At 48.9% G+C, this 71465-nt stretch overlaps 1 protein-coding gene and 1 long non-coding RNA gene across 5 annotated transcripts; one reads left to right on the top strand and one right to left on the bottom strand.

Annotated features, from left to right (window-relative positions):
* Positions 1 to 19306: 19306 nt before the first annotated feature.
* Positions 19307 to 52860, bottom strand: LOC308525806. Its single transcript, XR_013996482.1, has 5 exons — positions 52561 to 52860; positions 50804 to 50907; positions 50334 to 50437; positions 28824 to 28921; positions 19307 to 19430 (listed from the first exon to the last, which is right to left on the bottom strand). It is a non-coding gene; the product is annotated as an uncharacterized lncRNA (long non-coding RNA).
* An 802-nt stretch (positions 52861 to 53662) lies between these two features.
* On the top strand, positions 53663 to 63957 carry PKDCC (protein kinase domain containing, cytoplasmic; the record flags this gene model as incomplete). 4 transcript variants are annotated; one of them, XM_081101596.1, is made up of 7 exons in its annotated part: positions 53663 to 54310; positions 59080 to 59181; positions 59767 to 60038; positions 60654 to 60733; positions 60990 to 61097; positions 62652 to 62825; positions 63052 to 63957. In XM_081101596.1, the coding sequence occupies 7 exons, from the start codon at positions 53663 to 53665 to the stop codon at positions 63135 to 63137; spliced, it is 1470 nt and encodes a 489-aa protein (XP_080957722.1). In that variant the 3' UTR covers positions 63138 to 63957. The 4 variants fall into 4 exon arrangements, with proteins under 4 accessions (XP_080957722.1, XP_080957723.1, XP_080957721.1 ...); XM_081101597.1 differs by having other exon boundaries at positions 59059 to 59181; positions 59854 to 60038; XM_081101595.1 differs by having other exon boundaries at positions 59059 to 59181.
* Positions 63958 to 71465: the final 7508 nt, after the last annotated feature.

Genomic DNA, 71465 nt, shown 5'->3' with positions numbered 1-71465 from the left:
CTGGGAGAGCGCTCCTGGTCACCTTGGACTGCTTGTCCTTAAGGCCAGGCAGTTCAAAGCCTGTTCCTCAAACATCCCCCTCCATCAGGCTCCACAGAACAAACAGAAGCGCAGGCACCAGGAGAGGGGCTGCTTCATCCCCATGCTGGCTACGTGGTCCTGGATCTCTCTGTGCCTCCATTTTCAACCCTCTCCTCCCCCTCCCATCAGGCCTCACCCACACAAGCCATGCTATCAAGAGGGAGAGACTGGGTCGTGGCCTATGAAGATTTCTATTAAGCCCTTTCTGTGGCTCTGACTTTAGGCCTCCAAGTTCCTCCATGCTAAGCCAGGACTGGGGTTTGGGTAGGAGGAACACAGCCCCTGACTTCCCTAGAGGACTCTGATGCTATTCTCACCCTTGCTTGTCCCTTGTGGGTTTCTGTCCCTCTGTGGTTTTTGGAAGGTCTTAGACCACCTCCCAAAGTTACCGGGTTAAATCTTAGGAATGAGGGTGAAAAATAGCCTCAAACCTTGCCTGTGGCTTTCTTTTGAAACTACTAACAACCTGAAGCAACCCTCCCCCTCCCTCTCTCCTCTCCTGGCAGCTCTCGAATCCTCCAACTCAGTCCTGCCTGAGCTGGATTAGAGAAGGGAGGAGGTTATGGTCCATGGAAGAGTCATACCCTGAATTTTATGGGGTTTGCAACAGCCAGGTGCAGAGCTGGGTCACGCCCTTTCTCCAAAACAGCCAGAGAAATGAAATGCAGGCTCCGTGGTGCAAGTAGAAAGGGAGGGGGATGGGAAGACAAAAGGGAGTTTTTGTAGAGGTGCTGAGGACGGCCTCCAGGTGAGGAGGAATAAGAGGAGGTTATGGGGCGTTGGTTGTGTCATAACCAATAAGTGACGAGCGATAGGAAGTTTCTGTGAGTTACTGGCCATGGAAGTAGGTTTCAGGCAGGTATCGGGAGCTGGCTGGCATTTGAGAAATGCTCATGGCTATCTTCCAAGGGCCACAGCTCACAATCCCCTGAGGACTTGTGGCCATAATCTTCTCTCTGAAACCTGCTCCTGTCTCCCCCAACCTCAGACCTTCTGCTGCAGGGAAGAGCATTGGGGCAGCTGGAGCCCAACATCCCTGAGCTCTTCCAGCCCCAGCATTTATCTTAGGGTTATTTTCACTCCCAAGAACAAAGAAGCTTTTTATTCAGCAAGTGGCGAGAACCCACACCTCTGACAAGCCATAGATCACCCTCGGGGAGGACGGGAGGGGATGGTGGCTAGCACGTGAGGCTTCTCCCTCCCACCCAGAGCCACAGAGGGGGCGCCTGGTTTATGGCTTGTGGTTGGTTCCAGGCAGAAGGCAAGAATTGTGCAGGACAAACTGGTTCTGAGGGTCAGTGGCCAAGCCAGGACAGGAAGATGGAAAAGAGAGGAGATTATTAACTCTCAGGAAGGAGCCCTGAGCAATCCCTGCACCCAAACTCTCTGGGCTCAGTCTCCTCACCTGAGATGTATGATGATCAACCAAATCACCTCAGGTGCTCTTAAAGAAGAAAGGGAACAGATTCCCATGCTATATAATAAGAGGCTAATATGCAAATCGACCGAACGGCTGAACAACCAGTCGCTGTGACACGCACTGACCACCAGGGGGCAGATACTCAATGCAGGAGCTGCCCCCTAGTGGTCAGTGCACTCCCACAGGGGGAGCACCGCTCAGCCAGAAGCCAGGTTCATGGCTGGTGAGTGCAACCGCAGTGGCAGGAGCCTCTCGCGCCTCAGCGGCAGCACTAAGGATATCTGACTGCTGGCTTAGGCCCGCTCCCCATGGACATCAGTCAGACATCCCCTGGAGGCTCCTGGACTGTGAGAGGGCAGAGGCCGGGCAGAGGGAACCCTCCAGTGCACAAATTTTGTGCACTGGGCCTCTAGTGGCATATAAAGGGCAACCATATAGAAAAGGTATAGTGGATTCAACACACCTAGTGGCCATCATTGTAGCTGAATTTACTGTTTCCTTCAATAAGTATATTTAAATACACTAGCATATATTAGGTATAAACATACTGTTATTGATATACATGGATATATACCGGAGGCCCAGTACACAAATTCGTGCATTGGGGGGGTCCACCCACCCCGATCTGGTCTGGGTCAGCCAGGGGGAGGGGATGTGGGAGGTTGTCTGGCTGGCCCCGCCCCCGATCAGGGTGGGAGGAGCAATCGGGGGTGGGGCCAGCCAGGGGGAGGGGCTGTGGGCGGTTGGCCAGCTGGCCCCAGCCCCTGGTCGAACTCCTAGTCGAACTCCTGGTTGAGGGGACAATTTGCATATTAGCCTGTTATTATATAGGGTTCATATACATATAAAATCTGTTTTTATGCATTTGGTAGGAAATTAAATGCATTGTTCTACAATATCTCCTTTACACTTATGTGGCTGTCACTCATATTTGTCCATAGAACTGTCTCCTTTTTACTGACTTAATGTTTCATTGTGTGACTATTGATGAATATTTATGTAATCGACCATATTTTCCTATTACAAATACTGCTTCGGTAAGTATTCATGTAACCAGCTTCCTTGGACATAACTGTGAGTACAAGTAGGGTATGTTCTTAGAACAGCTAGGCTAATGAAAGGGCATGTGCGTGTACTTTTGTTAACGATGGATTTTGCTAAATTGCTCTTTATCCAGGTTTTACTTATTTATACAGACACCGACGATGCAGGAGAGCGCTTCACATCTTAAGCTAACACAGTGTGTTATAAAACATTTTGACCTATATTAATTTTAGATGAGAAAAATAACATTTCACTGTGGTTATATTTTGCATTTTACTCATTATAAATAAGGTTGAGAAACTTTTGATGTGTTTAAAAGCCACCTGCACTTATAGGAGCTTTAAAATGCATCGATTCCTCAGGTCCCACATTTCAAAATCTAGTTCAGTAAACCCGAAGATCAGTATTAAAAAAATACTAAAGTGATTGGGGTAAATAAAAAAAAATTTTAAGAGAACATCATAAGAAAAGCACTATTCATGTAAGAATAGATTGATAAATTGTACTTCAATTAACATTGTAAACATCTGTTTATTAAAAGAGAATGAAAAGTCAATCAGATTGGAGAAGATATTTCCAATTCTACAATGAACTCAGAACCAGAATATATAAATTACTCCTACAAGTCAACAAGAAAATGACAGTGACAAGGCAAAGAAGGGGACACAGTGAGTTGGTATCAACAGACTATTACTAGGACATATGCTCCCGAGGACAGGGACTTTGTCTGTCTTGTTCACCAGTGAATTTCCAGAGCCTATCATGACATCAGGCACATAGCAAATGTACAGTAATGTTTGTTAGATGAACTAAAAGGAGTGATGAACAGAAAAGAGACAAAGATGACACTTCTCCCCCTGGATTAAAATATAAGGAACTAGGAAGATGGGGATTCAAGAGAAGATGGTTTGGAGAGGAGAGAAGATGGCGGGTTACATAGAGACTGAAAGCCTAGCAGGACACCCAGCTGGAGCAACAGAGTAGACAGTTGTGAAGATAAGACTAGGCGTTGGACCAGAAAGCCCAAGTAGCAATTTCCCATGTGCGGGCGTCCTCTGAGAAGTGACTGCGGAAGCTGTATGACCAGGTGACATGGGCAAAAGAGAGAATGCAGAGAAGATGGGTAAGGACCCTGCAAAGGGCTGTTTTAATAGGATAGTTGCAGGGTGGGGTTCAAGAGCAGATGCATCAACTTTCATTCTTCAGCAGCAAGCGGAAAGAGACAGAACTACCACTGAAGGAGCAACTGCAAAGCTTGAAGTGTCCTCGGGTTGGACACAACCCAAACATGTACGAGGGAAGACAGGGAGAAGGCAAAGGATACAAGCAAGAAAAAGTCTGGTGGATGGAGCAAGACACTCCAAGTGAAGGGCTCCAACTCAGGGGTGATCCAGGTTAAATGACACAGGTATAACTTAAGAATGGGGGACTGTAAGAGAAAGAAGGCAAATTTATGAATACAAACTTGGATATGAAAGTGTATGTTTGTTCAGAATGAGAAAATTAGCTACAAGAATATAAAGTGGTATACTGATAAATATCACAACCACAAAACCCAGAAAAATAACATTATTAATTAATTGTCTGACAAACTCCTATAATACTTTTTGGGGGGAAAAAATTTCTTTTGCTTTGTACCTTTATTGATTCTTTTCTATCAAAAGTTTCGTGGTATTTTTTTATAGAGAGGATAGTAAAATAACTCAAGTCTTTCCTCTAGCATGGTTGATCAAAATTCGTTTTTTTATTGTTGATGGTTTAGAACATTTTTTTTTTAGCTTCACAACTCGATATTGGTAAGGTCATATAAATGTTTAGGATTGTTGTCATATTTGGAAAAACCACTATCAAGGTCCTTTCATATATGAGCTATAGTATTTCAGGGTGTGTCAAGTTTTCTTACACAGTGACTCATCTTAAATATCCTTTCAATTGACAATATTCGTTAACCAGTTTGTTGATTTCTCATTTTAGTGGTTTGTCTATAAGTTTTGTATTATCTCACTGATGTCAGAATTTCATGTCAAATGAGCAATAAATTTATATATTTTTATATGATTCAATGATAAGTTCAGAATCACAAACACATGACTTTACAGGCAAACATTCCAGCTATTTGTAGCATTAATGCAAATGTGTGTCCTACAAACATAGGAATTCTGAATAAATTGTAATTTTTTGGTGAAAAAAAAAAAGAAAAATATATGGTGCATTTTCAATTGAGTATATTCCTGGAAGGAAAGAATATCCAACTTGACTTGGTGTTAATGAGAACCAAATCTTGCTTGCAGTTTTACATTTCTGATGAATGAAAAAAATTTTCCTGGACTCGTTTATGGTTCTGTAGCAAGTTGCCTGTTGGCATCTAAATAGACATGCCCATGTCCTAACCTCCTGAAGCTGTGAATTTGACCTTATTTAGAAAAAGGGTCTTTGCAGATGTGATTAAATTAAGGCTCTTGAGACCATCCCAGTTAGCCAGGTGGGCCTTAAATTCAAAGACAAGTGTCCTTATAAGAAGCAGACCAGGAGGAGACCCGGACACAGAGGAGAAGGCCATGTTAATTAAGACAAGAGGCAGAGATTGGAGTGATGCTGCTACAAGCCAAGGACCGCCAGGAGCTGACAAGGGCAAAGAAGGATTGTCCCCTAGATACTTTGGAGGCAGTGCCAAGCAGTGCACACCTTGATTTCAGACTTCTGGCCTCCAGAACAGTGAGAGGATACATTTCTGTTGTTTTAAGCCACCCAGTTTGTGGTGCTTTATTTCAGCAGCCACAGGAAATAAGAGCATCACTGCCCACTAACGTTTCTTGCCTTCCTGCCTCCACAGGAGCCAAGAGAGATACACCCCAACACTGGGTCACACCAGGCTTCCTAGGCCATGGAGTTCAAATGCGGCATTTCACCCCTACACACACCCAGAGAGAAAATAGTATCTTTTCTTTATCTTTTTCAGCCCAAAACTGCACAGCAGGAGCAAGGGTTTGGTCCAAATGAGCATGGAAATTCAGCATGAACCCCAGCCTGGGCCTCATCGAACCCAACACGAGCACTAAATAAAATAATTCAAATAACTCAAACACCAACTTCAACTCCAATCAATCCTATACCACCTCAGCCCTAACTTCAGCTCCAATTCCAACCTCACCCTAGGTCAAAGGAAAGACGGAAAGGAATGATCTCGGGGGAGAGAACCACCTCTGCCCCACCATCTGATAGCCTTGACCGACAGCTGTCTGCAATTTGTAGCTTGAAACCTGCCTTGAACCATTGTCCTTTGGGTTTAAAATCTGATAGGAGGCTATCGCCATTATTAAAGGATTTAATACTCAGAAATCTATTTGGAAAGAACCCGACCTTAGAAGTTCATAGCTGAGAAATAGAGGCATTTTAGTTACTTCCTCTACAAACAGCAGACTGGGATGAAAGTTCTTAAGAAACTCATCTCCCCCCACCCTGGTCTGCCAGCAGTCATCAGGAAATGGGATTATCTTCAATTTATAAATGATGAATAATTGCCAGCTTCTAAGAAGATAGAAGAATCCACAGGGAGAAGCTAGATTTTTAAAGAGACACCAGCATGTTTCATTCTGAGTTCTATCCAGCCTCCTCCTGACCATGGGAAGCTGGTTAGGGGTGCCAGGCCTGGGGCCTACAGGGTACAGGGTTCACTGTGAGACAGGGAAAGTGGGGATTCAGAGCACAAGGCCCGAGGTAAATCCCAGAGCTGTGTTCTGTTGGAGAAGGCAGAGGTCAGTCTGGAAATGTGACTCCAAAATGACCTGTCAATCAAGGGAAAGCAAGACAAATAACCGAGCTGAGACACAAAGCCCCCAGGGCTGGTCGGCAGGAGCAGTGAAGGCCAGAACAAGAAACTGCAGGTTGGGGCACGCAATCGTGTCTGAACTCACCCCAGGGTCCAACAGCCAGCACCCCAAGCAGCTTTTACACCCTTATGTCCCAAGTCTGCATGGAAAAGACAGATTCCTTTTTTAATAACTCTTTTTTTCTGATTCAAAAAAACTGAAGACTACTTAGAAAGTATAAAAAGTTTGTAGAAACAAATTAAAATTACAACCCCTTGACTTGAGTCATGGTCATTTAAAGGGCTAGGACATTTGTAGCACTTAATTGTTTCAGGAATTTAACCTTTGACCCTCTAGGTTCAGTTACTAACATCTAGAAGAAAAACAAAACAAAACTCTCCTGTTCCCTTTCTTTGTCCAAGAGGACAAAACCTGAAAAGAAACCAAGGCCACAGCTAATGCCGACAGACCAGATCCTATTTCCTGCTCTGCTGGGGAGGCAGCTGTCCATTCAGAACATGTGTGCTGACCATTTCCTGTGAGCCTGCACTGTGCTAGGCACTGGGCTACAGCACAGCAGAGACCATCCCTCCTCTGGCCACGTCCACCTTTTGCAAAGGCTATCAGGGGTGCCCCAGGCCAACCCCACAGCGTATCACTGACACACACTCGTGTGCACCCAGCCACATACTCCAACATCACAACATCGTACACCTGCTTTCACACTCACAAATACATTCAGTCACACAACCACTGCACACCCATATGCTCACATCACACCAACATATACTTACACACTCACATTCACATGCACACTCTCACACACATATACTAGGCAGTTACCTGCTCCTTCCTTAATACTCTCCTAAACCCTGGTGGCATTTACCACATATAATGTTGTAAACTCTATAATGTCTCTCCATCTCTGCCTCAGCCTGGAAATTCCCTAAGTTCATTTCTATAAGCCCATCTTTCTTCACAGTACCTGGCACATAGTAGGTATTCAATAATGTTCACTGTATGACTTTGAATGCCATGGTTAAGGACTGTGGCCCAAGGAGCAAGGCAATCTCTCCCCAATCAATCTATCTCTCTATCTGTATCATCTATCTGTCTATATCTATCTCTGGCTGAAGTTGGAATTGGGTAAAAAAAGAAATCTAAGGGAGTGAGACTGGAAAAGCTGGCCCTTGTGCTACCTGTCACTACCAGAACCTTTCATTAGAGACAAGGATTGAGTCTTGCTGGGCAATTTATTCAGATGGCCAGCGATTTGGGAAGACAGCAGGTTATGTACCCTAAAAATTCCAGCCCTGCTATTAATTATGGAACTGAAACTGGGAAAGCCAGCGTTCGTGCTACCTACCTGTCACTCCCAGAACCAGTAAGTAGAGACGAGGATTGAATCTCTATGGGTGCTTTATTCAGATGGCCCGTGATCTGAGAAGACAGTGGATTATGTACCCTAAAAAGACCGTCTTCCATTTCATCTCAAGCCAACGCTGTTTATAAGAAGAAAAAAAGTATAGGTAAGGTGTTTGGAATTCAGGGAAAAAGGGTTAATCAGATAAAAACTGCAGTCCGTGATTTTCTGAGCATCCCTTCATCTGCTGACCCGTGATTCCTTATCTGCATCCTGGGCCCAGGCCTTTCTCTCCCCGGAGCACAGTGTCTCCGATACCATCTTGGGCACTTGCCATCCTCCTAGGGCACAGATCGAATTGCTTGCAGATCTCCTGAAGTCCAGGCAGGTCTAGTCATACATTCTAGTCCCTGAACAATAGCTCTCTACACACATTTATTACCAAGCCCATTAACTATATATCTGAAGCTAAAAAGGTTTTATGTTCTTGAGTTGCCCATCAAAAGCTCCTCAGAAAAATGCCAGATTCTATGACAAGGCTCCCTCCTCTCAGCTCTAGACCTACCCTGGCTCCCACCCTGAGGCAGACACAGACAGACAGCACCCAGAGAGCCTTCCCTGCTGCTCCGTGCGTGTGTGTGGAACCTGTGAACTTGTGAAAAGGGGCAAAAGAGACTGTCAGTTTTGCATCATTGTCTCAAGATTCTCCTTGCCCAATCCTACTGACTCCCCGTTCCTTTCACAATATTACTTCTGAATAAACCTTTTTCAAACTTAATTCCGAAAGGAGGACAGGGGAGAGAGAGGGAGAGGGAGGGGAGGAAGGCGAGGAGAATGGCTGCATCTCCAAAGTGTGAGCCCATTGGTGAGATCACCACAAGCCTAGGTCCCACCCTCAGCTTTGAGGAGCCAGAAATAGGAGTCCTCGGCCCCCCCAAAGGTTGAGCAGGTGCCAGGAGGCTGAGATGTACTCCCTGTTTCATGCAGGATGGCGGACAAACTCGAGTGGTTGATAAGCCTCAGAAGAGAAGAGAGAGACTTCATGAGACTTGACTTGATGAGAATTGATGAGACTTGAGGGGATGGAACTTGACGGGACGGGACTGTATGTGATAGGACTGGACTAGATGAGGCAGCCCAGGATGAATCCGGGAGCACTCACCCCAACATTCGGCAGAGCAGACAACGAAGGAGCCCCAGAGAAGCAGACCAACTTCCCAGGCTGCTAAAGCCCCACACAGTCGCCCTTCTCTTGTAGGTCAGCTCCAAGCCACAACCAGAGATCAAAACAACTGACAAAAGGATAGTCCATCCTACACACACACACACACACACACACACACACACACACACACACACGGCCTGCAGAGCTAAGGCAGCTCCAGGACCCATGGTTCCCTTGACCTGACAATGGGAGATCAGGGCTGGGAGCTGGAAAGAAGGCTGCCATGGGTCAGCTGGGGCTGTGTGACCTCTGTGGTTAGAGCTGAAGCTCTGAGCTCCTCCCCTAACAAGAGCCTCAGATTTGGGAAAGAATGGAGGATTGGGGGTGGTGTGAGGGCATTTTGGGTCAGGTTTGGCCTTCATCATCCCTCCCAAGTGCCCCCACTGCATAGGCACAGCCCTGGAGAGCTGGCCCCACAGTACAATACCTGGGGCTCATGGAAGTGGGAGACCAGGGCCTGCCACCTCCCCACACACCCCCGCAATACACAAACTCCAAGGCTCCTCATCCTTCTGCAAGGCCAGTGAAATCTACTACAACCGTCTACTCTTGGGCTGTTCCCTCACTACCAGCCCGCCTGCAGCCTGCTCTCTACCCAGGGACCCATTCGCATCATTGTTTAGGTTCTTATTCCCTTATACATCCTGCCCTGGGATTGTCCTCTTCCTTGAGGCATTAGCACCTTCCACACGCCTTTTATCACCCCAGCCCCGCCTGCCTGGGGTCAACCTTCAATCCACAAGTGTCTGGGGAAGAGGCCGGAAGCTTGGTCACACTTCCCAGGCGAGTTTCACAGTCCCGTTCCTTGTTCCTTTCCTTCCTTTCTGTCCGTGGCATGTCCTGAAGTCCTACCCCCTCCTACCTTTTCTCCCTCCCCCCACAAGAGGTGTTCCCATAATCAGTAGGCATCAGTCGGCTCTAATCAACCCCCTGTTTTGACTATTTTAGCAGCAATAAAAGGGCCATAAAGAGAAAGTCAGGGGGCCCTCTAGGAGCATGGATCGCCTTCGCTGTGATATAATGAAAAACACCAAGTGCTTCCTCAGAGCCCTAAGTGACAGCCCTGGCAGCGGAGCTATTGGAGGAGGCCTAATTATGCTATAAATTAAAGGGCTTTTTTTTTACCCAACATTATGACCTTTAATAAGATTGTTTTTACAACCAGCTGTCAATAAATCATGCAGGAGCACCAGTGAGAAGCATTCTCCGAGAACTTCTGCGAATTTCATTAGCTGCAGTTTATTTGGTTTTGGCGAGCTATGATGTTTTTTAAATCTCAAATTAAAGGCTCTGAACCATAAAAACTAATTCAGAGAAGTTCCTGTTTCAGCCTCTGAAAACAAGCTTTCCTAATTGCAGAAATTAGCTGAGATGTGGCCAGGCCAGGAGGTCATTAGCTGGAAAGCGGTGACAAGTGGCTAGGACTTCACCAAGCCCCATAGAACCTGAAGGTGACAATTCCAGGCGCCTACAGTGGCCAGCCCTGGGAGGTCCTTGGCCTGAGGGCTGCTGACCTCAAGAGGGGCAGGCCAGCTCAGCAACTGGGACTGCCACAGCAGACAGGGCCCTTGGACCACCAGACTGGGGATCCCACAAAGCTGTTTATCCACTGATGGGAACTTCCCACCCCAACTTTCTCCGAGTTCTTGTCTTTCTTGCACCACCACCACTGACTATATCAGGGTTATAAACTTCCTGAAATACATACAATGAAGTATATGAAAAATAGGATATGAAAGTGACATATTCAGAGGTATCACTATGGCAAAGGAGTGCACAGAGTCAGACGAGACATGGCCAACAGAAGCAGAGATGACACGAGGTCTGTTACCCACTTCTTAAGAGAGCAGGTGGCCTGGGTTTAAATTCCAGCCCTGCTATTAATTATGGAACTGAAACTGGGAAAGCCAGCATTCGTGCTACTACCTGTCACTCCCAGAACCAGTAAGTAGAGACAAGGATTGAATTTCTATGGGTGCTTTATTCAGATGGCCCGTGATCTGAGAAGACAGTGGATTATGTACCCTAAAAAGACCGTCTTCCATCTCATCTCAAGCTGACCCTCTTCATAAGGAGGAGAAAAGTGTAGGCAAAGGGTTTGGAATTCAGAGAAAAGGGTTAATCAAATAAAACCAGCAGTCCGCAATTTTCTGAGCATCCCTTCTTCTGCTGCCCCGTGATTCTTTATCTGTGTCCTGGGCCCAGGCCGTTCTCTCCCCGGAGCACAATGGTTCAGACACCATCTTGGGTGCTTTCAGTCCTCCTAGGTCGAATTGCTTGCGGGTTTCCTGAATCAGGGCAGGTCCGGTCACACATTCTAGCTCCTGAACAATAGCTTTCTACACACTTTAATTACCAAACCTATTAACTATATATCTGAAGCTAGAAATGTTTAAATTCTTGAGTTCCCCATCAGAACCTTGGGAAAGTAGAGTGTACAGTGAAGACTGTGAAGCCAAGCTGACCTTGTTCAAATACTGGCTTTGACAGTTGCTAGCCAAGTGACCTGAGGCAAGGTATTTCATCTTCCTGGGCCTTGATTTCCTCATCTGTAAAACGGGGGTGTTACTAGTACTTCCCCCAGAGGGTTGTAAGGATGAGGGAGCAGAGGCAGATAAATCAGTTAGCACAGTGCTAGTGTCTATAAGCTCTCAATCAATATCAGCTAGTCACAATGGTAGTAAGAGGGGTGCTGGTATTTCCCTCTCTGACTCTCAACTTCATCTTCTAAAAAAAGAGCCAGGGACTAAATGATTTTTAAAGCCACCGTATAGAAGTAATTCAGAGAATTGTAGCTCTCTGCTTAAACCCCTCAAAGGCTTCCCCTTGCCCACAGATTTAAATCTAAGCAACTGGGAAAGAGCCTGCATGGTTGAGTCCCTGAGCGTCCCCTCAGGTTCATCTCCTGCCAGGAGCCATCCCACCATTCAGCAGAACTGACATTCCCAGTAGCCTCTGCCTCTGAGCCCAGGCACGCAGTCTCCCTTCTACCTGGAGTGCCCTCCTGAGCCGCTTTAACTGGTTAAGTCCTACTCTTTGCAGGCACCTAAAGTCACTTTCTCCAGCAAGCTCTCTAGTCCCTCATCCCTACCCCTCCCCTTCTACTGGGGTTTCTGTAATACCTGGTGCTTCCGCTGTCAGAGACCTCATCAGCCTACATTGATGGCTTTGTCCAACACGCTGCCCCCACCAAAGTAGGAAGCAATGACTGTGTCTGTTTTGATTTCCTGAGATCTCCAGAGCCTAAAACCAGCCCGGGTGTATGTGCATCAAATATTTGTCAAAGGGATGTTAAACATAGACAATATACCTAGAATAATTAGATAATTCAGAGGCATAATTACATGAATTACTAGAATAATTACATGCAGAAATAGAATGTTATCTTGCAAATAGATATTTAATTTGTAACTAGAAGTTGGTTTCCTTTATTTGAATGAATCGAGTATATTAGAAGATTGTCAGAAAATAAAACTATTAATACATCTTACCATGGTCTCATCATCAGACCTTCATCTCCTTTTTCTCAGAGAATGAGGAGGGGAGAAGGAAGGAGGAAGGGACTGAATGGGGTGAGGCTGGATAAGAAAAAAGGGCTTTGAAGACCAAGAGAAACGGGGGCTAGGACCCAGGAGGGTCCCAGTCTCCACACCCCCAACTCCTTTCCTCCACACTCCCCCACCTGCCCAGCTTCCACAGCTCTCCTAGGGCAGGAACATCAGTGGTTCTAAAATTTCCGAATGAAAACCATTCGTGAAGTCGTGCGTGGGAAATGAAATGCCAGCACATGGGCGTCAGTGACTGTGAAGAAATCATGGCATCTACACTCACCTGGCCTTCCTTTGGTTTGCCTCATTAATCAGCTCCCCAGGTCATCGGGGTGTCTCGCCTCAGGCTCACAGGTCTGGTTTTTGTATAATACACATTTCCCCTAGTTTTTATTTCATCTGCTTTTTTCAAGCAGCCTTTCCATTATTTCTGAACATTTGAGTTTGAAAAAAAAATGTAAATTACAGACGCCTGTGGATTGACGTAATGTGAAAAGAAGGCAGCTGTTTTCCCTCCCTCCAAACAGGGGACATAGTTTTTAAAACTAATAAACCCCTAAACCTCACGAAGCCTATTTCAACCTTTTTAAATGGCCATTTTCAGAATGGAAAAGGGAAAAGAAAAACGTGTTTGGGGCAATGTCTTGGCAGGAGGGGGAAAGGTCCCAGCCTGTACTGATGGAGTCTGTCTCCTTTCTCAGGCTAAGGTCTCAGACCACGGAGAGCCTGGGAGGGGAAGGTCACAACGTGGGGATGTGTCTCAGAAGACCTGGTAGGGAGGAGAGACTGGACAGACACAGGAGATGGGAATTTCCTGGCATAGGGGGGTCTGGAGAAGGTGGGAGCAAAGGGACCAAGAGGGACATAGGAGGGATCAGTTTTGACAACCAGGCTGGGACAGTGTGTGGGGGGGTGGCACTGGTAGGAGCAGAGGGTCTGGATATTAGCCAAGAAGCATACTGTACACTGTCTGCCTTCTCTAGAAACAGGAATTGAATGTGGGGGACATCGGGGAGTTGGGGATTAGGGGCAGTGGGGAGAGCTGAAATTTCACTGTGAGGAGCTCCCGGGAGATAAGGAAAGCCACATGTAAAGACCGACCTGACCTCTAATGAGTGCAAGACTCTCTCATTTTTGAATACCCACAGAGCAGGATCCCTAGGGTCACTCTTCTCTTCCCAGAGGGCTCTGGCTGACTGTCTACTCAAGCATTGGGTCCTGTTCTGCCTACAGCCCTGAACTAAATGCCCGGCAGAGACTCATAGACGGCACCTGGGAATATTTATGGAATTAATAAATGAACTAATATGTAAATGGATCCATGAATGAATGGAATTAATATCCTCTAAGCGGCTATATTCCTTCTGGGAGGAAGTATGGGTACATCTTCTCCACCAACACCAAAATTACACCCCCCAAAAACAAGGCTGCCATGGACAGTTGCACAAATACAATTTTTTTTCTTCCAAAGTGGCTAGTCATTCAGAGAGCAAAATATTCTAGCCATCGTTGAGAAGTTTCTTTCTTGCTCTATCTCCCTCTTCTGGGTTAAACAGGTTGGGATTTGAAAATCAGAGAAGGCAGAAGGGACAGCAGAGTCGATTTGGAAGTGTTCAGCAAGAGGCTAGTGTGAGACACCCTGTGTTTTCCACGTGGGTTGCTGATTCATGCTGTTTAGAAGCCTCAGAAGGCAGGCAGCCCACCCAGCCACCTGAGGGATGGTGCCAGCTCTCCCAATTTCTGGGGTTGAAACAGGTCTTTGGAGTTTCTCAACTTGCCTCCCAGGGTCAAGAGAGATTCCCAGCAAATCAGCCAGCGCTTTCCCTCTATGAGGTTTGAAATTAATTTCTGGTTTGAAAATAATTTCTCCAGTGCTTCCACCTCCCAATCCATTGAGGAAGCTTTAAAATGTCTCAGATGTAGCCTTTCCCTACCACACCCACATCAAAGGACACTGCTAGGGAACTCCTCCTTCTAGGCAGTTGCTATGGAATAGAAAGGGTGGATGAAGATGGAGATCATGTGAACAGAAAGAGAATCCTCAAGTCCACCAGTGTCCCTTCCTGGGCTGAAGCCAGAGAGATGTGGATGGGTTGCCAGTCAAAAGACAAATGTCAGTGTTCCTTCCCATTTGAACTGGCTTTAAAAAAAAAAAAAAACAGCATGTGTTTCACCGTTGCCATTCTACTCTGGCTTGTAATTTAGGGATCAGAGGATACGGCTTCAGACAGCTAAGAATCTTGAGTTAAAATCTTCAAGCTAAAAGTAAAATCACTTCTAAAAAAATACAACTGCTTATCAACTTTATTCACCTCCTATTTAGAAGTGAAAAATGCTCCAGGGGGAAGTTTCCTGAGCAAAAGCCAGAATTTACTGTGTATTTCTCACAAACAGGGCTCCCTGGTCTGTTCTGCGAGAAATGAAATCCATAAGACCCACCCAGCAAGCCTCTTGGGCAAAAAGGAGTCTAAGCCAGAGTTGAAAATCCACTTCAGGACTTTTTTACTGCTGGGGTGGGTTGGAGAGCTGTCAATGAGCAGGAAAATAGCACATCTGGGATATGGCTCTGTCCCCTTGTTGGCTGGTATAACTCAACATGTACGTTAGATCTTTCTTTTTTTTAATGGCCAAGATTTATCTGGCTTCTATTAATTTTTTTTAAGTCCAGGGTGAATATGATTGTTAAGTTCTATAGGTTTACATTTGTGTAAATTAAAAGCCATATTTCACTACTGGGCAGATCTCCTGCTTGCCTTAAAAATAAAACGTGGGAAGACTAAGCACTGCAATCCAAGACATGGGTTACCCAACTCACCCAGAAGATACTAAAAGACAGGGGTCTTGTGATTTTCTTCACTAAAGCCATATCCCCTTTGTGCCTTTATAAAACCCGGTTCTGGAAAAGTCGGCGCCAAGATGCTCACACTGAAAGTAGACTTTTGGATTAATTTAGTCAGTCATGTTCTGACCGTGGCAACAAGAGGCTATTATAGGCCTTATTTTGCAGCAAGCAAATTGGTTTGTAAAATTGATATAGCCATATTAACTCCTAAAGGGATTTGGGAAGAAAGTGAGTAGACCCTTCTGGAGACAGTGATCTCTTTCTTTTTTCTTTCTTTTCTTTTCTTTTTTTTTTTTTTCAGTCAAAGACTGACATCAGTTTTGACCAGAAGGGAATGTCTTTTTCATGGAAGCCCACACTTGGCATTTGCTCCTAAGTTAAAAGCAAGAGCAATGTAATAAATGTTTGGTAACAACCCCCCACATACTTAGATTTATTGGCTAGTTAAATCTTTAATGGTTAAAGTTAAAAACCTTTTATTTCAATGGCCTGGGGATTTGCACAGCTGGAAGGTTGTATTTTAATATATTCAAATTGGAATGGGAAAACCAAAGTGATCAGGACTTTCTTTCTTGGATACTTCCAAGCTGCTAGGGAGCAGACACAGCCTTGCCCCAGGTCCTCCCTCCTCATGCCAAGCCAAGTTCCAAAGGGAAGAGGAGAAAGGGAGAAGGACGCATGATTCAGGGGGAAATTTGGGTGGTTCCTTTCCTACTTTCACTCACCTGCTCTTATTCTCCACTCAAGTCGTAGAGAAATCAAGGAACATCTATAGTCAGGTTCTGCCACCCAAGTGATGCACCTTGATTGGGTCATGCCTTGCCAGCTCCACACTTCTGGAAACTCCCTAGTTTGGTGGCCTGGATTGGAAAGGTGGTGTCAAACAGTGGTAAAGGGGCTGGGGGTGACTGAGTTGACAGGAGTTGATAATGTGATGAAGGGAGATGGGGGAGAATGAAGGACTATTAAGGCATAACGGAAGTACAGAATTTGAGGTGACAAGGGGTAGTGCTCATGCCATCTAACCAAATGCTTACTCTGTTCCAGGTAATTTCAAATAGCTTTATGTGAATTATTTCATGGATTCTCCAATTTGGTATTTTACTCTCCCTTTAAACCAGCGGTTCTCAACCTGTGGGTCGCGACCCTTTTGGCGGTCGAACGACCCTTTCAAAGGAGTCCCCTAAGACCATCCTGCATATCAGATATTTACATTACAATTATTAACAGTAGCAACCTTACAGTTATGAAGTAGCAACAAAAATAATTTTATGGTTGGGTCACAACATGAGGAACTGTATTTAAAGGGCCAGAAGGTTAAGAACCACTGCAAACTAAGATATATAAAGGTAAGCAACTTGCCCAAGCCCATGAGGTTAAAAAGAGATGAAGCCAAGATTCAAAAACCACGTAATCTGACTCAAGAGCCTACAGTCTTTTTTTTAAAAAAAATACATTTTTACTGGTTTCAGAGAGGAAGGGAGAGTGAGAAAGAGATAGAAATATCAATGATAAAGAGAATCATTGATTGGCTGCCTCCTGCACACCCCACACTGGGGATTGAGCCTGAAACCTGGGCATATGCCCTGACCAAGAATCAAACCATAACCTCCTGGTTCATAGGTCAACGCTCAACCACTGAGCCACACCAGCCAAGCAGAGCCATCAGTCTTAACGGGGCCTTCAAAGAATTGGGAATGGGAGTACTCAATGTCTTGGAAATTAATGGATGAGTGTTACAGTCACTGGTGAAGCAAAACCGCAAGGACATCTGCATCACTCTCAGGAAACGTGAGAATGAGGAAATTCTCCATCTCATGCGCATCCCACAAATGCACATCACCACTTCATCCCAGCAGCTCCTCATGCACCTTAACACAGAGAAACAAATTTGAAAAACGATGTTATTCACTCATCTACTCATTCATAGGCACATGCTTCAGAAACACACCCATCATGGCACCAATGCTTTCACACAGACGCACTAACATTCAGACTCACATCTTCTGGCACCACACAAGTGCACAAGTTCATGCGTGTGCGCACGCGTACACAGACACACACACACTCTTGTGCACACCAAGGGGTATACCAGATGCAGTTATCTCTTGATAAGTTCTTGGAACTCAGCCATGCCATTGTTTTTCATATGTTGACTGCTGGCTGTCCAGCTGACAATCATGCACCTGGCCAAGATTGGATCCTGAAGGGTGATGGATAACACATATGGATCAGACTGCCAGAAATATAAGATGATCCAAAGGCCCCTAGGACAACGTGGTGATAAATAGCATCATCTAACCACCACTCCCAATCCCCCATCCTAAGAGCCCTGAGCTCTCACCTTGAGGAAAAGTCAACCAGTTTTGCTAGTGACCTTTGCAAGGTCAAACCTGGGTCTTTGGTCACCAATAGCTATCGCAGCTCCCAGAAGGAAGGCTGCAAGCACAGGAGGTCATTCTTTTTCTTTTCATTTTTCTTTTTGTTAATCCTCACCCAAGGATATTATTTTTCCATTGATTTTGAGAGAGGGTGGAAGGGAGGGGAAGAGACAGAGAGAAACATTGATGTGAGAGAGACACATCAATTGATTGCCTCTGGTATACGCCCCGCTTAGGGCTGGGGATCAGGCCTGCAAGCAAACCGAATAGGGCTGGGCCCCAGGGAGAGAAGACTCTTGATGGAAAATGCCAGGTTCCCAGTGACTTTTCTAGTTCTAAAACGCTAATATTTCTCATATGGAGGTTCACAGATTTTCACAGGGTTTTCCATTTCAAGGCCATTTTGGTTTTTTATGGGGTTTGATGTTCTCTGCACAAATATAGGTTTAATAATTGACAGAGTGCCAGGCTGCCCACTTTGGCACTCCTAGCCCTGTCAAGCAGGACAGTGAGGCCACTCAGCTCATATGGCCCGAAAAGCCAGGACACTCTGCTCCCTGGCACAGAGACCTTGCCAATTGCAGGAAGTTGGGAAATAAAAGAAATGTTTCAAATAAAAAGATGTCAATTTCACAGGGACCTGGAAACAGATGTTCCTCGCAGAGCCCCAGAGCCGCCCACCCGCCCGCCCATCCGTCCTCCGGGTTTTCAAAGTCACTTCTTGTCAGGTGCCCTGGTTAAGAGGGAGAATTAATGAGCTGTGCTCCATTTTACGGCTGCCGTCTGATGTGGGAGCCCTGTGCGGAGCGCTGGGCGGACTGGCCAGCCTGGCCCCCAGCCCTTCCTCCAGCAGCTCAGCCTGGATCAAAGAGGAGAGCAGCTCAGCTTTTATAGCAAAATGATTAAAACCACGTGGGGCTTGTTTCCTCACACGTGACCTCCTGACAAAGTGCAGGGGGGGGGGGGCAGAGGAAAGGTGAACCCAGGGGTCTCCAGGCTCAGGGAAGAGTAGGACCCCAGATGCAGACACTATAGAAAATAAGCACAGACAAGCGCGTGCACATGCGCACACACTCATAGTGCCTCTTCCCTGAAAGTTGAAACCCAGCTCGAGAATGAGCACTTGGAGAGTCTAATTAGCCAGGTTAGCTAGGACCACAGAGAGATAGGTAGATAGGTATATAGATAGATGATAGATCAGTGATGGTGAACCTATGACACGTGTGTCAGAGGTGACACGCGAACTCATTTTTTTGGTTGATTTTTCTTTGTTAAATGGCATTTAAATATATAAAATAAATATCAAAAATATAAGTCTTTGTTTTGCTATGGTTGCAAATATCAAACAATTTCTATATGTGACACGGCACCAGAGTTAAGTTAGGGTTTTTCAAAATGCTGACACGCCGAGCTCAAAAGGTTCGCCATCACTGTGATAGAGAGATGATAGCTAGATAGCAAGTTATTTGATTAGTTCTAGTCCTTGTAGAAAAGTACAACTGCATTGTATGACAAACTACGTCTCAAATGTCCCTGCTGCATCTGGACAAATAATTTCCCATACCTCCGTACTCTCTGGCAACTCTGCCATACCTGCAAATCACAGCTTGCTGGTGGTAAGCGACGGCACCTCTGTTCTCCCAGGTGATTCCCCTCCCATGGTATTCTTGTGTCATCTTCTTCTCCCCCAGTGAGAATTGAATCTGGTGACTTGTTTCTAGAGAAAGGAATGAAGCAGAGCTCATGAGATATCACTTCCAAGATTATATCATTAAAAGACCGTGCTTGCCCTGGCCAGGTATGACCCAACTGATTGGGCATCATCCCATGCACTGAAATGTTGCCAGTTCGATTTCCAGTCAGAGCACAAGCCCAGGTTGCAGCTCGATGCCTGGTGAGCAGTATGCAGAATGTAGCCAATCAATGTTTCCTCCCAGATTGATGTTTCTCTCTCTCCCTCTCCCTTCCTCTCTTTCTCAAAGATGTTAAAAAAAAAAAAAAAGACAGTGGCTTTCTTCTCAGATATATCTTGTTGTGAAGGAGGTCATCTTCCATGTTGTGAGCTGAACTATGAGAGGCCCACAAGGCAGAGAACTGAAAGACAACTCTCACCAGCAGCCTTGAGGAACTGAGTCCTGCCAACAGCCACAAGCGAGTTTAGAAGCAGACCCTCCCCCAGTCGAGCCTTGAGATACCTGCAGCCGCAGTCAACACCTTGATTATAGCCATCTGAGGTACCTAAGCTGGGCCCAGATTCCCGACCCACAAAACCTGTGGAATAATAAGTACTTATTGTTTTAAGTTGCTAAGTTCTGGGATAGTTTGTGAGGCAGCCGTAGATAACTCATGCACCTACACACCTGAGAATCACGGCTCCTTCAGCCTCTTTTCTTCTCCTGAGATAGCCCTGTGCACCCAGGCATGATTTACAGCGATCTTTAAGTGGAGCATCTACCATCAGCCCCACCACTGCCTTTACCACTCTGAGCTCCTCCCAGCCACCCTGGCCTCCTAGCTATGCCTTGAGAACACCAGGAATGCACCCACCTCAGGACCTTCGTACCTCCCCAAGGCTTCCCTCCTCCTTCAAGACTTTGCTTGAACATCACCCATTCAGCAATGCTCTTCCCGACCACTCTACCTGAAAAGGAAATCCCTTCCGCTCCACCCATGATGCTCCCTATCTCCCTTCCCTTGGTTTTTGGCAGAGCCCTTATCAACATCTAGCTTACAATATATCTTATTAATTTTGTTTCTTATTTGACCCCACTCCCAAACCAAAGGACAGAAATTTGAGGATTTTTGTCTATTTTGTTCACTGCTCCATTCCTAGTGTCTAGCCTGGCACATTGTAGGCATCCAACAAGTATTCACTGAATAAATTAACAAATGGATTTATAGAGCTCCCATTTTCTAAACACCTACTATTACATACCAAGTACATATTGTCAATAATTCTCATAACATGGTCATTAATCCTGATAACCCTACAAGGTTGACATTATTCCTCATTTTACAGAATTTAAAAGCTGAGACCAGGGAATGCTCTGTTATTTAAGGTCCCACGGCTAATTCATAGAAGTGATGGGATCTGAGACTCCTCCATTTTTTTACTTAAATTAAATTTATCGGTGTGACATTGGTTAATTACATTATTTAATTTTTAGGTGTACAAGATTACAGTTTGACATTTGCACACCTACATTCTTATCTCTACACTTTTTCTATTGCCTTGGGTACTCTTTACAGTGAAAGTCCTGTCCAAAGCAATGACCTCACCTAACCTTCTCAATAACCCTGTGAAAGAGCAATTGTAATTATTATGTCCATTTTGACAGAGATGGGAATCAAAGCTCAGAGAGGTGAAGGCATTTGCCCTGGTTGGCACCGCTGGTAAACAGCAGAGCCAGAATTTCCTTGGCTCATTCAAAAGACATTGTCTGAGCAGCTCCCAGGTGCCAGGCACCATGAATAATAGAACATAGGTCCCCACTCAAATCCTCAGGTTCCCCTCTCTCCCCAGTCCTATGGGGTTTCATGCTGGCAACCGTGGTGTGCTGAGTGCTCATTCAGGGTAAATGTGGATCTGGTAGATGTTACCTTGTGCAGGTCAGACATGGCTTGAGAGAGGCCTGAAGGGAGATGACAAGTGAGGGCTGAGGTCTTTGGGAAGAGACTCAGAAGCTATTACAGAGAAGGGTTTTTTTAAAAATGCATTAAGCAAGAGAAAGTGAAGGTATGGGAACTTTTTTAAATCCCTTTTTATCCCCATGCCTCACTCCCACCCACCCACAGGCAACCATCTTAATGTGCTGGATGTGTATAAATCTTTTGGGTTGTTTGTGCTTTTGCAAAGTGCTTATCTTTCTTTCGTATAAAAGTATATGCAAATAGTGTTATGCTGTATATCTCCTTTTGCTTTTTACTAGTCCACTCAGCATTATGTTTTAAAGTACCATGCATGTTATTGAGTGTACATATCATCAGTTGTTTCCAGATGTTGCATAATACTACCCCATGTAACCCATCCACTCCTCCAGATGCTCACCACCACCACCACAATGCTGCGATGCACATCGCCACATCCTTCTGGTCCTGTGTGACTGAGACTGCTGGTACTAAGGGTACAAATAGCCTTAATTCAGTGCCTGATTACTATCCTGATACACTCCCATTGGCAGAGCATGCACATTATTATACCCTTATATCCTAGCCAACACTTGGTGTTATCCAGCCTTCTAATGTTTGTCAATCCAATAGTTGTAAAGTGATATCTCAGAGTTTCTTAATTTATATCTCTCTGTTTAGTAATTTACATCTCTCTGATTATTAATATTATTCAGCATATGCAGTAACTCTACATATGCTTGTTGGTGTTTAGTTTCTCTTGAGTGAGCTAATCGGATTTGAAGTGGAAGAGAGAAGATTAGTCTACTCAACTCGCCCATGTTCCTGAGAAAGGGGGAAGGATTTGGCAGTTCCCCAGGCATAGGAGCCAGGGATGCTCCAGCAACACTTCCAAGTGGAAAAGCCTTCAAGGTGAACAGTTGGGGCCTGAACTATGAGGTTTTCCTTGAAAACGATTTTTCCCCAAAAAAAACACAGGACAGAACATGGAAAACAGATGACTCCGAAGGGGAAAATGGAGTTAGCCAACAAGATAGAATTGAGGTTCAACCTGTCAAAAGCTATTTCCTGAAAACTGAAATAAATTGGATACTATTAAAAGAAAGAATTTCTGTTCTTCAAAAGACACAAGAAACTGGAGAGGCAATCCACAATGTGGGAAAAGATATTTACAGAATATATATATATATATATATATATATATATATATATATGGCAAAGGACTCGGATCCAGAGTATATAAAGAACTTCAAATTGATAAAAAAAAAAAAAGACAAGCTACTCAATAGCAATATAGGCAAAATACTTGAACAAACACTTCACAAAAGAGGCCAGTAACCATACGAAAACATGCTCAACTTCTTTAGGAATCATAAATACAAATGGAAACATCAGAGAAATAGCACCACGCTCCCACCAGAAAGGCTAAAATGAAAAAGACAATACCAAATGTTGGGTGGAATATAAATCGACACATCCTCTTTGGAAAACTATTCAGGGAAATCTACAGCTACCCTCTGGGTAGGCATACCCTTTGACCCAACAATTCCATCCTAGGCATATATCCAACAGAAAAGCATTCACCAAAACACATGGACATAGAAACTATCCAAACACCCATCAACAATAGAATAGATAAGTGTGGTATATTCACATACTGAAATACTACACTGCAATGAAAATGAAAGAACTAGTACTGCACGCAACAATATAGTGAATTTCACAAACATGATGCTAGCGGAAAGTCGCCAAATACAAAAAGAACCAAGCACTTCTTGTGGACTCTAAAAAAAACAAATAAAGGAACAAACAGAACAAACTAGCTCATAGATACAGAGAACATGTTGATGGTTGCCAGATGGGAGTGGGTTGGTGGGGGTGAAAAGGGGAAGGGATTGAGATGTACAAATTGCCAGTTATAAAAACAGTCATGGGGACATAGAGTACAGCGTAGGGAATATAGTGAATAATACTGTAATCACTGAGCCTGGTGTCAGAGGGGCACTAGACTTAGCGGGGTGATCACTTCATAAGTTATATAAATGTCTAATCACTACATTGTACACCTGAAACTAATATAATATTGTACGTCTACTATAGTTGAAAAAAAAAACTTTTTGAAAGAACCAAGCACTTTTTTTTGTATTTTATCCTGCTCAGTGCCCTTTGCAGCTGACGGAACTGAGATCCCTAAAGCCAATGTGACTTGCCTAAGGCCACACTGCTACTAAATCCCAGAGCTACATCTAGTTTCCTGGCTCAAGGATCTTCTCTTAGGCAACATTGCCAGCTCTATCTGAGCTGGAGCAATCCTGGGAGGCTCTCTGGAGGAGGAACAAATTACATGGGATGTTGAAGGATGGAGATGATTCATGAAAGCAAGAAAATGCCAGGTTGTGGGGAGTTCGGCTTCCGGCAGAGGAGCTGTCAGAGGTGCTCTTGGGAGACAGGCAGAAAGGACAGGCAGGGAAGTACAGCCGGCACCCCCATCCCTCACTCTCATGCCCCTTTTTAAAGCCCTAGGAGTCTGTCCTCCCAATAGCTCTCCATACCCCCAGATTTATTTTGCTTTCTTTCGCTAAATCAAACTTTATCAGACAGTTTTACTGTCAGCCATTAAACCAAAATGTGTTTGTGCAACAGTAAACACCTTGTTACTGCAGGGAAGGATTACATAAACAACAGCAGAGACAGGCCTGACTCACTGTACCCATGAGCCCCCAGGAGCTGAGTGGCCCTCAGTGGGGATGGAGGAGAGCCCTTCAGGGGCATCCTGGAGCCCAAGGCTGAGGGGAACAGTCCGGGGGCTTTGCTTTCACCAGAATGGAATGACTGGCAAACGTTCCTCCAGTCGGAGGTAGGGCGCGTCCTCTAGAGATCTCAGAAGGGTACTCAGGTCCTCACTGCAGCCCTGGGGGTGGGCAGGAAGAGGGAGAGGAAAATGCTAGGCAGGAGTGGGGTGGGTCTGGATTCGAATCTGGTGAGATAGGGCAGGCTGAGCGCTCCACAGGGATGGGGGGAAAGATGAAGCCTGGAAGGAGTAAGGAGAGGAGAGGGTTAGTTAGGATTGGGTTGAGGAGACGAAGAGTGTGGCAGTGGGGCTGACTGCTGGCCTGAGTTGTTCACCAACGAGTGGAGGGACTGGAGCTCCTTTTGAGGTAGATGGGAGCATGGAGGTTCAGACCAGCCTGGGATGAGTGCAGATAGAGACACCCGCTAGGCTGCCCTCTCCCTGGGTCTGCCCCACGTCTCAGGTGGATGGCCTACCCTCAGGGCACACTTCTCCCTCCCCTCATCCACAAGCCGGCCCTCTCCTCAGGGCTGCTTCCTGGGGCAGAGAGCTGTGTGATATCAGCCGTCTAGGGGAAGTTGAAAGATAGGATCGAAGGAGGCCCCAGCACTGGATAGAATGCGGGAAATAGCGGGGGACAAGATAAACAGTTTACATTTTTGTCCTCACTGGGCACTGGGCACTGGGCTAGGAGCTTCTATACCACAAACACTATTTTGAGTCTCACACCTACACTTTGGAATACAAATGATTATTATCCCCACACACCACACTGCCGGTTCGCGTTATCTGATTCCTCCTACACTACTCTACCCACAGTTATTTTATTGAACACTTATTATGGGGCAGGTACTCTGGCCAGAGTTTTTTCATTTCATCCTCACATCGGTGTACAAGGCAGGTCCTTTGATCATTCTCTTTTACAAAAGAAGAACGCAAGAGTCTAAGAGGCTGAGCCGCTTGGCTGGGGTCACACAACTCGTAAATGGCCGAGTCAGAAGCAGAGCTCAGCTCTCTCTAGCGCCAGAGCCTGGGCTCTTCCTGTCTGTGTCTGTGCTGAGAAGAGGGCCTGGAGGGAGAGGCAGCGTAATTGGGGGGAGGGGAGTGGAAGATGTGGTGCACACACAGAAGGACCCCACTGAAGAGAGAACAGCCACGGCTCATTCATGGCCGAAAGGAGTGGGGTGCTCCTGGGATGACTTGGCCGTAAACTTCTTCCTCAGAGACTAGATTCCCAGTGATGGCGAACCTATGACACGCGTGTCAGAGGTGACACGCGAACTCCTTTTTTTGGTTGATTTTTCTTTGTTAAATGGCATTTAAATATATAAAATAAATATCAAAAATATAAATCTTTGTTTTACTATGGTTGCAAATATCAAAAAATTTCTATATGTGACACGGCACCAGGGTTAAGTTAGGGTTTTTCAAAATGCTGACACGCCGAGCTCAAAAGGTTCGCCATCACTGGACTAGAACATGCCCTCCAGAGTCCTAGAAGCCACTAGCCCAGCGGTTCTCAACCTGTGGGTCGCGACCCCTTTGGCAGTTAAACGACCCTTTCACAGGGGTCGCCTAAGACCATCCTGCATATCAGATATTTACATTACGATTCATAACAGTAGCAACACTACAGTTATGAAGTAGCAACGAAAATAATTTTATGGTTGGGGGTCACCACAACATGAGGAACTGTATTTAAAGGGCCAGAAGGTTGAGAACCACTGCTCCAGGGTTTGAGTCCATCAGGCACTAGCCTGTTTCCTGAACTCCCGGCCTGAGGCATTTTAGCCCTAACTGCTCTCTTCCTCTTCCCTCCAAGGCCCAGATCCCAAGCAGCCCCTCAGCTCTGCCTTTGGCCTTCTCCCAGGTATCTATCTGCCCATCACCACTCCACCATCCCATCCCCCTACCCTCTACCACACACTGGCCCCATCAGCCAGGCCACAAGTTCCTGTGGTCACTCAGAGCCTTAGATCACTAGGGCTCAGAGTAAAAATTAGAAACGATGTAAGTAAGGGACAATTCCTCAAGCACCTGCCACATGTCACACATTGTACTAGACACATGTCCCCTGGGAGGCCTTATTTCATTTAATTCTTAATATCAGCCTATGAGGTGAAGATTGAGGCTTAGAGAGCAGGCCCTGTCCAAGGACGTGGAGCAAGTGAGAAGCAGAGCTGCGGAGCTCCAAGCCTTCCCGGCGGTGCCACCCCGCCGCCCACCCCACCCCCCTCCCGCCCTCTGCCAGGCAGTGTGATGCTGAGCTAGGGATGTGTGTGTGCGTTTAGTCACACAGATTTGTCAGTGAGAAAAGTGTTCCAATTGTAGATGACATCAAGGAGGTCCTCCCATGAACTATCATTTAAAGTCCCTCTTTTGGAAAAAAAAAAAATTCTAAAAGGAAAAGTATAATTAGAGGCCATCCATGATGTCTCCGTGGAGCCTGCCACGCCTCCCCACCATCCACCACCGTCTGAGACAGAACTGAAGGGACGCCATCACGTCTGTGAAGTGAAGGACGCTGGGATGCCTGCCAGCCACCCAGGCTCTCTCATAATCCCATTCCCATTGCATTTAGTGGCTTTTTTTCTAATGTTTTGTGGCAGTCTAATTTACATAGTGAAAGTGCAAAAATTGTTAAGTAGATAGCTTGATGAATTTTCACAAATCAAACACACCCACATAACCAACATTCCCAGCGTCCCAGAAACCCCTCTGCTGTCCCCTTGGAGTAACTCCCCCACCCACCCCCCAAGGGCTGACTTCCAACACCTCTGATTAGTTTTACCCATTTTAAAACTTCATATAAATGGAATCAAGTGGCATGTGTTCTTCTGTCTGGCCTCTTTGTTCAATATTATGCTTGTGAGTCTTCCATATTTCTCCATGTCCCCAATTGCAGTTCATTCATTCACATTGCTGTATAGTATTCCTTTGTGGAAACTGTGCCACAATTTACCTGTTCTGAGCATTTGATTAGTTTCCAATCACTTAAAGGTTTTCAGTGTCCTGATTTTGGATGGCTAGAGGTCAGGCTCTCCAAGAGACTGTAAAATGTAGTAAGGTCATGTTTCATTACTGATGGATTTTTTAAAACAAGGATGGTGAAGATGTCTCTTCTCTGAAGTTAAAGCATCACAATCAATTTGTGTGATATTTTCAGCTCTACCTAAAGTCCTAGAGAAATAATATCTAACAAAGTCACTTGAAGCCAATACATGGGTGAATTCTACAAGCATCCCACTGAGTCTCTTAGAACCATTACAATTCCAAAAAGGCGTTGAGCTATCACAGCAGCAAAATTTTGATGAGGGAGCATGATAACAAAAAGCTTTGCCTAAAATGTCCCCCGTGGAGAAGGGCTGGGGAGACCCTTTCAGCTGGCAAGTGCTTGGCATTTTTTCCCCAAAAGTATGGGAGACACAAATATGACTTAGTAATTTCCCTTGCCATGAATTTCTCTACTTCTCAGTTGCCATAAATTAAAGTACTTATATTACTGAAAACGCCTGAGAACTCACAGGACCCCAAAGTATCACTAAAATGTTAATGGTTGCTCCAGACATTTTTTATAAAAAAAACTACCTTTCCACCACAGGGGCTGACATTTTTAATCGCTAATGAGATGCTGAAAGCAATGGAAGAGAAGCTGGAGATGAGGCTGGGCTGTGGTAAGGGCTCAAATTACACATTGTAGATGACATCAAGGAGGCTGAAAGTGAAAATTTGGGCTCACTTACCTGTGATTATGGGCCAATTGCTACATGTTAAAAACAAAAGTAAATTTTTCAAATACATTTTAAACGTCTTCAAATTAGTTTATTAGGCAAAAATATGTTTCCCCTCTTTGTTTAAATCAAGGTAATCTTTCAGGTGTAGATTCAGTCTTCTGAAAGCTTGTCACAGAAGGGCCCAAGCCACTTTTTAATTTTCTCTATTTAATTAAAAATGATATCCAAGATGTTACCACTGGGGGAAACTGGAGGCAAGATACATGAGTTCTTGCACGTTTTTCTGCAACTCCCTGTGAATCGATAATTATTCCAAAAGCTTAAAAATAATAACATAAAAATAGCAAATAGCCTGTTAGGTGGAAGATGATGCGTTTAACGGCTTTGGGCGTCATCTGCGTGCTCAGATGGCATTTGGGAGACATTGAGATAAGTTTGTTATCATTCCAGAGGGCAATAGAGAAATATCGCCTCCAAAAATGACTCCAAATTGCAGACATTTGCAGCCACTCAAGACTTAGAGTTTATAAACGTCTACTTTCCTACCATTTGGAACTTTTGGTGGGGAGATAAAAAGCCTTTTGGAAACTTTTCTCCCCCAAAATGATTACACTGAACAGCTTGGCCTTGTTCTGCATTCTATGTGCACTTTGGTTCAATTTACATCTGGGAGTATATATTTTTTTTCTTCCATAACTACATTTTAAAGACAAGTTTGGAGTTGGGTTAACAACTGTTCATTTAGGCAGTCCCAGTTTGTAACTGACAAGAAAAAAAATCTCTAAATATTGAAAATTTGCTACAAATTGTCGAAAACAGTATTATCTTTTTTGTTCGGGGACCACTAGCAGGTCCCTAGAGATCCCTCAGAGTCCCAGAGGCAATGCCTCCACTTTAGCCCCTCGGTACGAGTCTCCTGTGCCACTTGTGAGCTAGGCACGGTCAAGACAGTACTTACCTTGAGAGACCATGTGCAAGTTCTGGCCCCTGCCTTCCAGGACAATGTGATGTTCTTCTACTGATCTCTCGGCAGCAGACTCAGGTGAGCAGGAGCTTCTATGGAAACAAGAGTTTCAATTTATCACATTAATATGGGATTGACCACCCACCCCCTCACTAGGGAAGAGAATACTAAATCCCCAACTAAAACGGTTAAGAGTGGAGGGCCTGAGAGTCTAGGTTTGAATTTCAGCTCTCTCACGATGTGACCTTGGGCAACTTAATTAACTTCTCTGGGCTTCACTTCTATCATCTGTAATATCTGGAAAATAGCAGCAACATACATCATGGGTTATCAAGAAGATTAAATGAGATCATGTATGCAAAGGGTTTAGAAGAATGTTTTCTATTATTGTTCTCTAAATGCTGAGAAAGTGTTCTCTATTACTATTAATTGAATTGTTCATCAGAAGGCTGCTTGGCGAGCCCAGAATCAGAGCAAAGGGCAGCGGAGGTGATGGTTCCCCTTTAGTTCAGGAGACATCAGTGACATATCCCTGCCCCACTCCAGCCCTGAAACAATAGGCACCCTCTAGTCATCAGGCTGCTCATGCCTTTCGCATCCTCTATTTCCCTGCCCTGGGCCAAGCTGGGGAAGCGTGACACATCTTGCTTCCTAAACCCCTTTTTCTTTTTTTTCTTTTTTTAAATATATTTTATTGATTTTTTACAGAGAGGAAGGAAGAGAGATAGAGAGTCAGAAACATCGATGGGAGAGAAACATCGATCAGCTGCCTCCTGCACATCTCCCACTGGGGATGTGCCCGCAACCGAGGTACATGCCCTTGACCGGAATCGAACCCGGGACCCCTCAGTCCACAGGCCGACACTCTATCCACTGAGCCAAACCGGTTTCGGCCCCTAAACCCCTTTTTCTATGTGAACCGCCTCTTGCCTACTGCCCCATTTCCCCTCTGTTTAAAGTGCAGTATGATTGTTCTTTCCATAGTCCTAGCAGATATCCTCCCCCGACTCCCTCCCTGCCGGGTGTTGATTCAATTAGAACCACTCTCCAAGCTCTGCCTGGGCCGCCCAAGGTCAGAGCCCATGTGCAGAAATCACATTACCTTCCCGATGAATCACAACCCATCATTTCTTATTGGTGTCAGCAAGATTTAAATCTTTCAATAAGAGCTACACATGCATTTTACAGTTGCATAGTTCCTGCTCTATTTTTTTTAAGCGTAATTAAGTTTAGGGCACATGTAATTTTATTTTAGTTTCCTCTGTTTTATTTGCTTCTCACAGTGGATTCTATATATGTTTGTGTATTTTTTAACATGACAAGTAAACATGCTGAGGTAGTCCGGGTCAACTCCTTTGATCTCAGCTTTCTTGCTTCACTGAAAGTCGACTACTTCCATTCTGAGCATCATGTTTTCAGATGACTGGCTTTGGCAATCTCCTGGCCCTGGAACATAACTGTTGATTTGCCATTTTCCCTCTGAATGCCAAAAGTACCTTATGTTCAATATATCTAAGGCTAACTCATAATCTTACTCCCCCAAAACTAGGTCTTCTTCCAAGATGCCCCATCTGAATGATGGCACCTCCATCAAAAGTGGCAACTGAGTAGTCTTGAAGAAGGGGAGAGTGAGACAAGCCTGGAACCTAGAGGTCATTCTTTTTTTTTTTAATATATTTTATTGATTTTTTACAGAGAGGAAGGGAGAGAGATAGTTAGAAACATCCACGAGAGAGAAACATCGATCAGCCACCTCCTGCACACCCCCCACTGGGGATATGCCTGCAACCAAGGTACATGCCCTTGACCGGAATCGAACCCAGGACTCTTCAGTCCACAGGCCGACGCTCTAGCCACTGAGCCAAACTGGTCAGGGCTAGAGGTCATTCTTGATGCCTTGCCAGCCACATGATATCTATCGTCTAGATTTTAGTTTCTGAAAATCCCCTGAATCCATCCACTTCTCTCTATCTCAAAGGCCTCAACCCTAGTCAAAGCCATTTTTGTTTCTGAGTTAAATTGTAACAATGGCCTCCTGACTGGTCACCCTGTGTTCCTTTGTGATGCTCCATTCTCTTATTGACCATTATTGTCCTCCAGGTTGTCCAGCTGTGGTTTCTAATCTTGGTGCACATCAAATCACCCTGCATCCTTGTTAAAATGCACATCCACCTGGGGGGATTCTAATCCATTTGGTTTGGAGTAGGATCTGTGTATTTAATACATGCCCCAGAATTATTCTGATGTAGCTGGTCTGTGAATTAGCCTTCAGGAATCATCGGCTACAGCTCACCAGGAACATACCGGGCCCATTTTAGAGATGGCCAAATATGTTTCCTAAATGAATCATGAATGAGCACCATCCGACAAATATTTACTGAGTTCCCAGTGTGTGGAGACTGTTTAGGCAGGAGGGATACAGTAGTCAATAAAATGGACAAAAGTCCCTCTTTTCGTGGAGCTTATATTCTGGTAGTAGGAGACAAATAAAACAAAAAAAGTAAAGTAAAATATTAGAAATGTTAGATGACAAAAAGTGCTATGGAGAAAAAATAAAACAAGTTAAAGAATGGGAAATAGAGCTGAGGGGGGAGGGGCAGGTTGCCATACAGATAGGATGGTCAGGGAAAACCTCGCTGAGAAAGTGGCTATTGAGTAAAGACTTGAGAAAGGGGAGAGAGAGCCACTCAGATAACAGTAGAAAGGGCTTTCCTAGATGAACTCTAGAAGGATGAAACACAGTTCCTGTGGGAAGTCAGAACCTCATTCTTCTACCATCCTTCACTAGTCTCTCTGGAACTGCCTTCAGGTGCAGGGGAGTGATCACAAGATACAGTAATAATAATAACACCTGTCACCTGTCAGATGTACACTATATGCCAGGCATGACACCAACTCCTTTACGTGCAATACTCCATTATCTCGTTTAATCCTCACATCGGCTCTGTGTTATAGAATGGTTCCATACCTGGTCAGAGCATATGCTGGGGTTTCCGAGCTCGATTCCCAGTAGGGGGCATGCAGGAGGCAGCTGATCAATGATGTTCCCCTCTCACCAACATTTCTATCTCTCTATCCCTCTTCCTTCTAATCTCTAAAAATCAATAAAAGCCTATTAAAAAAATAATAATAAGGTGTCCAGTGTCTTGCCCAAGGTTTCCCAGCTTGTAAGGATTCAAATCCAGGGACTGTGACACCAGACCCCAGATGTTGAACTTCTGTTTCTGAGTCTACTGAGCAGTAATTTCAAGGGGACCCAACTTCTGGGTGGGGAAAGTGGGGAGAGCAAGTGAAAAAGAGAGGAGGACGGATGGCCTGGGCCAGAAGCAAGACCTGCTTATGAAGAGAGATGGCAGGTCAGAGGTCCCGGACTTCAGAACACCTCCTCTCACCCCCCCAATTCCCTCAGGAGCTGAGGGGCTCCTTGGCAAAGCTCTCCCCCAGAGCAGAGGAAATAAGGCAGAGGATCCTCTGAAGCAATGTGAGGAGGGTAGCCACACTTGAAACTGTACTGAGCAGGGATCCAGAAATCAAGAGGTGCTGAGGGAGACGTGTCTCCTGAGTTGGGCACAAATGGACCGAGGGCTGCTTAACCCTCTGGGGCTGACCACTGGCCAGGGCCACCTCATTGCACAGTCCAAGGGGCACCATTCACACTAGGCTGCAAGAGGCACTTTTTCCGCTGGGTGAGCAGAAGTGAAGGAAGTGTATTTGGTCCCTGTGTTCACATGGCTCTTACCCACTCACAGTTTCCTTCTGCACAGCAGCTAACTGTCCTCCATCCGCCTCCTATCCTACATGCTCCCCACCCCCTAGAGAGCCTTCCTTCCATGGGATTTTTCCCCCACCTGAATAACAGAATTTTACTACAGGGCCTGGGTCAAGGGATAAAAGACGCGGGAAAGGTGAAGTGGAGAGGTGAGGGGTCCAGAGTGAGCTCAGGCAGGGCCTCTAATTCTGGAAGCTCTGGAGAAACTTGACACCAAGGCCAGGTCCTGAGCCAGGGGAGGGGAGGGAGTAAACCATCTTCCCGGAGCAGGAAGTGAGGGAGAGAGTGAGAGTGGGCTGGGGAAGCGCTCTGTTTTCTTTGGCCTCTGCCAGCCCAGGGAGGGAGAGGGAGAGGGGCCAGAGGGAGGAGGATGGGGCTGGTGGAAAGATCCGGCCTTTGTGTCCTACCCTCCCCCAGGAGGTGGAGGCTGGAAGAAGGTTGGGGAGCGGGGGAGGCGGAGGCCAGGCCACAGTTTCTCCCGGCCTGCTCCCTGTTAGATGTGCCAGGGGGCTGGGGCCACAGGTGAGAATGTGGGGTGTAGTGAGGAGTGGGAGAGGGCTGGAGGTGGGAGGACAGAGCATAACAGTGTTGGAGGGATGGGACTAGCCCAAAAGCAAAACCCAAGACTCTGGGAGGTGCCACATTCTCTTTAGCCTTAGTCTCCAAGCCACCCCCCAAAAGGCCTTAACCTCCTGCACTGCTCACTTCAGCAAAGAGGTGGAGGTCATCCTGGGAACAGCTCCAGGCCGAGGCAGGCCAGGCACCCCATCAGGAACCTGGTCTTGCAGAGCCCCATTATCTCTCGAGTTTATGCTGGGATGTAGTCAGATGTAGTCATTCTACTCCTAAGAGAAAGACTTCCTTAAAAACAACTCCATCCCTAATCCTAATTCTCCCAACAGTCATCCTAATCCCAAAATCCATCCCTCACAAGAACCCCAAACCAGTCACAACCCAAACACGATTTAAAATTGTTGAATTTAACCCCATACCTTTATCCTCATCCCAAACTTTACCACAGCCCAGCTCCAGACTCACCCTGAGTTACGTACATCACAAGCCTGACTGCACTAGGTTGTCTGTTGTGGGGTGGGAATTAACAAACAGGAAGAGTTCATGTGCATTGAGCCATTAGGAGGTGTTAGGCACTGTAATGGACTGTTCCCATTTATTGCTGTATTAATACCAACCCTATGAGCTAGGCATTACTATTACTACCATCTTATAGAGGAGGAAACCGAGGCTCAGGAAGATTAGGCTACTTACTCTGAGAAAGTGCCCCCAGCCCTGGATGTGATGGGTGGAATCACTGTTCCCATCAGCACTATCTCACAGGGTGAGTGGAGCCTCCGCTGGGATCCCTTCTGTTTACATGGAGAACGTATGGCTGCTCTAGAGGCCAAACCAAGTTCCGTCATTTGAGATCCAGATGGGGTCTCTGCTCAGATATGAGTGAGAGTTGACTCTGAGGTCTCAGAGCCTAGAAACCTACTGCAGAGTGATGTGAGAATCATAGCATAGGTGGAAAGGATCTGATTTAGGAAAACAACTCCAAACCTCATTACTTTCCAGCTCTGCAGAATCACTGAAGACCTCCCCTCCACCATCACCCCACTACTTTGGGGATGCTCCTCCTGATCAGCCAACTCTCATTTGAGTTCACCTAATATTCTGACTCATCCTGGGGAATACCCCCAGAGCCTTCCAGAACTCAATGAGGGGAGTCCTCAATCAGGACAGGGAAGATGACTGTCTAAGCCAGCGGTTCTCAACCTGTGGGGCGCGACCCCTTTGGGGGTCAAATGACCCTTTCACAGGGGTCGCCTAAGACTATCGGAAAACATATATTGAATATATAATTACATATTGTTTTTGTGATTAATCACTATGCTTTAATTATGTTAAAATTGTAACAATGAAAATACATCCTGCATATCAGATATTTACATTACGATTCATAACAGTAGCAAAATGACAGTTATGAAGTAGCAACGAAAATAATTTTATGGTTGGGGGTCACCACAACATGAGGAACTGTATTAAAGGGTTGCGGCATTAGGAAGGTTGAGAACCACTGTTCTAAGCTTAGTGGTTTATATCACACACACACACACACACACACACACACACACACACACAGATGGGCTTGTGGATACACTCACCCACTGTCCCATTTAGGACCTTTCCAGTTTCTTTTCTCTGCCCCAAACCTTGTATTTTGTGTTATTCCTATGGGGGAAGCAAATGAGGGATGTACTTCATTCTAAAGGACCTCACTCAGGGGGACACTGGCCTACAAAGTTCCCAGAACATCAGCAGGTCTGGCCAGACCAAAGGGGAGGTACTGGCTCTCTGGAGTCCTCTATTTGTTCCTGGGTTAGTTGCTGTGTCAGGGTCTTTCTGTTGTTATGTGTTTTTTAAAAATATATTTTTATTTATTTCAGAGAGAGGAAGGAAGGAGAGAGAGACAGAAACATCAATGATGAGAGAGAATCATTGATCGCCTGCCTCCTACACACCCCACACTAGGGGTTGAGCCCACAACTTGGACACATGCCTGACTGGATATTGAACTATGACCTCCTGGTTTACAGGTCAACGCTCAACCACTGAGACACACCAGTTGGGTGTGTCAGGGTTTTTATGGCCAGGTGTCAGTCCAACTATGAAGGACCACATCAAGAAATGCTCAATGCACCTCACCTCTACCACCACCATTCTCAATCAGTCTTGAGAAGATGACCCAACCAGGGAACTCTGGCCACAAAGATGCCAGATCAGAAGGCCAGCTGAGAGATCCAGTCTCTGGCCAAGGTACTTTGGCTTAAAAGCCAGAAAAGTCCTCTCATGGATACTTTAAGCCTATAAATGCGAAGCGTCTTGGCCACACAACCCTTGCTCTTACATGTTGACACTAGCCGGTGCCTTTCCAAACCAGACCAGGGACCCCTGACATAGCTCATGGTGGCTCACTGAAGGGACCTGTGCTCAGTCCCATCTTCTCTCTCTTCTCCCATCCCCCACATTTATCTCCCTCTCATATACGACATGAGTGTTCTTTTTCTTCTGCCACCATTCCCCTTTGTCATTTGGGAGACATAATTTAGAGTGAGTAACAGTAATAAGTATAATTAGCTTCTGGAGGAGAAGGGACATGTGGCATAGGCAGAGTAGGACTGGGGAAGGGAAAGGGCCTGGGGAGGGAGGCGTGAGGCTCTGCCAGGATCGCTCCCAGCTGTCTCTTCCTGGAACCAAAGAGCCAGGAATCTATATGCCTGCAGAGAATAGGAGCTCATGCCTGCAACTAAAGCCTATCTCAGCAGCTCCTCTGGGCTGGGTGACACGGAGTCCTCCCCAACCCTCCCCTGCAAACTGACAGCTCCTGGGGCTGGGAACCCACCATCCAAAGACCCCCTCCTGATTCCACAGATGCAGATAAAAGTCAGAATAGAAATAATCGGCACTAAGAGGGGCAAATGCAGATGTGACCATGAGAGCCCCAGATGTGGCTTGGCCATGGCCGCCAGGCTGCTGGGGCTGCACACAGGAATGTAGACCCAGATGGGGCTGGGGCTGGGGGAACAATGCACAGAACTGCTTTCTGGGCTCTAGGAGGGGTGCAGCTCTGAGGCAGAGAGAGGTCTAACATCTGACTTCATGAAAAGGCTCAGTCTGATTCTGAGGAAGATAGATTCCTGCAAATGAGTATTTCATCCTCATCTGCTCCAGGCCTAATTCCCCTCATTCTGCACTTTCCTGCAACTCCTGCTGCCCTTCCCCAGCTCAGTCTCCAACCACTGAATCAGCTTCATTGGGACCAGGGGTTCTCCTTGGGCACCTCCTGCCACAGATGGGAGGGCAGCAATGCTGCCTCTCCCTCCGGGAAATGTCAGTGTCAGCCCAGCAGGTCAGCTTCTCTCCTAAGTCCCACTAATAGCCGGCATTCAGGATGCCATAAAGATGAAGGAGCCCACGGCCCTGCTCAGGGGCCCCTGCACATAAACACCCCCAATGATAAAGCTCCCTGCGCCATCCCTCATGAGGCCCATTTACTTCCCACTTTGTTTTAAATTTTCATCTCGAGAGAAGTTTGCAAATCGCCAACAGCAGGAACTTTCCAGAAATTGCAGAACATAATCAGTGCATTCTCAGCCTTGCTGTTCACTCTCAGACACAGCACCCCAGGCCACTGCCTACCGATGAGTGGAGGAGGCAGGAGGCTGAAGGCGGTCAGGAGTCTGTGGGACCAGTCCAAGGAGGCCTTCCTTGCCCAGTCCTGCCTCCGGGTGAGCTTGGCCTGCACTCCAGCCAGCCCCCATCCCCGTCCTGTTTGTGAAAATAAGAAGACCGGCCCACACGCAGCTATTCTAGGAGGATTAGCTAGCTCAACACAGAACATCTCTCCTGGACAGGATGTTTTCTTTAAATACACCCCGTACTCCACCCACTGCTGAATCGGTCATTGTCTTTGGTCATGGCCCAGGGGAGGAGAGGTGGAAGAAGACAGCTATCTCTGTCCTCTCTTCAGGAGCCAGAGCCACAGCCCTGGGATTGCCAGATCTTCCCCCACCCCCATCCCTGAGCCCGTACTTCTCTTTAGCAGGGCTCAGCTCCAGGATCTGGGTGGAAGTCCTCGGACTGGGTTTCTCAGCATCATGCTGTTCCTTCAATGATCTCTAGGGATGGCCTACTGCATTCACTGCAGGAAATAAGACCTCTTTTACAAAATTCACCCTCTTCTTCCAGTCTCCTCCAAAGAGCCAAACTAATGCTTCCTGAGTGCCTAGTACATGTTTCACAAGCTTTATTTAGCACATCTAATTTCATCTTCACAACCCACACGTGTGGAAATGCCACCATCCTCTCACTCATAAGGGACCGGCCTCAGACAAGATAAACAAATTCACCTGCGGTCGCACAGCTACTAGATGGCAGGACAGGGCCAGCACCTGAACCCAGGTCTGAGTCCTCCACCTGAGCTTCCTCATCCCAGTCACACTTCACCTGAGAAGGCGGGAGGCTGGGCCCTGAGTGAGCAGAAGAAAGTGACAGAGGAGATGCAAGCACTTCCCTTCGGGCCTCACAGTCACACTGCAGCTGTGACTCACCTGGCTGCCTTCGTGACAGGCAAGCATCCTGGCTTCACACTTGAGCTCATCTTCCCATAGCTCAGGCACAGGGTTCCCAGCAGCCAAACAAGACCAAGGAGCAGCCAGAAGCATTGCTTCCCCTCCTCCACCAGAGGAGAGTGAATAGCTTTTTGAGTTCCACCTGGAATTATAGGTAGCTAAGGATTATCAATGTCAGAGGGCTTGTAATCAAGGCAGGCTCCCAGGAAGAGGGGAAATCCTGGCCAGTTTTACAAAGTGAAATCCCTTGTGCAGAAAGGAGAGAAAAGAAAGCCCCAGTGCAGAGAAGGGACCAATCAATAGTTGGAGAAGTGAGCCCACCATTGTGGGGTGGGGTGGGGGCACCAGAAATGACACACTATGTGGGGTTCAGCAGCCATCTGCAGTTCTCCCATCCAGAGCCTAGAATCCAGCATCATGGTGGGGGCTGCAGCAGCCCTCCTCCTGCGGTCTACTCCACATTCCTCACATTCTTTACGCTCAATTAAGAAGAAATAATCAGGGGAGCAAGCAAGGCCGCAGCAGGGCGGCCATGCCCCACGCTGGCGGCATCACGTGTGCGTGTGCGGAAACAGCCAGATTAGACCTCGAACCCAGGGGCCTTGGGGGATGAGGAAAGCAAGCAGTGAGGTGAAGGGAAGGGGGAGGAGGGGGTGGCATCTGGAAGGCATGGTTAGAGCAGGGGCAAGGTGCATAGCCAGAAGACCTCCGTCATCCATTACTTAATCAAACTATCGCTTTACCACGACCACAGCACTGTGTCACCATCACCATCACCATCCACCAGCATCATCAAATGCCCTTGGAGACGCTCCTGGATGCTTAGAGCACTCTCACCTTTATCAGTTAGTGGCATGAGTTGATTAATTGGTGGCATGAGAATAGTACCTGTCTTTGGTCTTCAAAATATACCATCCATGGTTGCAGGGGGATGCTATTCTTGACCCCAGTGGAACATGCATGTCATTTCCTCCTCTTGGACACAACAGGCCTGGTTAACCAAGCAAACTCCTACCCCCTCAAGCCTCTATCCAAGGGGCTGCCTCCAGCCCCACCCCCAACCTCCACCTTCACATAAGCTTTCCCTGACAACCCCAGCAGACCCAGTCTCCTCGTGGCTCCCCTGGTACATGTAACCAGGACAGTTCTTATGCTGTTTTGTCATTTTAGATATGTCTGTCTATATGTCCACCAGAATGAATAATAACTAAATGAATGATCGTTATTATTTATTGAGCATGTTCTTTGTGCCAGGCACTGTGTTAGCACTTGATAGATAACCTCATTTAATCTTTTTAACATCCCTAGAGGTTATTATTATTATTAATTATTATCCCCAATTTACCCATGAGAAAGTTGAGACTTGGAGAGGTTAAGTAACTTGTCCAAAATGACCCACTTAGTACATCAAGGAGGGGGAATTTGAACACAGGATCATAAAATGCCAAAACCTGTGCTATTACTCCAACACTGAGATGTTTGAGGACAGGTCTATATTTAGCCTTGCTGACCACTATATGGCAAAGAATAGGTGCTCCGTATAGGATGGATGGATGGATGGATGGATGGATGGATGGATGGGTGGATGGATGGGTGTTGTGGGCTCTACAGAGTTTCACCAGAGAAAGTAAGCCAAAAGCTCTCTTTCCACCTTTTATATCAATGGATCAATTTTGAGAGATGATTTGTTAGAACAAAGACCTACTCTGCTCTTTATTGGATCTACTGTTAAGGCACACGCTGTGGCCACTTTGGAGCTTCAGCCTTTGACTATAGCTACGTTCAGTCTATGATTACTTTGGGGTCTCAGTCTGTGGTCAGAGGTAGTGGCCAGTTTATAATGAGGATGGGAATCAATCTGGGTCTAGTGTAGAGGATCAGTCTGTGGCTGGTGTATGTCAAATGAAGAGACCACCTCTCTGCCAAGCTGACTTATAGAGAATAGTTCTCAAGCCAGAGTGCCTTGTTCCTGAACATTTAAAGGTGGAGAGATGATATGTGTGAGTAACCGGGTATGTGGGACAGTACAGGCCAAATTGCCCTGGAAACAGGGGGAGGGGATGTACCCACTAAGCAAGCACCATGTCCTCTTTGTGAGTCCAACGTAAGTGTGAGTGTGGTGTGGCACGTGTGTGTGTGTGTGTGTGTGTGTGTGTGCGTGCTGTGTGTGGTGAGGCAACAGGGGCCGGGTAGGGTGTGGGAGAGACAAACACACACCTGTAATAACATTGGCTTCAGACGCTAGGAGAGAAGAAATTCCCCCAACTGTTTTATCAGAGCCGAAGTTACCAAATTACATTGTTGTTTTAAATTTGAGCTTCTCAGCCTGCAAACAGGGGGAATCTCAGGTTCATGAGCTTAATGCTTGGCTGGGCCTGAAGCGCTACCTCCCCACCCAACCAGGCTCCCAGAGCTCCCAGGCCTGAGGAACAAAAGTCTTCTCTCTCAGGGCTTTGAAGTGGAAACACTAACTGCTTCCTTTAATTAGAAAGAAACCCCTATTGTTCCTGCTTTATTACTGATGGATGAAGACATGGGAAGAGGGGATTTTGAAGAACAGGAGTTGGGGGAGGAGTGGAGGGGACACAAAATCTCTAGGGAGAATAGAGCATCTCTATACAGTCTCCACCCACCAAACCAGGCCTCTTTGTCCACCTTAATCAAACAAGACTTCACAGGAAAGATAGAAGAAAGGGTCCCAACCCTCAAGGAGTTTATCATCTAGGTAAGGGAAGCAGAGCAGGAGGACAAGAAATGAAAGATAATTGATATTAAATCAATACTACCAATAAAAGCAAGAAGAATTTAGAGTGAGGAGACAGTCCCATAGACAACCTCTTAAGAACGTTCTGGGGGTGTATCTAGGAACTTGAGTTGAATGCTGCAGATTGAAGAGAATTGACAGAGAGGAAGAAGAGTATTTCCACGCCAAGCAGGTGAGTGGCCTTCGCAAAGGCACAGAAATGGGAATGGACACAACATTTTTGGAGGACAGTGGAAAGTGGGTCTGGTTGTAAAGGAGGGTGCGGGGGCAGTGGGGCTGGGGGGGAATACAAGGAACCAGGCTGCCTAGAGCAGATGTAACAGAGGAGTGGAAGACTTTGAAGCACACAGGGGAAATAGACTTGATGAGACAATTAGAAAACCATTGGGCTTTCCTGAGCAGGGGAGTGGCCGTTGGCAGCCCTGTTCAGGAAGGCATGGAAGGGAGGAAGAACAAAGGCAGGGAGACCAGTTGGGGCGCTTCTGAGGAAACCCAGGTAATGATGGCTTAGACTAAGGTGATGGCAGTGGGACAGGGAAAGAAAAGGTGAGGGATAGATTTCAAAGAAAGGACTAAGATGTGTTGACAGAATAGATATACGGGGATAAAAGAGTGGGAACAAAGACACTTCCACGATCTCCATTCTGGAAGAGTAGGAGGGTGTTGGGGGCGAGGGGAGAAAGTAGAAGCCCTCTAGAGGAGTTAATAAACAAAGCCCCGCCCCCAAAGTTTCATTTCCCCTTCCAGAGCCCAAAGATTCCTTGAACCCAGTACTCAGAGGATGGCAACTCCAGGGCAAGAAAGCCCTGTTCCCGCAGATGGGGAACACCAACATGAAAACAACAACTTTCATACTCCTTTTTTTTCATGCACTTCAAAGTGATTCACACCTGTGCCCCATTTGATCCTCAAAACAACCACAGCAGGTATCATTATCCCCATTTTGCAGATGAAAAAACTGAGGCCTGGAAAGACTAATAACTTCCTCCAAGTCACACCACTAGTTAAGGGTAGAGCTGGGAGCAGAAACCTTCTGACTTTCAGCTCAGGACCCTTCCCAATGCCTGTTGGCAGCCCAGGTGAGGGGAGGAAGGGGCCTGGAGCTGCATGTGCCCTGAGTCACTTGGGGCAAGGAATCTGGGCCTCAGAGAGAAGGGTCCACCCCGGACCTCAACCGCACCTCCAGCCTGCTCCTCACACTCACATAGGGCGTAAGTCGGGAGCTCAGGGTTGGAAACGCCAAGTCTAATCAGACCTCACAAGCCCACAGATGGTTTGAATCAATGTGCTACCTTGATAGGAATAATGAGGAGTCCTGAAGACAGTCTTATGCCAGCTCCATCCATCCGGACAGGGAACTACATCTTCCACAAGAATTTCCCCATCCAGGGTCTCATCACCCTCTAACCTGGACAAACCCTTCCTGAGTAAGTCCCCTGGTCCCACATCACAGCTGCTCCCAGCCCCCAACAGCAGAACCACCCATAAGTTTTCCAGAAACTCTGGCCTCAGGTTCTAATTTGACAAACTCTGACTTCTTAGGCCTTTCTTGAGGCTGAAAATGGTTCCTAGGGAGAAATGGGTGACCACGGGTCACAAGGCCGGGCCAGGGGTTGTGAGGCAATATGATGGGGCAGATGGGCCTGGATCCAGACAAACAGAACCAGACAAATGCCCTCTCCCCCACTTCCTGGCAGAATGAGTACTCCCACTGTTCATTGTTTCATTCAACATGACAAATGTCATCATGACATTTCCTTTGATGGGACACCTGACCTAGGGCATCCTAATCTCATGAAGTTAGTAAATTTCTGAGGTTACAGAGTCCCAGGAACAGAACCAGACCTATGGTTTAGAAAAGCCTCGCCTCTAATGGGGGGGAGCCCCTTACAACCAGGCCTCAGAATGGCAGCAATGGCCTTTCTGCAGGAAAAGCCCGGGCTTGGGATCTCAATCCCCACAAGGGTGGCCTTGTGAGCAGGGACCTGCTTTAATAAAAATTTGGCTTGCCCACCCCCTTGCCTAGCAAAGCTTAATTTGAAGCTTAAAAAACAATGAAGTTAATTTTTAAAAACCTTTCATTGAGTTCCATGAGACCCCTATTAATTTTATTGTTTCAATAAAGCATTTATTTAATTGTCTCCAGAAGGGCCCTGTTAAAAGCACAGATGTTACCTGAGTCAGAAGGGAGGGAGCGGGGAGCCTTTCTTTTCTTTTTTTTTTTTTTTTACCCTCTCTCGTTAGCACATTAGCAGAATTCTGTTATTGGATTAACTGACTGTCACCTTTAAAGTCACAAAATAAAGCCCTGAAGGAATGAGACACAAGACAGGTAAGTTCTGGGGAGCAGTTCGGCTCACAGTTGCAGGAAGCAAGAAGTCAGACTCATGATACAGAGGCTGGGATTGGTTAAGAGGAAGAAAAGAATTTTTTTTCTGCTGATGAGGAGACATTTGTTACTTAGCCTCTGGCACAAAGCTGATATTCCTGAAAAATATCAGAGGACAAGCCCATCACTAGATGTATGGTGTCCAAACCATAGGAGGGGAAGTGCTCAGCTTGAGTTGGCAGAAAGTCTCGGGAATGTCACATTTAGTTCTTCCACAATGATTTACTGAGTACCTACTGTATGCTGCCACCACTTGGAGCTTTAAATATACAGCAGTGAACAAAAGGAAGACCCTGCCCTTGTGGCGCTTGCATTCTAATGAGGGGAGACTAACCACAAACAAGTAAAAGTGTAAGTGTCATGTCAGACAATGGTAAGTGCTCTGAGGACAAACAGAGTGATGTGGAGAGAGTAGGTCTGTCTGATGAGATGACATCTGAGCTAAGACTTAAATACACAGAGAGCGAGCCAAGATCCTGGGTCCCCACTTTGGGAGGAGCATTATCAAATGACTAAATAATCAGAGGAGCATGACCTGGGCAGAGGCCCAGGGGACCCTCTTACATCAAGAATACTTCAAGAACTACCTCAGGACAGAGGCTCCATCATCCATCTTTGTGTCCCTGGTTATGTGCTTGATGTCTAGCACAGAGTAGGTGCCCGATAAAAGTAGGATGAAAAGGGAAGGAAGGAATGAGAGGAGGGGAAAGATTGAACATTTAGGAGGAACTTCATTTAGTCAGATTATTTTTTAATTCAACAACCAATTAAAACAGAAAAAGAGAGGTGGGTGAGGGGGAAAAGCTCAATCTGTATACCAGGTCATTCATTACCAAGAGAAGGGGGTGCCCAGTGGAAGGAAGGCATGAGGGATATACATCTGAATGCATCTAGGAGATCAAACTGTAATTGAAGAAACAGTAATAGTAATCACAACTAAAACTATATAGGCGCTGATTCAGAGCTGACAAAATGGCAGTGCATACATTTATTCTTTCTAACATTCTTGTGAAACAGAAAATAACAATATTAGTCCATATTAACTAATTGCTTATAGGCCTTGTCACTGTGCTAGGTGGTGGGGACATATTGGGAGCAAAAATCAAACAAGGCCTTGCTTTTATGGATTATATAGTCAAGAGTAGACAAACTTCAATCAAATGACACAAGGAGAGAGATTACAGCCACAACGAGTATTGCAATGGATAGGTACATATCGCTGCAAGAACCCAGACCGGGGGTGATCAGGAAAGACTACCTTGAAGAGGTTTCTTAGGAACTGAACTCTAAGGATGAGTGGAATAACTAGGCAAAGAGGGGAGACGAGAGTTTCAAGCAGAGGGAAAAGTAAGTAGGGGAAGAGAGCAAGGTGCAAATGAGGAACAGGGGTCTAGAGCAGTGGTCGGCAAACTGCGGCTCGCAAGCCACATGTGGCCCCTTGGCCCCTTGAGTGTGGCCACAAAGTTTCAATCGCACTGTACGTGCGCGCCTGCACGTGGTATTTTGTGGAAGAGCCACACTCAAGGGGCCGCAGTTTGCTGACCGCTGCTCTAGAGCAAAGAAAAGGAGACAGCACAGTGAAGGGGTAGACAAGGCTATAGGATATGGGGCCTCAGAGAACATGGAAGGTTTTGTCTTTGGCCTTTAGGAAGCCAGAAACCAATGAAGATTTTATTTTCAAACTAGAGGCCCAGCGCACAAAATCATGCATGGGTAGGGTCCCTAGTCCTAGCCTGCGATCAGGGCCATCTTCTGCCCGCTTGCCAGTTCCCAGTCCCACCCCACCACCCACCCCGGTTCCCCATTCACCATCTGACCATCAATCAGAGCCTGCAGGCCAGGGGGAGGGACCAAGAGGTCTGCCTTCCATCCACTCACCAGTCCCCAGTACTGCCCCGCCGCCACCCACCCTGGTTCCCCTTGCCAGTCCCCAGTCCCGCTCCACTGCCGCCACCCATCCGGGTTCCCCATTCACCATCTGGTGATTGATCGGAGCCTACAGGCTGGGGGTGGGACCAAGAGGTCAGCGTTCTGCCTGCTCGCCAGTCCCCAGTCCCACCCTGCCGCCACCCACCCCAGCTCCCCATTCACCATTTGGCAATAGGAGCCTGCGTCCCAGGGGGAGGGACCGAGAGGTGGTCAATGCACCTCATAGCCACTGGTCGAGCAGTCGTTCTGGTCGTCACACCGTTATGGTCGCTGGGCTTTTATTATATAGGATACTTGAAGAGCTGTCTTGAGGAAAACAGTGTAGATTTGCTACAATCAACTAAGGTCTTGGCAACCTGTGAGAAAGTGCGTTTGCCAATCACAAGGGTGGGGGATGGGAAGAGTGAGTTATCTGAATGGCAGAGAAGAGTTCTACTTTGGCCAGGAGAATGGACAGGATCAATAACTTTTTCATCATCAAGGATTTCTTTTATTCATTCTGCTGCCCCACAAACCCTAGATTCTTTAAAAGAGTTTGCCTACCAGGGTACACTTATATAACATAATTCCCCACCACCACCACCACCACCATTTTCATTTTTAAAACATCACCGATGTCATTTATGAACAGAAGAGACTCAGTGCATGATATAATTCTGGCCACAGCAAAGAACATCAATGTTCTTCTTGATGGGGCAAACTTATCGTGAAATTTGTATCCTTTCCTACAGGCTTTCTGGAATGTTGACGTAGCTCCCCCCTTTCTAATACATCTTTGGGCTCCAGGCTGGGAACTACCATTCTGTGGTAAGACCCCACATCTCTTCCAACCAGGGGACTCTCTAACCATGAAGTACAGCCTTGTTTTCACAGGTATTTGGGGAAGGAACAGAGGATGTGAACAAAAGCAGTCAGGGAAGGCTTTCTGGAGGGGAAAAAAAAAGTCTGGAGAAGGTCCTTGAAGGATGGGCAAGCTTTGGACGGGTGAGGAAAGGAAGGAGTAGCAGAGCATGCTCCAAGATTGGGGAAGCAGCCAGGCTGCAACAGAGCCAGGAAGCACTTGTGGGTACAAGAATGGAGCGGGTAGGTTGTGACCGACGTGAAACGCCAAGCTAAATTATTCTCCAAATGACGAGGAATCATCAAAGCTTTTAGAACAGGAAAACGATGTGTTGGAAGCAGTGTTCTTGGCAGATGAATCTGGTGCCCATACATGCTTTGAGGTGGGAGAAGACCACGGAGGGGACCCAATCAACAGACCAGATGTGAGAGCAAGAGCCCGGACTGGGGAGGATGGCAGTGAGAACATAAAGGAGCAAATCCCAGAGGCAGTTTTTTTAAAAGCACAGGACTTGAATTTGAGTCTGGAAGCATCAAAGAGACTCTGAGGTGCCTTGGAGCCTGCTGGTGCAGAAATGAGACAGTCACCAAGGGAAGCTCGTCGGGGGGAGGACATGATGAATTCATGGGCATCTTAGAGGGCCTTTACACGGTAAATCCTTCGCAGTGGTTACCTCTGCAGGTGGGGTTGGAGGGGCAGGCAAGGTGGCTTTCACATCTTATGATATAAAATCTCTTTTAATGGAGGGATTTTGTGTAATTTTTACTTCCTTTTTTGTACTTTTTGGAATTTTTCAAATAATTATTTTCATTCCATGCAGACTCCCAGTCTCGTTAACCCTTTGTAAACCATCCCTCCTCATCTGTTCCCTCCTCCTTCACTCCCCCTCCCCCCACAGTGAAAGGAAAAGAAGGAATGGTTTGCAGGGTCTGAAAAACACTTCGTATGGGTTTAGCCTCAGCTCCTGAGTCTGTGGTTTTCCCATGGTGGTGGTGGCGGTCTCCCCACTGCCTCTCCTTCCCTCCTTCTCTTCCCACTGCCCCCGCCCCCTGCAGGGCCTGTCCTCAAAGACTCAACCATCATCAGACCCCCCTCTTCGAAGCCAGATTGCAGTGCTGGGCTTGGAAAGACTGACCTTGGGGTTTTTATAGCTGAGATCAGCCCAGGCCATAAACTACAGGCGGCAGGACAGACCATGGCAGAACACAGGCTCTGATGTCAGAGGCATCTGCGTCCAAATCCAGCTCTGCCACAGTTACCTAACCTCTCCATGTCAATTTTCTCATCTTGAAAATTGGAGATAATAACAGTATTTATCTGCTAGAAGTATTAAGTGGATTAAATGATGATGAAAGGCATTTAATAAGCGTGCTCTATCATTAGTGTTATTAAGAACAATAAAATAATAAATCTTTATGACCAAACTTTGTTGCTTAGAGGCAAAAATAACCTTTAATACACTTCTATCTTGGTTCCGACTGGTGGCATTTCTTCGCATCTCTGTCTTTCCCTTTGACTGGAATTTTTTCCTAGACCAACAAAGAGCTAAGAGAAGAGCTGAATCAGGGCCTGAGTCGCTGCTTTCTCATTCATGGTGGCCTATTCTGCCACTTACAGTTTCTGTGACATCTGACAGATTTCTTAACAGATTTCTTAATCTCATGAGCCTCAATTCCCTTATCTATAAAACGGGTGTAATCATACTGACCTCACACTCTGTATCAAAAAGTTAGACAGTTCCTGGCACACAGCCGGCTTTCAGTACATGATGGTCCTCCATCGGGGTTCCAGGGAGGGGCCGCTCTTTCCTGCCTGCATCCTAACCCCCAGACCCTGCATAATCTCCTTTGTGTTCATCCCTGATGGTTTTGGGGAAGCTCCTGAGGGCAGAGGCAAGCCAAGGCCTCCTGAATTGTAAGGAGCAGTCTTCCTCCTGGACCTGGCTCCAGGCCAGCCTCCTGGGGCAGCTGGGGAAGGAGGAGAAAATTGTCAACCATCTAAAGGTCCAGAACCAGATGCACAAACTCAATAGCCTCTCTTTCATCCTCTCTTCTCTCTGCTTTCCAAACCACAGCCCTGAGGCTGCTCAAAAAGAACGGGCTTTTCCTATTTGGTCATGGCCTAGAAGAAAAGTTGCCCCATTGACTCAGGGTGCATTTGGCTTGGTCAGATGGGATGTGTCAGACCCAATCACCTGGTCCCCAAGTTCCAGGTCCCTTCCCTCTCCCATGCAAAGGCCTCTGGACAAAGGCAAAAGTCTCCCCTCCACTACCACCTGCCACCAGAGTCCATCCATCGCCCCTTGATCCAATCGCCAACTACCTGGCTCTCCATCGGCCCCGGGGACCAGAGGCCCCGGAGTGCAGCCCTCACTGTTCTCCCTTCCCAAAAGGGTCTTTAGGACAGAGTCTCTATTCTGGGCTAGGTCCAATGCCAGGTGATGGCTCTAAATAGGTGGCTCTCAGCCTTCTCTCTCCTTAGCCCCATCCCACCCCACCCCAGCTCCTCCAATCAGAGGACACAGTGAAGGAGACAGGAAACACATCTCAGACAGCCAGGAAAGGGAGAGACAGAGCAGCTGTCATAGAGCATCTCTCTGGGCTGCTGGGTGAGGCTGAGCAGGAGGGAGGAGGGAGGATGGGAAAGCCTGGCTCGGGGAGGTTAGGGTGGAGGGGAATGAGAGGGACACACTGGATCACAGACCTGGAGGCCCAGACAGACGGAGAGACCAGCCTGGGCAGTGAGAGCTCTGGGAGCCCACAGAGCCTTTTGGTTTCTGGGGTCCCGGAGGGCCTCACCCTCTGCCAGGGTCATGGAACCACAATGGCTCGTGTTCCCATCTTGAGACCTACGAAGAGGAACTAAGCTCTTTTCCAGAGACGGGTAGAAAGAGCTCTCCTGAGCCAGGGCGTTCTGCTCTGTGTTTGTCTGACTACCCTTCTCAAGATTCGGGGAGTTTTATCTGTCTCCCTGTTTCTGCATCTTTGTCTATCTTGTCTTCTCTCTCTCTCTCTCTCTCTCTCTCTCTCTCTCTCTCTCTCTCTCTCTGATCCCATCTCTGTCTCAGATCATTTCTTGGGGACTCTGCCTCAGGGCTCCCACTCCCCCGTGTGTAGGAAACCTGACCTTCATCATCTGTTTTTTATATTTTGGAAACGTCCACTTAACTTCCTACCTGAGGGGGGTGGGGGTTGAGGAGCAGGCTGCCTGGCTCCACCCCTTTCCCTGCCCCCTCCTTTCTGAATCCGATCCTTCCCCCAGCTTCTTGCCCCCAGAGCTCTCAGCCCGAGGCCTTCCCTGCTCTGGGTCACTGTGGCATCAGGAATCAGGTCCTGATTCATGATCTTCCCTCCACAGCTCACTGCAGGGTGGGGAAGGCAGTGAGGCCTCTTCTGATCCACTGTTGCTTTGCTGATTTGGGAAAACGTAAAAATTCCAGGCACAGAGAGAGCCCGGTGGAAACCAAGATGGAAAGTAAAGTCATTTCTGCCTCCAGGCAGCATTACAGCCAACTGGGTTGCCTAACATGTCATCACAGGTGTTTATTTAATGTTATTGTTAATACTAGCAATAGATTACACATACTGAGGGTGTGTCCTGTGCCGGGCACTTTATATAACTTTGCATATCATCCACTCGACAGCTTTATATGGTAGGTACTATTATTATCTCCCATCTTCTTAATGAGACAGCAAACACTACTTGCCCAACATAACTCAGCTAATAAGATCTGAACCCAGGTTTCTCTGGCTCCAAGTTTACTCCAAGTTTTGCAAGACCTGAGAAGTTTTGTACATTTCTTTTTGAAGGAAATAAATCCACAGAACTCAGAATAAACCTCCCAGGTCCCAGGGAGCCAGGCACCCCAGTTGCAGAGGCATTGTTTGGAGCTCACTACTTCCTGGGAGACCTTGAAGAAGCAACCAGCAAAGAGTGTGTGGAAAGGCTAGAAGAGGGCATTTCGGGAAGGAAGAAGTGGGAGGGCAACGTAAAAAGGAATGCGAACGATGGCTGTGAGTCAGGAGGCAGTGCAAGTACCAGTCTTCGAGAGTCTGGCTCTGTGCAGGGAAATGAGAGGGTGGAGGGCAGGGCCCACTCACAGAGGCCTGAGGCTCAGTTCAGTTTATGCTCCGGGTTACTGGGCTGGAGAGTAACACCGTCTGCCCTCCACACCTGCGGGTTCAGCACCGCCAGATTCAAACAATCATGGATAGAAAATAGTTGGAGTGAAAACATTACATGGTTGCTGACGTGTACTGTGTAGTTAGGCCTACGATAGTTGTGTCTGTATTGAACATGCAGACTTTTTTTTTTCATTCTTCCCTAAACAATACAGTATATCAACTACTTATATAACATTTACATTATATTAGATATTATAAGTACTCTAGAGATGATTTAATGTATATGGGAGAATGTGCATAGATTACACGCAAATACTGTGCCATTTTACATAAGGGACTTGGGCATCCTCAGACTTTGCTATTCACGGATTCCTAGAACCAATCCCCCCATGAACACCAAGGGATGACTGTTCTCCAAAAGAAGTGTTTGAGACCTAGGCTGGAGGTAAAAGGTAGACAATTAAGAGGGCTGATGAGCCCGGCCAGTGTGGATCAGTGTTTGAGCGTCGACCCATGAACCAAGAGGTACCCAGTTCCATTCCCTGGTCAGGGCACTTACCCAGGTTTCAGGTTCAATCCCCAGTAGGGGGCATACAGGAGGTATCGGATCCACATCTCTCATTGGAAGTTTCTTTTTCTCTATCCCTCTCCCTTCCTCTCTCTCTAAAATAAAATTTTAAAAAATTAAAAAGAGGGCTGCTGAAAGGTTGGTATTACAATCCAGGCAGCGTAGGATGATCTGACAAAACATGTAGAAATTGTTTATCTAAAAGACATTTCCAAAGAAATTTAGCATTTTGGAGCCATCTGCTCCTTCCCAAGGATTGCTATCTAAGTTAGCCTTTGCGCGGGGTGGGGTGTAGTAAGCAGAGGGAGGAGCAGGGAAAGCTCATGCGTCTGCAGCTCTGAGCCTTCGCATTGCAGACAGACCCTCTGTCGGAGGGCTGCTGGGCCCTGAGTGAGAGCACTCGGCACTCTGAGCTGGACACTGGCCTGAGGACTTTGGTCTGGGAGGCCCAGGATACTGACCTGCCAGTTCTTTGGGGTGGAGCAGGTGGACAGATTGTAGACCTGGAGCCTGAAGCAGCGGTTTTTGTGTCTTTTTCAATTCTTTCAAAGGATGATTCCTCTCCCTGGGTGGCAAAAAAAAAAAAAAAAAAAAAAAGCAAACGAGCAAAATTTGGTTAAGAACTCAAGAACTGCCAATTCAGAAACTCTAATCTGTTCAGACAGTTAAGTCCTTTTTTTTCAGAGGCCAAAAACCTATTTCCATCAAAGATTGTATATGTCTGCGTGTCTGACAGCTGGTGAGGGCGACAGAGTGAGTGTGAGAAGGAAAGAGTTGAAATGCCTTTGTTCCTGCATGCGAGGCTGCTGCTCCGGGGCTTATGTGTGCACACTGTACGTACATTTGTGCCTGTTTCTCAGGCCCCTGTGTGCATTGAACTTTCAAACCATAACAGAAACACTGAAGCTTGGCAAAGAATAATTATCTAATTTTGGAACATGTTATTATAATACCTACATGATGTGTAACGAACTTAACAATGTCCGCGTTATATTCACCAACTCTGAGCTACAGGCCCACGATGCCAAGTCCTACCCACTGCAGAGGCTTCTCTCTCCAAGACCCAAGAGCAGCGCAGGCCCTATCGAAAGCTCTGGAAGGAATATTGTCCCCCACAACGGCCCCCTCATGGATCCAAAGGGGGGCAGAGGCTGTCTTGGGGTAGCAACTCTGTTCCTCCCAGAATCCCCCTGCCTCCCCAGTAGGGGACCCTCTGGAACTGGTAAGGAAAAAGCCATATTGGGGTCACAGAGGCTGATAGGCTTTCCCTGACTCAGCTGTGGGCCAGGAGGCCTCCTGATCAGCCAGGCTCTCTCCTCTTCCCCAAGGGGCTGGATTGAATTGAAGCTGAGTGTGAGGGGAATGTTTGCTGTTTGCTGCTGCTCCCTGCTGACTTTAGCCAGTAGCTCTGTTTACAAACCCAGGTTGGTTTTCCCAGCACAGTTAATTAGACCAGAGACATCTGGTGTGAGGGCTGGGGAGGGCATCTGCTCAGAGCCTCCCCCCCCCCCCCAATACACACACACACAGCAGCCATGGGCCAGTGCAGGGCAGAACAGCTAAACTGAACCAGACAGGACTTGAGCAAACCCAAGGTTCTCAGGGGAATCGTGGCTTCTCTCATTCTGCCTCTGCCTCCCCCAGGCTTGCTAAGTTAGATTGGACCCCAGCCCTCTGAGTCTTTGGGACCCCAGGAATCGGGGGGTGGGTGTCCCAACCTCGGTGGGATCACAGGCTGGAGACCAAGGACTCAGTTCTCTCCTCTGCCCTTCCATGTCCAAGAATCTCTGTCCTCTCTCTCATGACAGTAACTCTGTGCTCTGTAGGAACACCAGATTTCTTTGGCCCCCCTGTAGGAAAATATCCCCTCCCGACACCCCCTTAAGGAGGAGGCCCTGGGCCCTCCTCCCCCTCCCTGACACCTCTCCAGGCAATCTCTGACACTGCGGGGGAGGAATGTGATTGATCAGTCCGGGACCAGAGGGAGGCAGGAAGGTGCCCAGGAAGGTGAGAGGAGCTGGGGTGGACAGTTCCAGGGCCATGGGGAGGTGGAGGGCCGGGAGGGGGAGGGGCAGCGGCTTATCTCTCCCAGGAGGGGGGAGTTCACTCCAAACAGCTAATGCACTGGCGTGTGAAAGCCCCTCAATTAGCACTAATGATGCAATCAGGGAGGGAGGAGGAGGGACCAGAGGTTCTGGTGGAGCCAGCACCAACTTACACAGTACACACTCCCTGCCTCCGACACAGTGGCCCCTGCAGACACACCAACGCACCCACTCCACAGACGGTATGGACCACGCACGTCCGTGGGTAAAAACGCACTCTCTGCAGAAACCACTAGCATGCATTTGGTTCGTGATCCGCTGCGGACCGCGTCTGAATGCAGGGATCCCCGAGGGGGAGGAGGGGTTAGGGACAAGGAGAAATCGGAAAGACTTGTGAGAGGAGGTTGAGCAGTGCGTCTCCGAAAACATAATTATTCCTCTGATCTCTGAGTTCCCGTCCCACACGCGCTCGCAGGTGCAAGCCCCTCTGCGTCCTCCCCCCAACACCCCTCCCTCGAATCCGGGACTTGGGCCAGGAGCCGTCACCCCCAGCCTCACCCGCGGGAGGCGGGACCCCCGGGAATTTCCTGCGCCCTGTCCGACCTCCGGCCCCGGGTCCCGGGAAGGGCGCTCTGGGGTCACACGGATCTCCAGACCGACCCCAGCTGCTCGTCCTCTCCGCGAAGTCCGTTACCCGCGGCCTCGCCCCTTTTCTGCTCTCCCACCCCGCCCCGCCGGCTCCGTTATCCGCCTCCCGGTCCCGTTATCCCACAGCCACGGCCCCGTTATCCGCCCTGGCGCTGGGCCGGGAGCCCTCGCGCGTCGCGGGGCCGCCGCCGGCCCCTCCCCCGCTCCCCCGCCGGAGTCCGGGGGCCGCGCGCTGGGCAGGGCCGAGCCGCCTCCGCGCCGCTTCCCAGGCCCGGACGGCCGCGGGAGGAGGTCCTGCTGTCAGTCAGCGGGGAAGGCCGGGCCGGGAGGCCGGAGGAGGCGGCGCCGAGGACGCTCGGCCCGGAGCGGGAGGCGGAGGCGCAGGCGGAGGGGCGGAGGCGGGGGCGGCTCCGGGCCTTATAAGCGGCGGGGGCAGGGCGGGCGGGAGGCAAGTGTCAGGCCGATGTGCCGCCCGCGAGGGGCCGGGGCCGGGGTCGGGGCCGCCGGGGCCATGCGCACGAGCTGGGCCGGGGGCCGGCGGGGCGCGCAGCGGAGCCGCCTCGGAGCCTGAGCCTCCCGGGCCGGGCCGGGGAGCGCGCCGGGCGGCCGGCCGGGGGGAGGGGAGCGATGCGGCGCCGGCGGGCGGCGGTGGCCGCGGGTTTCTGCGCCTCCTTCCTGCTGGGCTCCGTCCTCAACGTGCTCTTCGCCCCGGGCTCGGAGCCCCCGCGGCCCGGCCAGTCCCCCGGGCCCTCGCCAGCCCCCGGCCCGGGCCGTCGCGGGGGCCGCGGGGAACTGGCCCGGCAGATCCGAGCGCGCTACGAGGAGGTGCAGCGCTATTCCCGCGGGGGCCCCGCGCCCGGGGCGGGCCGGCCGGAGCGGCGGCGCTTGATGGACCTGGCGCGGGGCGGGCCGGGCCTGCAGCGTCCCCGGCCCCCGGGGGCCCGGCCTCCGCCCGACGGCTCCCCGAGCTGGCCCCCGGCTCCCGGCCCCGGCTCCCCCGGCTCCCCCGGCCCGGGCCCGCGCCTGGGCTGCGCCGCGCTCCGCAACGTGTCCGGCGCCCAGTACGTGGGCTCGGGCTACACCAAGGCCGTGTACAGGGTCCGCCTGCCCGGCGGCGCCGCGGTGGCGCTCAAGGCGGTGGACTTCAGCGGCCACGACCTGGGCAGTTGCGTGCGGGAGTTCGGGGCGCGGAGGGGCTGCTATCGGCTGGCGGCCCACAAGCTGCTCAAGGAGATGGTGCTGCTGGAGCGGCTGCGGCACCCCAACGTGCTGCAGGTACGCGGGCGGGCGCGCGGGGGTGGGGGGGACGGTGCTGGCTGGACGTGTCAGGCGCGGGCGCTCCGCTGGAAGGGAACCCTTGGTTTTGTAGAGGAAAGACACGGAGCCCCGATCGCTGTGCCCACGTTAAGCCAGGGGCAGAACCTGGACCGTGGCCGCTTCCCAGGACACACCCCAGGTCCCAGTCCTGGGTGGGGGTCCCCTGGCGGAGGGACTCCTGCGTTTCTCCACTTCCAGGCTCTACTTCTGGAAGACAGGGGCCAGTGCAGAGGGCCCCAAACTTGAGGTGGAGGTCCGGGAGCTCTTAGGGCCCCGCTTCTGACTGGAGCTAGAGAGTTGAGCACCAGGAAAATGACCGCAAGCCAGGACACGGGACAGCAGTCATCCCTGACTCAGGATCCCAACGGCGGTAATAGGGTCCCCTTTCTTGATGGAATCTGAACCCCACTTCTCTCACGTTCCAAACAGTGGCTTCGAAGATGGGGTGGGACAGCAATGGGGTTGGGTAGGGCTAGAAAGAGCCCTTATGTCCAGCTTGATTCTCAGAGAGGATCCCCACCGTTTTCCCCATCCAGAAACCACTGGAGGGACTTGAGGGGATTGGGTAGTGGGCCAGAAAGTGCACAGCCCTTCCCCAAAGTGGCCCTGGGATTCTCCAGCCCTTAAAGTGGGCCCTTGAACCATCGGAGAAGCCTCAAGGTCTTAGCTCAGTGCTCAGGGGACAGGCTGAGGGCCGGAAGGTCTGAGGGTCACATTATCTGAGCAAACGTGGCTAAGAGGCTGAAAGATGGAAAAGGCTAGATGCCCAGGTTTCTATTAAACGGGACTCTGTCTCCTGTTCACTGGGGCGGGGGGGGGGGGGGGTGAGATGAGAACCCCCCTCCTCTTGTTCCCTCCAGGATAGAGTAAGAGAGTGGGCCTCTCACAGCCCCAGCACTGCCCTAACACAGCCACTTCCTCCTCTCCCCCAGGTCTCTGTCCTTGAGTCGGCCCTAGGATTAGACTAACTGTTCCCTTTGCACATGTCTGAGCAGCCTGAGAGGGGAATCCCTGACTGCTCTTGGCCCACTGAACTAGGGTGTGTACAAACTCGGCAGTGGAGGAACCTTGCCCACACCTTCCACCTCCTAGCGACCTAGTCCGTTCAAACTAACCTTTCTGCACCCGGCAGAACTGATCAGAAACCCAGGATTCCTTCCTCCTTTTCTCAGGAGTGAGATGGACCCCCGGCCTAGATGGGCATTGCAGAATAGGGTAGCCAGGCTCTCAGCTGTGTATCGTCCTGCTGCCTCGCAGTCTCCCAGGCTTCCCCGGCCCTTGTCGGACACTTGTGACCGAGTTCTGGGCTCTGAACTGGTTGCTGGAGGTCGGGCAGAGCCAACAATTGTGGGTGGTTGTGCCTGGTTGCATGGCTGACACTGTGTCTGGAGCTTAAGAGAGTGAGCGGCTGGTTACGTGGCCATTCTGAGAGGATCTTGTTGTCTTTGCTTCTAAGGGGCTCTTGGAAAGCCCCTATTTTTTGGAAACCCTGGGGTGTCAGCCAGATTATGAGTCAGTGGAGGTCTTTAGTGACTTAGTAGGACATTAGTGTTAATTGCTCAAGACACAACAACACACACGCACCTTTGGACAGGTGATAAGTTTTATGTGCTTTCCTGTGTCTTAGGGAACTTCTCACTTACCCCCGCAAACGTCCAGACAAGCATCCAACTGACAACCCCTGCCCCCCCCCCCCCGCCCCCCACCACACATATATCACAGAATGGATCTCCACTGTAATGTCAGGTCCCCAGCCCAAAAACACCAAAGGAAAAAACTACAACTGAATAGTTTTCACCCATTCCCTCAGGAGACCGAGATTGGTTGTCTGGGGTTGGCTATTCGACTCTCCTGGGGTCAAAACTGGGGTTAGTTGCCTTAGGGCACGTGTTGTCAGGTGAGTAAGGTCCCAGGTCCTTTCTGTTAATGCATGAAAAACTGCTGAAGGAGGGCAGGGGCCGGTCGTGTGAGCTGAGGGGCTGCTTTGGGAGCGGATCTCCCGCTTTATCCCCCAAGCCCTGGCCAGTGTCCCTCTGGCTTCTTCAGCAATGCCACCTCTGCTTCCAGGGAGCCTGCGTGGGGTCTTCTTGTTCAGGAGGCTTCAGTGAGGGTGTGCAGGGAACTAGAAATAATGTTGTTGTAATACCTCTTAATCATTTAAAATTTCAAAACCATTTGACTGTTTGCTGAACTGGGGAGGAGCCAGAGAAGGTTTCTTAGATTTTCCCCTCCCCCAGACCTCCAGAGGCCCCCTCCCCCTCTGTGGCAGCCCCCAAGTTGGTGCAGTGTGTTCTTTTTTAAAAAACTTTGATTGGTTACTTTTTTTTATAGAGAGAGGGAGAGACAGACAGCCATTGACTTGTTGTTCCACCCATTCACTGATTGATTCTTGTATGTGCCCAGACCAGGGATCGAACCCAAAATACTGGTGCATCCAGACAAAGCTCCAACCAACTGAACCACCCAGCCAGGTCATTAAATGCGCTGTTAACGAGGTATTAATCAACACCCCTCAGGAAAAAATAAAAATTCGAATAGAAAATGCCTAGGATAGCCCTAACCAGTTTGGCTCAGTGGATTGAGCATCGGCCTGCAGACTGAAAGGTCCCAGGTTCAATTCTGGTCAGGGGCATGTACCTTGGTTGACCACATCCCCATTAGGGAGTGTGCAGGAAGCAGCTGATCGATGTTTCTCTCTCATCGATGTTTCTAACTCTCTATCCCTCTCCCTTCCTCTCTGTAAAAAATCAATAAAATACATTTTTTTAAAAAAAAGAAAGAAAAGAAAATGCCCAGGATAACATGTTCCACAGGGCACCTTCCAGTGCCTCGCTCTGGTCTCCAGGGACTGCTTGAGCGAGAATTCTCTATCCACCTTCTGTGATCCCCCTCCGCAACCAACCCCGATACACACACACACACACACACACACACACACACACACACTCTCCCTCACGTGATAGATGCCTCTGTAGCCCAGGGTCAAAGGGCACAAGGGTCTTCCCTCCAACCCCCCTCTGTTGTCCCGGGAGGCCCCAGGCCTGCCTGAGCCCAGATTCTGGCCCTGCTAGAGTATACTTCTTCTCCCAAACGAACAAAAGATACGGCTGAAATGCTCAGCCTCACGCTTCCTGGGGGGGTTAATGGTGTCTTTTTATTTTTTCCTGAGGGGTGTTGATTAATACCTCGTTAACAGCGCATTTAATGACCTCCGGGTGTTTAATAACCTTCAGAAGTTTCCCACAAAGGCTCAGACTCTGGGCAAGAAAATGAGAACCAGGCCCCAGGGCTGCTCCCCTTACCTTCCCCCGCCCCACCAGGGTCTGGGGCCTCCCTGAGCTGATTGGGGAGGGGGTGGGGTGGAGAGAGAGGGAAGAAGAGGGTGCCTGGGACTGGCCCCAGATCCCCCAAGTTGCGCGCAGCCCTAGTGATCTGATACTGAGCGGTGCCTTCCCTCATGCCAGCAGGACTGGGACAGCTGGCTCTGGGGTCAGGGAGCTGAAGGGCACCCTTGGGATGGAAGGGAGTCTGCGAGGGCCTGGAGTGGAACTGGGAGGGGTGTGAATCATGGCATGAAGGGTGACAATATGCAGGGACATCTAGCTTGTGGACTTGGCTCCCCCTGCCACCCCTCCCCGCACTCCCCCCCATTGTGCTGCTCTCTCTTCTCCCTACTCTGGCCGGGACAACTCGGCCTTCCTACTCCACGGGGTACTGATTGTTATGAGCACAGTCTGACCGGCCTTCCTACTCCACGGGGTACTGATTGTTATGAGCACAGTCTGACCCCCGCTGATGTGCAGTGTGGTGGGAGAGGCCAGGAGAAGCAGAGTTCTCTGTGGATGCTGGTTTAGGTGTTAGTGACAAAGTCAGGCTGGGCTTCCCAGAAGCCCCTGACCAGCTGAGCTGTACAAGCCCCTCCCCAGATCATCTGGAGTGGGCAGGCCTTTGTGATCATGCCCCAAAGGACTGACCTTTCCCAGGAGCCACCTCTGACTACCACCCCCACTGACGTGTGTGGCCCCCGCCCACCAGCATATGCAGAGAACACCCAAGGACGTGCCCCTTCGCGTCTTTGTTCTTAATGCTTGTTACCGATGCTGAGGGAGCTTTCTTCTCCCACAAGACCTGAGCAGAAGGGGGAAAATGAAACTGCCAAAAAGTGGAAATAATGAGAAATAAACAGGGATTGGAGCAGGGAAGGAAGTATAGTAACCATTTGCTGGCTTGTCGATTAGCAGACGGTATTCTTGGAAAGAATCAGGCTGTAGAATCAGTGGCATAAATGTAAATTCTAGCTCCTGAATTCATTAGCCTGTGTGCCTTCATGTAAGTAACTTAAACTCTCTGAGTTGATTTCCTTACCTGTAAACTAGAGATCATAATAGTCCCTACTATACTATTTGAGGTTATTATAAGACTTGCGTTGTGCCTGTAAAACATTTAGCACAATGCCTGGCTCACACTTAACACATGGTGGCCAGACCAGCCCATGTGCCTGAGCGGGGAGAGGTAAGGGGCTGATGTAGTCAGGAGGAACTGGCTACGGGGACAGAGGGCAGGCTTCCCAGGCAACGCTGCTATTCTCTTCTGGCTCCAGCTGAAGCAAAGGCCTAGGGAAGGCCAAGGAGGGGGCTGGTAGCAGAGGAAGAGGGTATAATAGCCATCCCTTCTCTGTTCTCACTCCCACCCTGGGCCTCCCCCAGCTCTATGGCTACTGCTACCAGGACAGCGAGGACATCCCGGACACCCTGACCACCATCACGGAGCTGGGCGCCCCTGTGGAGATGATCCAGCTGCTACAGACGTCCTGGGAGGATCGATTCCGAGTGAGCAGGGAGGAGGGCTGGCCCTGGGCTCTTGGCTGGGATGGTTCTCCCTTAGAAGGCCAGCCCACCAGAGCAGCTTCCACCCTCCTCAGCACTGGGGCGGGGGGAGGGGGGTGGGGGGGTGGGGGGGGCAGGGCGGGGAGGGCAAAGCAGACTCGGCCATCAGCCAAAGGGTTAAAGAAAGAAGCCAGGCATAGAGGACCCAGACCTTTTTTGGGCTCCAGCTACACACACTCTTCCCCCACATACACTCTCAGCCTGGTTGCAGAAAGGTCCGTGTCCTTCTCTTGCCACACCCTGGGCTAAAACCACACGCAAGATGCAACTTCAGGGAGGAGATCCGTTATCCCCAGACATCCCTGCGGCCCACTTCCCACTTACTCCGTGCTACTTTCAGGGTCAGGTCAGCCAGGGGTTAATAGAAAATCACTGGCTTGCTCTGTGAGGCCCCTGGCCTCAGCCCTTAGTGAGCACGAGGCCTTTACAATAAAGGTCAGCCCCCCTGAGCTAAGTCCGGAGTTGCAAAGGAGGGAGCCCCGGAGCCCCAGGAGAAAAGCAGTGAGCAGCCTTGTGTCTGCCCCTCAGATCTGCCTGAGTCTGGGCCGCCTCCTTCACCACCTGGCCCACTCCCCGCTGGGCTCTGTCACTCTGCTGGACTTCCGCCCCCGACAGTTTGTGCTGGTGGATGGGGAGCTGAAGGTGACGGATCTGGATGATGCACGCGTAGAGGAGACACCGTGTGCCAGCAGCGCCAACTGTGTACTCGAGTTTCCAGCCAGGAACTTCACCCTGCCCTGCTCAGCCCAGGGCTGGTGTGAGGGCATGAACGAGAAGCGCAACCTCTACAATGCCTACAGGTGACCTCCACCCCCTGCTCACTCGGGAGGCCAGCGAGGGAGCGCGGGCCAGGAGGGCAAGGCTCGGAGAGAGCCAACAGGAGGCCAGCCAGAGTGGGAGTGGGAGGCTCAGCCTTGACCAGTGGAGTAGCAGGAGGGGAAAGGCTTCCACCCAGTCAAGAAGGGAACATTCAGGCTCCTGAGGGTGACGCTAAAAATAGCCAGCTCCAAGGAGATTCTGGGCTGGGGGTGGCAGCTGGAGGCTTCTTAAAATAGTGTCCGACTCAGCTTAGGGCCATGACACTGACACTGCCCCCCCCTCACCTCTGGAAGCTCCTCCCTCGGCCCCAGCCAGGGAGCTGCTTTGACACTGGTCAGTCAGGGTAATGTGGGGCTGAGGGGTGGGGAAGACTGACTCCAGACTTGTTTGCTAGGTCTGTTGTGGCCTTAGCCTGTGCCCAGACCCCAACCCTGAGTCTGAGTAGACTCCATGTGCAGTCTGGGGAGGTGCCTCATTGGTGGGCCCGGGGAGGCAGGCTCCCTAGAGATAATTGGGATTCTGTCCCAAGCTGGCATAGAGGAAGGCTGTGTCGCCGAAGGCTGGACCACTGAGGCCCTGGTTTCTCTCTGCTCCAGGTTTTTCTTCACATACCTCCTTCCCCACAGTGCCCCACCCTCACTACGGCCTCTGCTGGACAGTATTGTCAATGCCACAGGTGAGCTCTCCAGGGCCCATCTGCTTCCCGTCGCCCTGCCCCTCCCCCAGCAGGTGTGGGGACAAGAATGACCCAGGGCAGCCCCCGGTCCAGAAACCATCCTCTCCCAAAGTGGCATTCTGTGGCGAACCTCCCCCCCAGCCCCCCAGTCCTCTGGGCCCAGGGTCCAGAGGGAGAGAGGGAAAGGCAGCTGCCTTGCCTACCTTGGGAGAAGCAGGAGCCCACGCCCCTCTCATAGCCACCCTGCGCCCTGCAGGAGAACTCACGTGGGGGGTGGACGAGACGCTGGCCCAGCTGGAGAAGGTGCTGCACCTGTACCGGAGCGGGCAGTATCTGCAGAACTCCACCGCAGACAGCAGAGCTGGTGAGTAGCCCCGGCAGGGATCCAGGGGCTGGGGAGGTGGGAAACAGGTGGGAGGGGGACCCGTCTCCCTAATTAGACTAAGTAGCTCCCGCCGCCTCTAAGGCTTACTTGGTGTGACATACAGGCTGCTGGCTATGTAGCCTTCACTTGGAGGTCTCATCTCTGGCTGAACTAGAACTATAACTTGACCTTAAACCAGGGGGGGTTGGCACTGACACCCCTTCTCTGGGTGGCTCCAAACTGCACTGTGTACTGTCTGTGTGACTGTGGGCAAGTTACGCTTGAGCTTCACTTTCCTTATCTATGAATTGGGTTCAGTATTACCTGCCTCACAAAATTCTTATGGGCGTAAATACCAGGTGAAGTGTGTGAAAGCAATTAACCCAGTTCCTATTCCACAGCTGGAAGACGGCATATGTTTGCTTCCCTTTCCTTCCTCTACACTTCTGGGGCTAGGAGGGCGGCTGGAGGGGGGCAGGGCGGGGGGTGGGGAGGACCCACACTGAAACCAGTCAAGAAGCCCTGGAGCAGGGGGAGGATTTAGTCACTGCTTAGGGCAGCGGTCCCTCCGCTGAGGCCCTGGGGTTTAGTGTGGTTGGCAGGGGAGCGAGGGGTGGGCAGCCTTCGTATTCAAGGAGCTCCGGCCAGTCTTAGGGGTTGGGGAGCCCTCGTTAGCCCTGTAAATAAAGTTTAACGAGGTGAACAATGGCTGGCTCTGTCCCTGAGGACGCCGTTTATGGGGCTGTAAATCACAGCCGCCTGGACTTTGGTCTGGTCCCTGGTAGAAGGAGGCAGGAGGGCGGGGTGACCAGAGGCCCAGGGCTTCTGCATTATCAGTCCAGAGCTGGGCTCCCCAGGCAGTGGGAGAGACGGTGACCCGGAGGTCTGCTGCTGAAGCAAGCCTGCTTCCCCACTGAGCAGATTTCAGAAGCTCTTTCTGTGTAATGGGGAGATCTCAGATTCTTCCTCCAGCCTCCTCCCCAAACACTCCAGTTGTGGATTCCCACATGGTAATTTTTGTGTTTTACATTCATTTGCATGCCTCTTAGCTTCAAAAATCCCTGACTGCCCTCTTACCTGAGGGGCTTGCCTAACCTCTCTCCCCAAGACCAGGAGGAAGGCCACCCTAGGCCTTGTGCATCAGAATCTGCACCTTAACCAGATTCCCTGAAATTGATATGCACAGGGACGTTTGAGAAGCCCGCTCTCAATCAGTGTCCAAAAGGTTCTGACTTCAGCAACCAGCCTGGACAGCCAGTGACTCTGGGTGCGCATTTATCTCACACATGTGCCCGTCACCGTGTGCTACCTGAGCCAGCTGCCTGTTCTTGGATTTGGGGGACGTGTGTCTCCCCAAAACTAAATCTGAGCCTTGCCTTTACAGAGGAGTCAGCCCCGTTTCAGCGTGCTGGCTACATTCATCTCCACGCTACGGGGACTGGGCTGGATTTCAGCCTTCTAGGAAGTGAATCTTCCTCTCCTTTTCAGAAAGCGACCACGCCCTCACCCGGGGGCACACAAAGTTCTCATTTGCGCTCCATCCCCAACCCACAGAGTACCAGCGCCTGCCAGACAGCACCATCCCCCAGGAGGACTACCGCTGCTGGCCATCCTACCACCACGGGAGCTGCCTCCTCTCCGTGTTCAACCTGGCTGAGGCTGTGGACGTCTGTGAGAGCCATGCCCAGTGTCGGGCCTTTGTGGTCACCAACCAGACCACCTGGACAGGTGAGCCAGTGGGAAAGGACGTTATGAGGGATGTGACTGGACTTCCCGGAAGAGGTTGATAGGTAATGTTTCCCCCATCAGCAGCCAGAGATGATAAGAAGACAAGAAGGCTGAGATGATAAGAGACAAGTATATGTGTCCCCAAGGCCAGTCTCATTAGGAAGAGTGGCCCTGCCTCCAGGGAGAGAAGCATCCAGACCAATTTACCTCTCACCTCTGCCCCCAGGTCGGCAGCTGGTCTTTTTCAAGACGGGATGGAGCCATGTAGTCCCTGATCTCAACAAGACCACATATGTGAAGGCCTCTGGCTGACCTGTCTGTGAGGGCTCAGCTGACCATCCCCGCCCGCTGGGCTTGCCTGCGAAGGGAGTGACTTGCACTGGCAGCATTGCGTGTCACCCGGAACCGCTACAGACAAGGCTGACATCCCAGACAGACGGAGGTGACCAGGACAATGTGCAATAATGCCAAATGTTAAAATGTGAGTTTACCAGTCTAGGTGTGGGACTGCTGGCTCCAGGGCTAGAAATCCTGGGGGGCTGGCGGCCTCTGCAACCCTCTGGGCTGCCAACAAGGCTCAGGCTGGTCTCCCGTTGGGGGCTCTGCCCCTCACTGGGACAATTCCGTGGGCAGCCCCATCACTGTGTTCGTAGTGTGAGAATGTAGCCAAAGCCCCGGCTGCTGCTGCTGCTGCTGTTGCTACAGGTGCCATGGCCTAGCGGGGGCTGCGTGGGGACAATCGGTCACAGAGTGTTCTCTCCGCTGAGCTCCAGACAGGAGACTTGACGGGATGCTCCAGGAAGTCAGTGATCCTGTACTGGGGAGGCCACCTCTGGCCACCTGACTGGGGTTTCTCCTGGGCCAGCCCAGGGGCAGAGGAGCACACATGGTATGAGCCAAGACGTGGGGTCGAGGAGCAGGGTGCGGTTTGAGCCAGGACCTGGAGTGGGGGTGGGGCCAGGGCCTTTCTGCCTCATTTGCTTTCAGTGAAAGCCGAAAAACAGCCAAAAACAGCCTCTCCCTCCTCCTGGAGTTTGTATATCCAGAAGCTTTTGTACTTCTTGTTCATTAAAATGTTTATTTTTGTAAAAAAAAAAAATCAATCAATTAATAAAATGACATTTCACACGGTAAGGCCTCTCCCCAAGTTGCGGTTTCTTGGGCTGACTTACAGGTGTGTTTGCGGGGAGGAGTCACATGTCATGAGGGATGACCTTTGAGGGAGTGAAATCCCCATGGAAAACCCTGAAGTGGGCAAAATGTGTTTTCAGGCCCTGCTCTTATGGTGCCCACCTCCCTGCCTGGCCATCCACATCCGTATCCGGACACGAGAGACTCCTTCCCCTAAGGAGGTTCGCATTTTAACACACACCAGCTCCTCATATGCAGAGCCTGCCCCAAAGGAGTGATGTCCGAATGGTGGGATGTCAACCATCCCAATGGGGAACTCCCCGTCTTCTCACTGGATGTCCTCGGGGAACCCCAAGCAGCCTCCGGTCAGGTCAGCCTTGCCTGCGTACAGGGTTGGGCCTGGCCATCACCACCACTGCCTTCCACAAGGTAATGGACACTTTTCAGAGAGAGTTTTTCTCTGAGCAAGAAATATGGAAAGTAAAGAGAAAGGAAGGCCTAGGAAAAGACCAGCCCCATCTTCTGGGTTTTAGGAGGGACAGTGTAGCAGGGGGAAGTCCAAGTGTATGGAAGCCCAGAGCAAAAAGATGACTAAGGGTTCAAGATCACACTGTGACCAAAGAGAGCCCCAGCATGGATGTAAGTCTTCTAACCTGAAATCCTACCTCTTCTGCCTCTAGAACATTCTTAAAGTGCACAAACCTTTGAGAGTTTTAGAAAGAATAACCAAACTTTAATTCAACTCAATTTCTTCTCAACAGATGTGGTTGGTGTAATTTCTCAAATGCAAAATGTCCTTGTAGCCCTGGCTGGTTTGGCTCAGTGGATAGAGCATTGGACTGCGGACTGGAAGGTCCTGGGTTCAATTCCGGTCAAGGGCACATGCTCGGGTTGCGGGCTCAATCCTCAGTAGGGGGCGTGCAGGAGACAGCCAATCAATGATTCTCATCATTGATGTTTCTCTCTCTCTCTCTCTGCCCACCTCTCTGAAATCAATTTTTTTTTAAATGTCCTTGTAGTCCTAAGTGATGGAGGGGAGCCACTGTTAGCTCTGGAGTCCTCATCATGGACGTCACTTGGACCCTCAAGTTGTACCCCACCACCACTATGCCTGACCCACACCCCCCACATCTTGCCTCTGGCTACTTGGGCTTGGTGATTGTGGTTGGGGGCGGGAAGTCAGAGCCTCCACAGACCCTCACACCATGACTCCGCCAAGTCAGATCCTGCCCATGCTCGCCACCCTCAGTCGCCACCTCTCCAAGGAGGCCTCGGCTTTCCTCAGCCCCCAGACCTCTTTCCTCAGCTGAGTTCAGGCACGTGTAGCCTGTCCCGGGCCCTCTGTTTTTCTCCAACTGCCAAGCAGTCAGTGGGCCTCTGAGAGCAGGAGAAAACATGGTGCCACACTGGGCCTAAGGCGATGCCATGGGGAAGGGGTAGGAAGGGCTATGGGGTCTGAGCATGCTAAGGGGAACGAGAACCTGGTCACAGTCAGCAGAGAGGGTCACAGGGCTCAGGGACTGTGGGACCCGGTGAGAAAAGAGAAAGCTGAAGATGAACCCAGCACTGCCTTCTGAGATTCTAGAAGTTTCCAGACAATGGGTTCACTGGCAGTCTCTGGCCTCCATGAGGAATGGTTATCCTTCTAATTTTACATTCCTGAAAACTGAAGCCCAGGTCACAGCTGAGCATTGAAATCCAGCCCTAACTTACAAGCCTGTCCCTGAGGGGGGATTGTGGCAGGAGGAACCTAAGTTAGAGTTAGGAGCCCCTGATTACTTTGAGTGTGTGACAAACTAAAATGGAGGGCCCTGGCCTGTTTGCTCGAGCAGTGGTTAGAGCGTCGGCCTGCAGACCAAAGGGTCACCAGTTCAATTCCCGTTCAGGTTCCTCAGCCCGGTAAAGGTAGGGGTTCCTGCGGGAAGCAGTCAGTGCGTGAATGTTTCTCTCTCTCCCACTCCACCCTCCCTCCCACCCACCCTCCTCTCTGGAAATCAATTGAAAAAATATCCTCAGGTGAGTATTGAAAAAAGTAAAAATGGAGGTGCAAAGCACAAAACACCTTTTTAGAAAGATGCACCCACAGGAGGCTGAAGCGATGGTGCGTAGCTCCTTCCTCCAGGAGAGTCTTGCCTCAGAACCGAGGGCAGAATTGGCCGGGATCAGTCCTGCAGAGCAGAGAGAAGAGCATTTGCAGCTGGGAATGAAAGGGATAGTGAGTGAAAGCCTGAGGCTAAAAAATTACCCACCCCCCAAGATGGCCATAGACATGAAACCACCTGTCCAGTTCCTGGGTACCTTGTCCCCTTCCTGTGGGAGCCAGAACCATCCCCCTGTCCCCGAAGTCCAGGTCCTTTCCACGCCACTGCACAGCCATACCCAGGTGTAGTGCATGGAAGTAATATATTCACCCAGCTGAAGCCTCAGGTGATGGTGCCAGGGGATGGAAGCCGCAGGTGGGTCCTTTCCAGGGCTGCACACGAGAGGCCACGTTGCTACTGGTCCCCCACGAGACTCTGGAGGAATTCTGGCCAGTCCTGCTTTTTGCTCACTGTGTGATCTGGGCTGTAGCAAATCCCCGAGCCTCCATGTCCTTGTCTGCAAACTTGAGATTAATAGTATCTGTTTCACAGGAGTGTTCCAGTAATTGAATGAAATCATGATGCAAAGGTCTCTGCCAGTGTCCACAAACAGTGAGTGCTTAGGAAATACTGGCTGGCACTGTCCTTGTTCTTGTTATGAGTGAGCTGAGCCCTTAACACCCATCCACCGCCTGGCCTGGAAGAGGACCCAGGCTGGCTGAGGAGAACCGAAGCACAGCCAGACCGACCCCAGACCCCACCTCTGGCCGGCCCAGCAGGGAACACTGCCACCGCCTGGAGGAGGTGGAGTCCAGCTCTCCGGGTCAGTGCCCTGGGAGTGGAGTGCGAGGCAGACAGAAGGGGGAAGAGGATTAACATGAAAGCAGAAAATGGGATTAGGAGGCCTCAGGATAATGTGCTCACCCACCCCCCAGCCATGACAACGGCTTCTTGCTTTCACTTTATGGCTTCTGAGTCCGGAGCAGAGCATGTAAGGCTGGGTCTCTCTCTGCTCCCAGGGGCAGAACCGGGAAGAGGCGTGGTAGACTCAGAGCATGAGACTACTCAGGCTGCTAGGAAGAGGGGCGGGGATGCCACACTTTCTCGTTTAATCCTCATGGCAGCAGGGGGAGAGGGGTGAGAGCCCAGAGAGGTGAGGAGCCAGGATTCAAGCCGAGGCGATTGCCTCTGAAAGCCTGTGTTCCTTCCGCTCTATCCACTGTCTCACGCAGGAGCACAGTGTCCCCCTGGGCCCAAAAGACCAAAGACCCACTCAAGCCTGCCCCTCCCTTGGGAAGGATTCGGACTCGCAGCCTGCCTTTGACAGGAAGCCCAAAGGGCAATTAAAGGAGACCGGTCTCCCACTCCAGCATCATCCTATAAGGGTGAGGGTGTCCTGAGAGCCTGACCTTTTTTTTTTTAAATATGTTTTCTTCATCCTGCTTTTGTTTTTGTTTTTAGAGAGAGAGGAAGGGAAAGAGAGAGAGAGACAGAAGCATTGATTAGTTGCTTCCTGCACGTCCCATACTAAGGAATGAGCCCGCAAGCTGGGCATATGTCCTAACCGAGAATTAAACCGGTGACCTCTTGGTGCATGGGTCAATGCTCAACCACTGAGCCACACTGGCCAGCAAGCCTGACCTTTATTAAAGGATCCCTTTGAGGTCTGTCATGCAGGACTTTTTTATTTCCCCTGTTCACCTCTCTGCAACTCCAGGCTGCCTCCTTAGGTGGAAAAAGCACTTCATCCGCCCAACTATGAAGAGCTCCACAGGAGATGGGGGTCGGAGGAGCGGGGAGAGGGCAGTGAGAGTACATGTCTTCTGGCTCCCTCCTTGTGAGGTCACCCTACCTGGCTGTGTCCTTTGGCATTTGACTCCTTCTGAGTTTTGGGCAAACCTACCTTGAAGCTGGAGGGAGCTGGATGCGAAGTCTGTAATTGTGAGGCCACCAAGACAGAGAGCAGGGGAAGAAGAGGAGAGACCCAGCACACCACCCCACTTCTCATTTGAGCTTGAGGGGAAGGCAAGAGAAGAATTTCCGTTTTTGTGCCCAGTTTCATTCTTTGCCGTTCAGCTACTTGATCTGTTTGAATGAAGGACCACATTGGGCCCAAACTTTCAGAGAGTCCTCTACAGCAGCGGTTGCCAACCGGTGGTCTGCGGACCACTGGTGGTCCATGAGGTCCGAAAGGTTGGTGACCGCTGCTCTACAGCAGACACTCTCATTCGGGTCATGGTCATCCCCAAGGAGACAAAATTTGGTTCTTGGGAGACGAAACGTTTTGGCAATCACAATGGTTTCTGGCCCTCCCAAGGGCCGCAGTACATAAACAGGTGTTCAGTGTGTCTGTGCTATTAAAATCACATGACGGTGGCAGCAATTGGGAAGAAAAAAAAATCCACAATAGTAATTGGCAGGGGACGGGGCAACAGTGAAAAACAGAAGCACTGGGTTATAGTGACTCATACCTCTATCTTGGGCTGTCACTGAGAGCTTTGAACCTGTCACCCTCAAAAATGCGGGTTCTACAATAATTTTCTGAACTAGTCCCCTAAGACATGCATGTTTTGAAGCACTCTCTGAGCCATTCATGATAAAAACAAAATGCAATTGGAATTATTTTTCACTTAGTGCTTTACTCCATTACCCTAGCCCAGTGGTCGGCAAACCGCAGCTCGTGAGCCACATGCGGCTCTTTGGCCCCGTGGCACGGGCCACGAAGTTTCAATCGCACTGTACGTGCGCGCCCACACGTGGTATTTTGTGGAAGAGCCACACTCAAGGGGCCAGTTTGCCGACCACTGCCCTAGCCCATGGTGAACATCTCCCTGCAGCTTACAGCCTTCACTTGTTACTTTCCCACACAGAAGAGCTCGGGGTCATTGGCCAGCCCGGGGAATCCAATGTGCACTCACTCTTCTCTCAACTGATCAAGCCACAAAATATTTGAGTGCTAGTCACTGTCATGAATACCGAAATATCAGACGTGCCCTGCCTTTCAGGAGCTCACAATGTCACAAAGTGGACAAATTCAACAAGGCAAAATATGAGCTGTGACTACAGGGCAATGAGGCCCATTTCCACATGTGGCTTGTGAAAGCAACGGGCTTGTTGGTCACATCTCACATCACTAAGGGTCAGTTAAACTGGTCCCCTAAGAGCATCAGTTCCCCACCAGGCAACCCCCGGTTAACTCTTTTCCGTCCAGAGAGAGGCTGATTTATCCTTACTCTGTATTTCTTATCTGTAACCCAGTTCCCTATTGTCCCTAAACATTCCCTCCATTTCCATGGTGACTCCACAGGCTTTGGTGTGGAGCCCGTCAGAGGCTTCTTGAAAGTGTAAATAGAGTGTGTCTACTGTTTCCCCCCCTTATCCATACACTTATTTGGCCCTTCAAAGAGCTCTAGTAGATTAGGGAGGCACGATTTCTCCTTTCCAAAGACAGGCTGCCTTTCCACCGGAGGCGGAGTTTGCTCAAGTGCTCGGTAATCCTGCCCTTAGAGGTTCTGCTGACTTGCCTGGCATGGAAACAAAACCTGTGGGCCATGTCCCAGAAGCCCCCGGTGCCCTTCCGTTCTTCAGCCCAGAGGTCAGTCTCAAGAAAAAGCTCTCATTTGGTCCTGCCCTTCCATAATATCCATCTTCCAATTTATTTAAGGAAAGACATGCAGGCAAAATAAAAATGAAATGCACAGTATGCTTTGCTTTCCATTGCCTGGAGATTTAAGGCACTGTTATTCATCTGAACTCATACGGAATATAATAGTGAGGTTATCTGTATCACATTTCATTTTATGACATATCACCTTGTTTACACTGCTCTTTAGATTGTTTATGGAATATAGATTATCTTTAAATGCTGCGGTCTTGTTTAGCCATTTTTCTCCCCCTCCCGTCAATAAAAAATTTTAAAGGCAGCCATTGTTCTAAGAAATGACTGTTGTACTTAGGGCACAAAGATGCTTTAATCGGGAAAGACAGCTTGTCTTGTATCTTGGCCTCCCATATCTTTCTGAACCAGGCTTTGATGCTATGTGGAGGTTTCTGACTCCATCGTTGAACTATGCAGCATTTTGCAGTTATTAAGAGCAAATGAGTTTCTTCTTTAAACATAGGCCTCTGCTTAGCACATTTAGTACTATTTGACTTGGGTCTCAAGATAGTGCTATTCCTGGAATGGACTTCACATGCTGAAAAAAAATTACTTTTAATTACCCACAATCCTATCACATATGCTAAAATGACCTTTTCTTTCCTATAGCCTCTCCAACAATTTGCTGAGGTGAAGAGATTTATACAGGGCACTTTTGGGTTAGGAATTTACAGTTTAACTCTTTAACGCACAAGTCTGTTTATAAACCATTTGTGCTACTTTTGGAAATATATTCTGAGCAAGTAATTCAAAATATGGAAAGATTCAAATGCACACAGATGTTCCTTGAAACAGTATTTAGGGTAACAAAAAGTGAGGATTATATATCCATATGATAAAATATATAAATTAGAATATTAAATGAAAAAAGCAGGGTACAAACCCATGTATGCAACTATGCAAAAATGTATGTGAGAAAAAGACTGCAAGGGATACACAGGACTAATTTGGCAAGACTGCCAAACTAATTAGTTTTTTTTTTTAATTTTCTAAACTTTTCTTGTATGTTGTAATGTTGCCTGATTTTAATTTTTAAAATTATTTTATTTATTTTTAATCCCCACCTGTGGGTATGTTTTTATTTATTTTAGAGACAGAAGAAGGGAGAGGGAAAGAAAAACATCAAACAGTTGCTTCCCTTATGTACCCTGATGGGGGATCAAACCTGCAACCTGAGCATGTGCCCCGACCAGAATCGAACCCGTGACCTTTCAGTGCATGGACTGTGTCCAACCCACTGAACCACACCAGCCAGGGCTAAAATTATTTTAATTTGATCATTTTTTCAATAGATTAAAAGAGCTCAATCATTTTACCTAAAGTGGAACCAAAATATCTCTCCCATTTTTAATATAAATGGACTTTTGGAAAGTCAGTCCCCTTCACCCCCTGATCCATAAAAAGTGTCTGATGGCTTAATACAGGAGTTGAAATCACAAATGACTCCAGGAGCCAGCAGGGGAGGCGGCCGCGCTGCCTGCTGCCATCTGGAGAACTTAGGCCTGAGTGCATAGGTATTTCAAGGGAATCAAGAGGTTTTTTTTGTGATTCTCCTAATTTATGCATTTTTTGCCACTAATTCAAATTCAAAAATAAAATAAAGACATTTGTGAGCCAAACAGAAAATGTCTCAAGCTGGATTCAGCCAGCTGGAGGCCAGTTTGCGATTTCTAGCCTAAAACCCATTTCTGAACAGTACAGCCAACTGCCTGAGCACTCAGGCAACCCAACCTTCCCCGCGTTCTCCCATTCGGCCTTCCTCAGTGAGCC

The sequence above is a fragment of the Myotis nattereri genome (genome assembly GCF_964212035.1).
Source record: "Myotis nattereri genome assembly, chromosome: 10".
NCBI lineage: Eukaryota > Metazoa > Chordata > Mammalia > Chiroptera > Vespertilionidae > Myotis > Myotis nattereri.
Note: the sequence above shows the minus strand (reverse complement) of the source record. Positions and strands in the feature narration are given on the sequence as shown.